Genomic DNA, 72,089 nt, shown 5'->3' on the forward strand with positions numbered 1-72,089 from the left:
AAAATCCTCGTGTTCTAGTAATAGAACTACCTGTTATGAATATAATATAGTTTGGATGCAAGTAACTTATGTGAATGAGAAGGGTTTACCCATCACCACTATGGCTTGGGTAGCTAAATCTAACTGATCCTGCATAATGTGAAGGAACGCTATGGAGGGCTATCATTAGACTTTGGTATATTGATTGTGGCTGTTCCAGGCATATAACCGGTGACTTATTCAAGCTAAGTGATTTTGAAGAATTAAACGGTGGATTTGTTGCCTTTGTGGGAGGTGAAAAGGGTCAGATCACCCAACGAGGCACTGTAAGGAATGGTGATCCATGTTTCAAAAATGTGAACTATGTTCCTGAGTTGAAGCATAGCCTACTGAGTGTCTCTCAAATTTGTGACAATGGCTATTCAACTCATTTCCTCGACAAACACTGTCTTATTTTAAAACCAGGAATTGTCATTCCTGAGGACTATATTTTGCTAAAATCTGACAGAAAAGGAAACGCTTACGTAATTAAAATGAATAACCCACCTTCTGAGAGTGTTACCTGTTTGTTTTCAAAAATCTCTGAACACAATGCCATGTTGTGGCATTGTTGTCTTGGACATGCAAATATCAAAAACTTGAACCGTCATGATATACTGGGGTTGTTAAAGGATCTACCCGTTAAAGATTTCGTAACTTATGAAAAAAGTGTCTCTAGTGCTAAGGGTAAACAACATAGAAAACCCCACTTTCCTAAGTTGGTAAATTCAATTAACAGTGTGCTGCAGCTACTTCACATGGATCTTTTTGGTCCTGTGAACGTACTAAGCATCTCAGGAAAGTCTTAGTGTTTAGTTATTGCTGATGATTACTCACATTTTACTTGGGTTTTCTTCTTAGCTAATAAAAGTGAGACTGCAGAGCTCGTTAACCGATTTATCATTTTTATGGAGAATCCAACCAACAAGAAGGTAAAGGGAATTTGAAGCGATAATGTCACCGAGTTCAAGAATGGAACTTCTTCTGTGCTTAAAAGGGAATTGCTAGATGGTACAGTGCTGCTAGAACTCCACAACATAATACGGTAGTAGAAAGAAGGAATAGAACCCTAATTGAAGTAGCCCGTACTATGTTGTGTGACTCTAAACTCCCAGTCTATTTTGGGATGAGAGGACAAACACAGTGTGTTATGTTTAAAAAAAATTTTGATTAACAAAGCACATATGAAGACGCCTCATGAAGTTCTGTTTAGCGACAAACCCTCTGTTAGGTATTTTCGAGCTTTTGGTTACCCATGTACCCTGTTGCACCTAGATGCAATTCCAAAGTATGACGCTAGGGGTGATGAATGTTACTTTATCGGCTATGCTGGTAAAGCTGCACATGAGAATAAGACTGTATATATAGAGTGTACAACAAAACGACATGGCAGATCATTGAGTCGTTTGATGTACAATGGCTTGAGGACAATAAGAAAGACGCTGGAAACGGGCCATTTACTCTCTATAATTATGCTCGTATGTTTAAATCATTTGATATCCTTGATGACTTACCTCCTGTTGTTTCTTCAGATAAAACAGGTCCTTTAAATGTTGCTCTAGGCTCCTCAATCATTACAAATAATGTTTTTAGACCCTAAAGGTTTATGGATTAGTTATTAATCATTGTTGGACCAAGCTTATAGAAGGTGGTGCATTAGAGTGGGCTTAGGAGCTAATTGGCCTAGGGTTTAGGGGGAGTGCTCCCTAAACTTTACTATAAATAGTAAATAATGTAGTAGGGGCTAGTGTTGGTTTTCTTGTTTGGCAACTTGTATTAGATAATCATTGTATGCAAGTTGAAACATCTTAATCAACAATCTTTCCTCATCATCTTATTTGTTTTAAATCATTGTTTGTTTATGTGATTCTACCACCCAACAAACTTTTGTGATATCATTATGATCTCATTTAGAGACTTACAATTGGTATCAGAGCCTATTGAACCTATTTCTAGGCTCGGATCTGATATCACACGGATTCTGCTACTCGGATCGTTGTTGTTGTTTGCTGGTTCGTTTCTGATCGTAGTCTGCTGTTGAATATAGTTATCCTTAATAAACTTCTACTGTTTCGGATCGTGTTTCTTTGAAGATTCTCTACTTCTCTGATAAACTTCAAAGTGTCTCGGATCATCTCCTTTGAAGATTGTCTACATCTCGGATAAACTTCAAAGTGTCCTGGATAATCTTCAAGCATCTCGGAAAAATGGGTGTTGAAGATGTTGGTGCAGTTGTTTGTCGACTTCATCTTCGTTCGAGTCTTATGGCACGAAGTTCGAGATAAGATCAGAAAGCTAATTCCCCATGGACAGGCTAATTCCGCATGAAAAGTCATTAAGTAATTCCGCACGGAATTCTTAATATCGCTTGAGTCTTAATTTCGCATGTAACTAATTTTGTTTGAGTCTGTTTCGTACAGAATTAGGTGTGGCTATATATATGTGTAATCTCGTGTCATTTCATACGGAATTAGGAGGTTGTTTTCCGACGGCGAAGCTCTGTCGAAGTGTCTACAGATCTGTAATCGTATCAGAATTATTATACAAGACAGTTTAAAGTGATATCTTGCTGAATTCAACTCAACATGTCTGTTTCCGCCTTTCATATTGAGTAGAACGCCTCTGAACGACTCATTTCGGGTCTAACAACGATCCTACAAGTGGTATCAGAGCGCAGGAGGAGGAGTTCTGCAGATTTCAGCCTGATTTCATCTCATTTTCTTACTTGTACACTTTCCTTTATCATTTGAACAAGTTTTAATGGTCAAAATGGTTTGAATTTTACACAAAACAAGCAAAACAGTGTTTTAACTAATCCTTGAGAGAATTGGACCATAATTCGATTTAAAACTGAAAATATCTGTAATTTCGCTTGAAATTGTTTTCGAAAATGATGACATCACATAATCTCGTTTGAGATTTGTCACTAATTTCGCACGGAATAATAAGTTTCTAGTAAATTCGCTTGAAAGAATTTCTAATTCCGCACGGAATTAAAATTCCGTTTGTGTAATCTCATTCCAAACCTAATCTCGTTTGAAAACTGGTTAATTTCGCACGGAATTTCCTGATTCCGTGTGAACTTCACTAATTTCGTTTGAAAATTAAGAGTGCAGATAATTTCGTTCGAAGGTAATATTACTTGGAATTAATTTCGTTTGAAGAAGTTAATCTCGTTTGAAAATGTCTGACGAAGAGTTTTACAACGCATTTGCCACATCTCCGACTACTCCGGCTGCCATTGCTCAAAACATGAACTTAGAAAATGAGACTGGAACTTTGCAAAAACCCCCGAAGCTTATGGGAATTGAGGAGTACCATGGCTGGAAAAATCGTTTTGAAAATTGGGTTCAGGCAAACCATCTGAGGGCTTGGGAAAGCATTGAAACAAAGTATGTTAGACCTCAGACTGCTTTGAGAGTTGATAAAATTATCTCAAAATTTACAGACCAAGAGAGAGATAGTTATAAAGGAGAGAAAATGATGATTAGTCTTTTACAACAAGCTGTAAAAGAAGACATCTTTATTTTGCTTCAGCATGATGAAAGTGCGTATTCAATTTGGGAAGCACTTGAGAAGAAGTTTGAAGGAAGTATAGAAATGCTCAAGAGTAAAGCTTCTTTGATGAAAAAAGAGTTTGAGTTGTTTACAAGTATGCTAGGGGAGACTACAAAGACTCTCATTGAGAGATATTATCATCTTGTGCATACCATGTTTCAGTTGAAAATTACTAAAACTTCAGCAGAATGGGTTGAAAAGTTAGCTGACGCATTACCGCAGAAAGAATGGGGTACGTATCTCATGATCTTAAAGAATTATGGAGAGTTTAGCAGATTGTCAATTGGACAATTTATTGAAAAGCTTGAGGCACAGGATCTTGAACAGCAAAAGATTTCCAGAATGAACAGCTCAAGCAATCAACAAGACATCAAATTGTACTACAAAGGAAATGTTCAAACTGTTGAAGCAAGTCCAAAGATCCAACCCGCTTTTTGTGCAGGAAATTCATCTGGAACAGTTAGTCAAAGTTCAAATAACACTAGTGGATTTTCAAATGTTAATCCTCAAAGTGTTCAAAGTCCAAATGTTGGTAATGGACATATGATTCAGTGCAATGTTGCATTGCATCTTCAAAATGGTCAGAATTTTTCTGAAGAAGTTGTTAAAAGTCATATGGCATTATTGGTTACTGCTATGGAATCTTATGAAGGATTAATTGCTAGAAAAATTGGTAATCCCATGCTAACCAAGGAAGAGTACGATCAGATTGATGCAGAAGAATTGGAGCTCATGGATATCAAATGGTGTCTAGCTATTGTCTTGAGGAGAGCAGAAAAGTTTAAAATGATTACAGGTAGAAATGATTTCTTAGATGCAAATCTCTCTAATTTAGGTTTTGATAAATCTAAAGTTACTTGTTTTAAATGCAGGGAGAAAGGTCATTTCAAGAGAGAGTGCAAAAATCAGAAAGGTAGTGGAGCAGAGAATCCTTTTGGAAAAGATGATTACTATCGAAAAGCCATATATCAACAGATTGCTCATCAACCGCATCAACAAAAGGAATCACAAACTGCACATGGGAAAATGATCGAAGATGCAAATAAGAAAGCTTATTTTGGTATCATTGATCAAGATGATGAGAAATTGGCTCCAGGTTTTAGCTGGGATTAATATGTGGATGAGAATAGGGAGTTTAAAGCTTTCATTGCTCAAATTGTTCAAAAGCCAGAATTGATGAAGGAATGGATAGCAGTATTGTCTAATGAAGAAAAGAGTGAAGATGAAAAATCTGTTTCTTCAGAAAACAGTTCAGCAGATAGCAGTGATGATGATGAAGAAATTGAACAGATAAATGTTGGAAAAACTCATTTATCTTCTGACAGTTTTGAATTTTATTTTGCAGATAAATTGAAGAAACTTAAAGAAAGAAAAGCTGCAAAAGAAATGAAAGAAATCAAGGTTGTTGAGAATATAATTGAAGTGGAAAAGGTAGTTGAAGTCAAGAAGATTGTGGAGATTGAAAAGATTGTTGAAGTCACAAAACCTTGTTTTACATGTTTGGAACCATGCAAACAATGTGAAGAAAAAGACGAAAGGTTTAGTGAATCAGAAAAGTTGAAAGAGAAGTTGTTGTTTGATGTTAAGAATGTGAAAGAGTCGTACGATGTATTGAACAGAACTGTGAATAGTTTACAGAAGACAAACTCTGAAAGAGAAGATGCTTTGAAAATGATGAATGCAACAATGATGTCTAAGCAGAAAGAAATAAACTTTTACATCGAAGAATGTGCAAAATGGAAGCAAGAGTTGGAAACTGAGAAAGCTGAAAATGAAAGAATCAGAAGATTACTGAGAAGTTATTCTAGTTTTGATTATTTAATTGACAGAATTTATCCAACTGTTGCATGTTTTGAAGTCTTTGAAGACAAGAAGCCTAAAGAGAAGGATACTGGTAAGAAATCAAGTGTTTGTTATAATAAGTGTCCGCCTCCGATTTGGGAAGGGTATTCACCTAGAAAGCAAAATGAGGAACAAGTAAAAAAGGCAGTCAATATAAAGTTGGAGTCCGAGATAACCGATACATTACCAGACAATATTGACATCACATTCACAGCGTCCGACACAGATCATGAGTCCGAATTAATAAAAAGAGTGGTCGATCAGGTGTTGGATAAGGATGAGGAGTCAGAGTCAAAGTCCGAGTCCGAAAGTTTGTGTTTGTCAGTCGGGAGTTCGAGTTCGTCAGAAAAGTGTTCAAAATCGTCGGGAAAATGGGTGAATAGTAAAGAGTTTTTGTTGACAAAATCTAATTTGAATGACGAAACATTTGAAGTTGCATATACTTTGAATGATTCTGACAAATTATATTTTGATAAAGAATTTCCAATAAGAAGTGTTCAAATTGAAAAGATCAAAAAGGTTTTCAAAATGACAGAAATTAATATTTCTGAAATAAAAGATTTAAATCTTACTGAAAAATTTAAAAAATACACTTCAAGAGTTCAACAAAGGATAAACAAGAAAATGGGTTACAATTATGGTTTAGACTTTCGAAAGAAACCCAACCATAATGGTAATTTCAAAAAGAAAGGACTTGGTTTTATTTCACCTGAAAATTATAAAAATAAAAAAATTTCTAAAAATACAAAATTTGTTTTAGGTCCATCTGCTGAGGATGAAAAGAAGAGCTCATTCTGGATACAATCAAATCAAGAATTCCTTGCTGAAAAGAAGAAAAAGGAAGCTCGTCAGAGGAAAGAAACCAGAATCTGTTTTAGATGCAATGAAGTTGGTCACATTGCATGGAATTGTCCTTTGGCAACAAAGACAAAACAGGGAGTCTCAGAAAAACTGAAAGAAATTGTTGTTGATAAAACTGAACCACCAACTGAAAGGTTTAAAGTGTTTAAAAATTCAACATATGAAGTTGGTGAGTGTTCGAAAAGGTTTTACAGGAGAAGTGTGAAGCTTGACAACCAAAAGTGGGTTGTTAAGAAATTTGAAGCAAAATCTAACGATGAATCTGATTCCACAAAATCAGAGGAGTCATATGTTGTTGAAAAGAGTGAAAACTCAGTTTTTCAAATGGATGATGAGAACTTTCCACCATTAAGGAGTGAGAATTTTAAACAAAAGATTGGTAAAGTGGAGATCTCGAATCAATTTTATTCTAAGAAGAATAAATTTGATGTTGAGAAAACTTTTAATGGGAATGTGAAGAAGATTTTTGGAAAGATGATCGATAGAAAGGTTAAAGGGGTAAAAGACTTTTATGCTACAAAGAAAGCAACTTACACCCCAACTAAAGAAGAGTTGGTATCACCCAAGGCTGGTCACGCTTGGGTGGACATTTTCTTTGCTTGAAAAACCTGACTTGCCGAAGATCCCAAGTTTGTAATCGCGGATCAGGAATTGGCATCATTCTTAAAAATTGATTTTGTGAATGAGTCTTAAAATTTTTAAATTTTACAGGTAAAGCATGATTTGCCGGAGCTTCCAGGTTGGTAAGTGTGAAGCAGGAATTGGCATTTTTATTGGTAAAATGAATTTGTGTAGATGTTTTATTTCTACAATTGGTACAGAGGTTTGTTCTTACAAGTGATTCGTCAAGGTCATTAAGATGAACTTGATGTAATCTTCATACAAGTGGTTGAAAACAATGTGATGAATTGATCCCAGAACCTACAAATGGTTTTTAACAAAACTTATTTTCCAGAAAAACCTTTTTGATTAAAACAAACTTAAGTGTTTTGAAATCTTAATGGGAAAATAGTTTTGTTGAAAGGGGGAGTTCTGAGTGTTTATGCCGAGTGGATGGAGAATTGAAGCGATTCATATCAAGTTGTCATCTTACTTGTATAGTTTGTTTTCAAATTTCTTTAAATGTGTTTGCATTTTAGGGGGAGTAAAAATTTCAGAAAATCCAAAAACATTAGAAAATTTGAAAAAGCCAAAAACATGATAAAAACAAAAATGAGTTTTGTTGTAAAAAGAGGAAATGATAGTACATCAGTGGACTATCACAACATGCTAAAGAAATGGAAAGTCAAATGTGATAAACAATCTCACTACTGTGGATGTGCCAATATGTTTTTATACATTTAGTAGATTGTTTTCGAGATATAAACCTAAATATTCAAACTTGCTTATATTGTGGGGAACATTTCTTGGATATATGGGTAACCCCCGAAATCTTGTTTGAAAGGTCCCTCTTTCTGAGATACTAGGTCTTTATACTCAGTGATATCTGGGGTATTATTCCGGGACTTCTGATTTTGCGGAAGCAATGGCCTAGTCCCCGTATAATACTTTCTGCAAATGCTTGAAATATAGCGCAGCCCTCAGTACAAAAAATGATGAAACATTGAAAAATGTTAATCATGTGATGTTGAAGAAAAGATTCTCTAAAGGGAACACACCAAAAGTCGAGTCGTCATCTCTCTGCTGAACGGAAGTTCTGACCTGAGCTCTCACGGTTTCGCATTTAACCCTTTTACAGATATCATCTAGGTATACTCAGCTGTAAGACTGAATATTGGGATCTGGATACGTGAGTATATTCAAGTGGTGGGACACGCGAATAAGTTTAAGTTCTTAAGACATTAATCTCGTATCTCGAAAAAAATTGAACTTTGTGTGAAAATTTAAGTGGACCAATATACTAACAATCTAGGTGAATTGTTTAGAACTTAGAATGTAATAAAGCTTAATGGTGTTGGTGATTTGTCTCATAAACTGATATGATCCTCTTACACAAACTCACAAAAAATAATGTTTGTAAATATTTCTTTACTGCATTTCATTTTATTCAAAAATCCAAAAAGATTTTCAGTGTGTTTTAGCATAAATTTTTGAAAAATCCAAAAAGATTTTTGACAACTGGTGTTGAAGAGCCGAGTTTCAAAATTCCAAGTGCTAAACATGATGATCAATTTGAAGGGGAGTCGGTTTAATATAAGAATGTTTGAACAATTACTTACAAGTGGTTCATCAGTGATTAACATTGAAAAATCATTCTGGATAAAGCTGAAAGGGAGTCTGAATATGTAAAACTCTGTAAAATGTTAAATTTGTGAAATTTATTGTGAGGTAGAGGATGTGTAGGATAGACTGGATTCTGAAACAGAGGATAGAGCCAGATCATGATCCTGATTCTGAGTGATAGAGAGCCAAGTTCCGATACCTGAGGACTCTGTGTTATCAAAAAGCCAAACTGCGATCCCAACACATTGAGAGGGGGAGTCTGAAGACATCCGAGGAGAGTTTGTTGGTGCTGATGGAAAGAGAGCAGACAGACTGATAAAGACTGAAGATGCGAAGACTCTCACTTAAGATTCCGTCAACATTCAAGGGGGAGTCTGTTGGTGCAGTTGTCTATCGACTTCATCTTCGTTCGAGTCTTATGGCATGAAGTTCGAGATAAGATCAAGAAAGCTAATTCCGCATGGACATGCTAATTCCGCATGAAAAGTCATTAAGTAATTCCGCACGGAATTACTTAATATCGCTTGAGTCTTAATTTCACATGTAACTAATTTTGTTTGAGTCTGTTTCGTACGGAATTAGGTGTGGCTATATATATGTGTAATCTCGTGTCATTTCATACGGAATTAGGAGGTTGTTTTCCGACGGCGAAGCTCTGTCGAAGTGTCTACAGATCTGTAATCGTATCAGAATTATTATACAAGACAGTTTAAAGTGATATCTTGCTGAATTCAACTCAACATGTCTGTTTCCGCCTTTCATATTGAGTAGAACGCCTCTGAACGACTCATTTCGGGTCCGAAAACGATCCTACAGAAGATTACCTGCTTCTCGGATAATCATCAAAGTATCTCGGATAAACTTCAAGCATCTCGGATTAAAAGTCATTGAAGATTGCCTACATCTCGGATAATCATTAAGCACCTTGGATCATATCTGTTGAAGATTGCCACTGTTTCGGATAAGTCTTGCCATCTCGGATTGAATCATCTTTGATACTACTCCATCTCGGATACTGTTCTATCTCGGATACTACTTGATTAGTGAGTTTGATGAACTAGATGCAGGATTGAATTTGCTTAAGTGTAGTGACATTGGCCATTTAAGTGCAGTTTGATGGCCAATTAACTTGATTTGTGAGTCTAATGAACTAGATGCAGGTCTGAAACCTTAGCTTAGCTGCAGTTGACCAATGTGCAGGTCATATCCTGATAATGTGCAACATTGCTGTAGTTGCCCTATTAAACTTTGGTCATTAGGTGCAACATTGTCGCTGACGTGATGCGAGCGTGGTATATTTTTTAGTATATTTTTAGCACTTTTACTTGTTTATCAAGCTTTAAATTTATAAAACACGATATAACACGATCATTCTCTATAACACGATCATTCTCTATAACACGTTAGGGAAGTACACCCATCGTTGGTGTAGTATAGTGATGGTAAGATACCGAGGTCGTCCAAGGACACAAGAGCTTTTAATAGCGGAATATCGTCAAAGTCTAATCTAACCAAAATTTTGAGAAAAGATGTTAGTAAAAAAATAAAAAGAAAATAAAACATCAAAAAAAAACAATAAACAAGATAGAATGACTTGGTCCCGACTCCTCTTTTATGTATTCTTTGATGATTTCCGCACTTAGGGCTTTTTAAGAGATTATCTTAATTAATGTGGCATGTCCCTCTTTTGGAGGCAAAGCTACCCTCAACCATATTGGTCTGAGTAAACATGGATACAGTCCCCAAGGCCGGTTTCAAGTTTTAATAGTAGCTTATTTATAAAGGACTCAATCCATTCTTAGTGTAAATTAATGTAACTTAACGTATCAGTAAGAATTACGAAATTTTTAGATTGAGTTTAATTTGATAAACAATATCGACAATCAGTGTGAATTGTTTAAACTGAGTGTTTCATAAAGATCAACCATGCAGCTGATATGTCTCAGTAAACCGATATGATCCTCTGGCATGTTTTCTCACAAAAATACAAATTGTAAATATAACATTTGAGTATATTTACATTTCTGCATTCTATATTCAAAACCCAAAAAGATTTTCTTTCAAAATCTTCCATTGAGATCTAATAATGTTGAATGTCAGTCGGACCAACAAGACTGTTGATATACGTTTGTGTGTGGAACGTGTGTGTCTTCATAAAAGTCAAATATTGGAGATATGAAGTATAGTTCAAGGGGAAGATATCAGCTTAAAGATATTTCAAGAACAAATCAAAACTGGTCATTACAGATTTTTAAGTTATGTTTAAGAGGGATTCTGTGAACGCATATGTCAAAAGCAAAGAAATCTTGACAGCAAGTTTTGATGATGCTTGAAGATTGATCAAGAGTACAGATAAAGACAACGATTACATCTAAGGGGGGGATTGTTAGTTCATATGTCTGCTGCCTATGTCTTAATGTAATAGGGCTAGATTATGTTAAACATAAGTTTTATTTGTAAAAACATGCTCATCCATATGGATGTAGCACATCCACACGGATGTAGCACATCCACACAGATGAGTAGGTTCGCACGAAGATAGTTTAGTTCGCACGAAGGTATCTCATTCGTCCCAACAACCCTCCCACATTTATAAATATGAGTGTTAGGATGTAAATCTGAGAGAATTCGGCAAACCGTGAGGCGAAGCGCTGGCAAAATTGTACCAGGAATGTGAATTGAATAGAAAACGTTGAAAATTGTGAAATCTCGTGTTTCTATCTATTTCTAATGGATTCCTCACATCCGACTTAGGACTAGATATCTCCGTAAACGTTAATGTCGATCCGCAAACGGGCCTACAACTTTTTGATCTTGATAAATTCAATTTTGAAGAAGTAACTACAAAGGTTGAGGTTGATGCAGGTAAACAAAATGAAGTACAACAGGATTATAGATTTGACATTGAGATGCCATCTCAATACAAAGTCTATTCTGATCCACAAAGTTCATCTACACAAAACAACAGTCAGTCCACAACAACTAAAACCACTGTTGACCAAAGTCAACCTCAAACCACCGATTATGCATGTTGTCAAACCACTGATCCATCCTCCACATCAAATTCTCCAATTGGGCCAATCCCACCACCACCTTTCCAAACCATTATTGACCATACCACAATGGCAACATAAGCTATGAGAAAATTATGGAATGCTTAGTAATTGTAACTAATAGTGTTTCAAATGTAAGCGTAATCCAAAGAGCAATGTAGGCGATCTGGTGTAATCCGAAGAACGATGAAACCCTAAAGTTCAGTTGGTGAGAACCAAGTCAAAAGGATCATTTGTATTCTCTACTCATAAGGGTTGTGACCTCTGATAAGTTATGCCGTGAACGGAAGCAATGTGTGTTCTGGTTGCTTCATTTGTTCAATGTGGTGAGGTAAAAGAGCCAAAAAAAAAAAAGGAAAAAAACTTACTTTGGTACAAATTGAGCTATAAGAAAATTATGGAATGCTTGGTAATTGTAATTAATAGTGTTTCAAATGGCTATTACAAGAGGTATTTATACAATGCGGATATTTAGATAATTAATCTAGGTTCTACTATAACTAACTACAAGATGTCGAGCACCACCTATATTTAAATTTTCCGCCAAACATCATGGAGACGTGAAGATTCTGTAGAAACATAAAAGATAGAAAGATGTAGAAGATGAAACCCTTTATTATTAAATTAGTCGTCACATATTATATAAACGGAAAGAGTATACATCATCTACAAGCTGGTTTAGATCACAAAGATCTAAACTTAGCTTTCTCTCACTAACACATAGTCACCATCTCCATAGAAGTGCACACATTGTTGAGTAATTACTGGGGTTTGTGAGAGTTGCACAAACCTTTTCACAGAGATTGCCTTGTACATAGATTTCTCTGATCCTAACCTATACACACATATATATAGGCTAGGGCAAACCCACAAACTCGAACACTGTAAGTCCTTACACAAAACAAAAGGCCTAGTATGAATATATAATAAATTCGGACACTATAACAGAAAACAACTTGTCAGTACTTAACAACCTAAGTACTGACAATACACAAAGATAAATTCGGACAAATCCTATAAACTTATAAGTTCTGTCAAACTTTAAGTCACAAATTCGGACCCCTTGAAACACATACATGTCCGAATTTGTTAGGATATCATACCATCCAAATTTATTCAACAACTTTGACTTGGCCTTTCACTCTGTCGAACAGAACTAATAAAGTACAGTTACCCGGTAAGAACTGCACTTACAGACTCCTACTTAACTGTTGCTATCAGTTCTGTCTGGCATCGAAAATCTTCAGTCACTGAATACTGCGCTTTCAAAATTGTACATATTTAATCTGAATTACAAGTCATTAAGATTGGTTTAATATTGATAGAAACAACACACTATAATTTTATATCATTACGAGTCAAGTCTCCAAAAATTTTACATATATAAGCACCTAATTAGTTTTTTTTACCTTTATTATATTTATAGTGGAGAAAAGTGAGTGGACAAAATGATTTATAAAGCATCCATCCAGCTCCTTTTAGTTCAAGAGTTCAATATCCAGTCCCCAGGGCCGGCCCATTAGTGTTAACATGTAAGGCTTGGGCCTAGGGCCACCACATGTCAAGGGCCTCACATTTAAAATTTATTCTATATAAAATAATGGTATTGGGCCAAAAAGTTTATTATTGTTTTGCAAAGAAAGAGGCACAATCAGTGGATATTAAATTTCTGTTGGAAGCGGAATGGTCAATTTTTTACCATTTGTTTGTCCCTCTGTATTTGTGATGAAGGCAATTAGTGCCAAGTGCCAAACCTAAGGTTTTGATTTATTTCTCCAAATTTTGGTTTGTACATTGATTGATTTCTAATAGAAGCTCGGAACAATTCAAACTGGATTTTTGTCTCAAGTTTCAGGTTTGTTTGTTGGCTTTGTATTTTTACTCAGTGCCATTGTTTTTCTTTTTATAATTTATATGCCTACTTTCTTTTATTGCTTATCTGAATACGTGTAGTGTCTTTATCTGAATATTTGTTTGATTATTGTTATTAATCGGCAGAAATAATTGCTCATTTCTTTCCCATATCTACTTTTCTTCCAATTTGCTCTAAGGTGTTGTTTTTATATATTTTAAATTTGCAATCAAGTAAAAAGTAAAACATAATATTATAAGAATACAACTTCTTTTCGCCTACTGTCTTTAAATATTTAGATAAATTCAATTTCAAATGGAATTTGAGCACACAAATATATATTGTTATTTAAAGAAACAGAAAGGTTTATTTGAATGACTAAAATGATTCCTACTAAAATTTGTAACTAGCACAAATTCGCTAAACTTATGGCGAACACAAACATACAAATCATGAACCGCTGAGTAATGATCTACCTACAAATAATGAATCTACAAACACTAAATCGGCAATAACAAGTTAAGGGCCTCCAAAAAAAAATTCGCTTAGGGCCACCAAAATAGTTGGACCGGCCCTGCCAGTCCCCCAAATAGCATCAAAATACCCTTAGGTAGCTAGCATCCAAACTAACACTTAGACAACAACAAAAAGAAAAGGAAAAAAAAAGTTATTAAGTTAGAAACATGCACAATAGAATTGAAATGAATGTAATATTTTCAACAATTATATAATGATAAATGATTGGTTACATAAGCAAAGTGCATTATTGCCTACGTTTTCTCGGTCGTCATTTTTTATTCAATACCATCATCAAGGCCTCATAATCGTTGTATCTGGGGTAGGCCGGTGTGAACCAATAGGCAATAGCTTATATATTGATCATATGCCAAGTTATGAATTGTAAATAACCTTCAAGTATATTTCCTTTTTCAAAAGAAATTGTTTCGCATAGTTGAAATAAGCCAATGGAGAGAGCAGGTTCATCAAGTGCACTTGATGTTTCTACACCAACACAAGATTTGAAATTTATGCTGGTGTCAAATGTTAACATCACCAACTTCGTTTCAGTGAGGCTTGCAGGTCGCAGCAACTATCGTATCTGGAAGGCTCAGATGTTTTGCCTCATAAAAAGTCAGATGTTGCTTCACATCATTGATGCTGAAAATCCTTTTCCAGAGGATAACATGATTGTCCAATATGACCAACTTGTCAAAGGTTGGATTTTTGGTACTATGAGCGACCATGTACTCAATAATTTTTTTTTTCAATTTATTTGCTATTTAAATCTTATACTAGGAACAAGCTCAATACGATTACAAACTAATGGCAGGTAGGTGAGCAATAATTTTGTAGACTTTAATTCGGCACGAGAGGTATGGATGGAACTAGAATCCAGCTTAGGGCAACCAATACGCGATGCATAAGGTACATATTCCATTAACTATCACATATGCAAATTTCCATAGTAGAAATGTGAGTGAACAGTAACTCGACTTTTGGCAAGGTTAAGTAATTTTGTTATTATTTGACTTTTATATCACTTCTGAAATATTTAAACGAAATGCAGGCGTTTCATCGAATGCAATTGATGTTTCTGCACGAGCAGAAGACTTAAGATACATGCTGGCATCAAATGTTAACGTCTCCATATTTGTTTTAGTAAAGCTTTCTGGGTCTAGTAACTATGATGTCTGGAAGAGTCAGATGCTTTGCCTAATAGAGAGTCACAATTTGCTTCACATCATTCATGCGGAAGTTCGTTTTCCAGGGGATGGTGACCCCATGACTCAAAAATTTGACAAACTTGTCAAAGGTTGGATTTTTGATACTATGAGCGACCAAGTTATCAAGGAATTCGTAGACTACGATTCAGTACAATATTTATGGACGGAACTCGAATATACCTTTACAACAAGTGATACAGAAGGTACACATACTCCATTAACTAACATGTACATTTGATTTCCCATTGTAGAACTAAGGCCGCTGTAACTCGACTTTTGGCAGGGTTGAGTAACTTGATGCCTAGGCTGTTTATAATCAACAAACAAAACCAACACAGATTGTTTGGAGACAATCGGTCGCAACCCTTTCTATCAAATAATAAACTCTGACACAAGTAAAACAATTACAATGATCCCTATTTATATTACAACTAAACTTAATCACCAAAGTGTTATAATCTATCTGTGAAAACAATTCTATATTCTACTAATTTAATGTGCGGATCATTTTTTAAAATAAAATTAACTTAAATCTTGAAAGGAAAAAAATACGGATTAAAATTTAAAGAAACAAGTACGAAAAATGGGGTATAAGAAAAATAGCCGTGTTTGACACGGTTCACTTAAAACAAATTTTACGTTAGATACAACAACCAAAAATAATACAACAAGTTTTCGGTTAACAAATTAATATAAAAAAAACAACATAAAGGACTCAAACTCCTTCCTCCCCTAGTCGTTGATTTTCCAGTCAACATGCAAATCGACCCATTCTTATCCCATCTAAATTATGCCAACATAACTCGCTTCAATTAATGACAGTTTTTGTTTGACTTTTCAAATTATACCCTTTCTGAAATATTGGAATGAAATGCAGGCAATTCATGGGATGCACCTATTGTTTCAGCACCAACAGAAGACCTGAAATATATTCAGGCATTAACGGTTAACGTCTCCAACTTTGTTTCAGTGAAGCTTTCCGGAATCAGCAACTATAAGATGTGGAAGGCTCAGATGCTTTGGCTCATAGAGAGTCAGGATTTGCTTTACATCATTGAGGACACACCTGGGGGTGGTTACAACATGACCGAAAAATATACACACCTTGTCAAAGCTTGGATTTTAGGTACTATGAATGACCAACTGCAACATGATCTAGAATACATGTCAATGGATACATTGCCGGTATCCTTTGTATGGAGCAAACTAGAATCAACCTTTACAAATCAACCTGTAACACTCCATCGTGACAGAGAAAGTATGTACACATTAACTAACATGCACGTATTTGATATCCCATACAGTAACTCAACTTTAGACAGGGTTGAGTAATTTGCTTCAATGCGCCTTTTTTTTTTTTACTTTTAAATTTACTTCCTTTTTAAATATATATTGAAATGAAATGCTTCAACAGATCCACTGGGATTTAAGTTCGGAACAGAATTGATAAAAGACATTCCAGAAATAGAAGACGCTGACAGCATCCGACTAAAGAAAGAGTTATACGAAGCTGCCTTTGAAGGGTGTTGGTGGAAAGCAAAATCCATACTGAAAATCCATAGAAATTCAGCCACAAAGGCAATCAATGGAAATGGGGACACGATCGTTCACTTAGCAGTTGAAATGGGCCACAACTATTTCCATGAAAAACTACTGGAGTTTTTAGAAGACGGAACAGATATTGAAACGCAAAATTATAAGGGTCGAACAGCCCTACACATTGCTGTGATGGTTGATAATATACACGCAGCCCAACTCTTGGTTCAGAAGAGGAAAGAACTGACAGTGATTCTAGACTGCAGTGAAAAGTCACCATTGGATATTGCTTATGCCAAGAAGAAGCTCAATATGTGTGCATATTGTTAAAATCCACGCTACCTTCAGACTCAGGCACTGATACAGACAACTATCAGGGATTTGCTCTCGTTGTTTCTATTCTCACAAAACAATATGGTGATATTTCTACTAGCGGTGGTAATCGTGTTGGAATAATGTATTTTAGGTCGACAGGTTGAATTGGTGAACCTGAACATGACCCATATATGTAGCAATCTGTGTCCAGAACAACACTAACCCGCACACATTTGAAATCATGTAACCGGGTTGTTAATGGGTTAAACAGGTTGCAATAAGTGGGTTAAATGAGTTTTAAATGGGTTGGTGGGTTAATCTCTTGAAATATTTTTCTTACTTTTTTAGTAGGTTGATGCATTGACGTGTTTTAAATTAATTTCGTTAAGCATGTTAATCCGAACATGTTTGTCTATTAAATAGATTAGACATGACAACCGAACCCAAAACAAAACCTGCTTACTTTAATGTCAGATGCATGTGAGTCAAGAATCACCATAATATAGTCTCATACTTTCTCATATTAATTCATGCAGATTTAGCAGAGACATTGCTCAAGAAATCTTCCGATTTTGATTTGGAAATTAATGATATCTTGATCGCAATAACTATAACCTTCCCAACTGATCTTGGCTTCATGGAATCTTTTATCTATCCATGTATTTCCCTAACTTTTTTCAAAGAATTCTATAAACCTTTTTTTTTCCACTGATACTACTATGTCTATCTTCCAGCTTTCCACAATGTCTGTCAGAAAACAATCGTGAAATGTTCTTTGCTATTTCACGGAAATTTTCTGGATAAATGTGTCGATGACATCTTGCAAGTAGTGAGAATCTGTAATAACACCAGTTACGGCTTGTTGGGGAAGAATTTCACGATATTACTTGGTGAGCTATCAACTATATATAACTTATCCTGACTCGTTTTATCTGATAGATTTTGATTATTTGTTGTGCAGTCCCAATAGCCACACTTTATCCGATATATCAGTTGATTTGTCTCCTCCTTCTGATGCTCCGTTTAACCTTCTCAGTGATGTATTTCCTTCTTTGGAAGTTGTTAGCAGTTACCGGTAAGCCATTACACATTCGTCTTCTCGTCACCATCTGAAGATGAAAACTTGAATTAATTTCCAGTAAATTTTCTAAATTCTAGTGCGTCCAGTAAAGAATATAGAGAGAAGAAGAAAAAAGAGTATAAAGAAGCAAAGAAGATTTTGAACTTGGTCTGTAACCAGATGGGCACATCAAATGATGGTTACAGTAACTCACTTTTTGAAGCTGTACGCCAAGATATGTATGAGATTGTTGATGAAATTTTATTTATATCACCTACTACAATCAACTGTAAGGATGAAGACGGGTATAACGTTATTCAGTCAGCATCAGAAAAAGTATACAATCTTATTTATCATATTATTGAGCGAAAAGAGTCTTATAGAGAAATAAATGATTCTTCTGAGAATACTCTTGTACACTTGGCTGGAAGATTGGCACCTTCGTTCGTACTCGAACGTACTGCTGGTGCAGCCCTGCAACTACAACGCGAGCTTTTATGGCGTGAGGTATGTCACAAACAAGATGTCAGTCATCATGTTGTTCACTTTGCTCTATACATGCAAAAAATATGACTCGGTTTAATTTAATAGGAAGTGGAGAAGCTCATGTTGCCTTTACAACTTAGGGAAAAGAATATGTACAAAGAGACACCCGCAATGGTATTCACAAGGGAACACCAGGATTTGACGAAGGAAGGAGATAACTGGATGAAAACAACTGCAGAATCATGCAGCATCACCGCAGCATTAATTGTCACAGTCGTATATGCAGCAGCAATCACTGTACCTGGTGGAAACAATCAAGAATCCGGCCTACCCATGTACAAAAATGACATCGCCTTCACTGTCTTTGCTCTATCCAATGCATTCTCAATGTTTACAGCCGCTACCTCATTATTATTGTTCTTGTCGATCCTCACCGCACGTTTTTCCGAAAAGGATTTTCTGGTAAGTTTACCAAGAAGATTGATTTTTGGCCTTTTGACATTATTCCTCTCTACAACTGCCATGATGGTAGCCTTTGGTGCTATCTTATTCATTGTCTTTTGTGATCAAAAACCATGGATGCTCGCACCGATATGTGCATTTGCTTGCTTGCCAATTTCAGTTATTGTTACTATAAAACTCCCTCTGTTAGTAGACTTGATCCAATCAACATATTCCCCCATCTTTGGTAAGCATAGTTACCTTGAGTCTTGTAAAGTTAGTCGGAAAACACAATATTTATGGATTCAGAGGGAATTTGAGTATGCATTGCACGAGCAGTTGTGTTGCAATTCATAATTCAATAGTGGTTGGATAAATTGCATGGGATTTAATCATGTACCTCTCTTGGTTGATTGTTTTTACTCACGGTCCTTGAAATTGTGAATATATTTGTTACTCATGTTTATGTATTATATCTTCTTCTAACATTTATTTTTAATTTTCAAATTAGTCGATCCATTTAATTTTTATTGTGATGTTGTGACTTGAAGGTTTTTTTTTTCGGTTTTAATTTGCAAATACTTTTTTTCTACAGAAGCAAGAATAGTTAAATAATTCAATAGGCGGTATAGGTATTTGGGATGAAATTTAGATTGACTGATTGTATTAATATTTAGTGTTTCTTCACCATCAAATCTTACATTGAGTTCATTTAATTATTTAGTGTTTCTTCACCATCAAATCTTACATTGATTTCATTTAAAAAATAATCACTAATTAGTAACTATGAATCATATATGTTCCATTTAGGAAACTGAATTTGTAGAATCTTAACATTTATAGGTAAGTTTTAAAACATTAGAATAGGTGACGATAGTTGTATAACATCCAAAAACTTGTAAATAGTATGCAACTTATAAATAAAATTTTAAATGGACTTAAAATCCATTTTGCATGCGAAACAAGGGAAAGCCTCATGGAGGGCATCTTAGTCATTTTTGACACGCATATAAAGGGTAGAGGTGTTCATCACTTATCACTCATCACTCACAACTTTTAATAAAATTTTGCCAATATCATCAACCATTATTCCATCACTAGTGATGGATTTTAGTGAAAATGCCCATCACTTGTGATGAAATTCTATCACTCACAATTTTTTTTAAATTATAAATTAACAATAAAACAATAAAACTATAAATTATAAATTTCATTTAAATAAAACCTAAATTACATACTGGTGTGTGTAAAATGCAACATATAAATTATATCAAATGAGGCATAAAACTAACTCTTTTTAAGTACTAATGTTGGAAAAAGAGTGTTTTTGTCTTCCTTTTGTATTTTCGGGATTAAATGAGCTCAAATTTACAAAAGAAGCAAAAAGACAGTTAAATCTAACATAAATACAAGAAAAGGAACAAAAGTGGATTGCCCGACCCCTCAACGGCATCTTCCCAAGCAAAATAGAGAAGGCAGAAGACTGAACACGCCTCGTGCTCAGCCAGCACGGGGCCGTGCCCAAGAAGCAGCAGAAAAGACAAACCTATAGAAGCTTATATTGCCCACCACGGGGCCGTGTCCAGCGGACACGGGGGCGTGGCGAAAGTACAGCATGCGCATTAATTGTAATTGCGAATTACAGTTAATGAAGAGAGAGAGTGTCAGACAGGCACGGGGGCGTGTCCAGCGGACACGGGGCCGTGCCCAGCCTTCTGTTCAGCCTATAAATAGGAGTGCTTGGTTTCATTGTAACTCATCCCTTGGCACACCACCTCTCTAACACTTCATCCACCACCCACCACCACCATAACACCATCATCCACCACCATCATCCATTGTCCATCATAGAGTGTGTGAGTCGTCTCGGGATCCAAGATTGATCGTAAGAGTTCTTGACAATCAAGGCTATGTTTGCCTAAGTCTCTTACATCACTTGGTGAAGACAAGTGTTTAGTATAATACTTTTTATTTTTAATCTTTTGCACTTCTTATTTGGTTTTGTATTAATGACTTTAATAACTAGTTGCTTATGTTGAAGGTGATCTTTCCTTATCGTTTGTCCGTGGTGTCTTGGCATTATTTTACTGTCTATATATAAAATAAAAGATTTTCACCATTCATATCTCCACGGTCTATATGGAGGTATGTTGGCTACCTGGTCGGGGGTTAAGGGAACGGTTTGGTAAGGGTCTTGCCCTTGTTCAGCGTTTAGAGGTCCTGCAAGGGACCTGGGTCAAATTTAGTAGGATCTCCTTCAATGCCCATAGGTATTGGATGGCGGAGATCCAAACTCTTTGACCCCCTCATAAGTTAACTACTATTAATACTATAACCCGGCTATTTAGGACTGTATCCCTGCTGACTCAGACTACTTAGTCGAGGGTAACGTCGCCTTCAAAAGAGGGGCCTACTACAATAACTAAGATAATCTCTTAAACAAGTGCAAAAGTGCGAAAATAATCAAAGGTTATACTAATACACGTCGGATCCAAGTGATTCATCTTGTATATCTGTTTTTATTTTTATTTTATTTTTCAGCATTTAGTTAGTTTTCATTTTCTTAGTTTAAAAACCTTTTCTAACATTTTGATTTGATTAGACGTTGAGGATAAACCGGTACTAAAAGCTCTTGTGTCCTTGGACGACCTCGGTATCTTACCAACACTATACTACGTCCACGATGGGTGCACTTGCCCAGATGTGTGTTTAGTGTTAGTAAATATCGTGTTTTATAAATTATTTATATTTATATTTTTTAATTTATTTATATTTTTTAATTTATTTATATTTTTAGCCTACATGCCCAAATCCATCTTGACAAAAACCCATCTTGACCTAAACCCATCCTAACCCATTTTTTAATAAACCCATCCTAACCTAAACCCATCCTAACTCATACCCATCCTAACCCATTATCCAAACCTGCCCAACCCACCCACTTTGCCACCCCTAGTTTCAACTTATATGTTTCAAATTTGTTTTTTTTAATTAGTTCTTACTGCTCTAAACATTATTCACTTGCTTGTTAGGTCGGATCTACCCACATACACTTTTCTTGTTCTTTTTCTTAAGTTTTATGAATAGTTAACATATCATTACAAACTTTCATTTTTTTTTTTTAAATGAGTCAAGTTTTTCAGATTAAAATGGTTTAGGAGGATGTATCTTGTAAACACCAAGTGTTCTAACCTATTTTTTTTTTTTTTTTGAATGGCAAATTATACTTTCATTCCACACCAAAAATACAACTTATTACATTGTTCAAAAGGTTAGTCAGAAACTAGCCAACCACCTGAAACATTCCTCACCTTATACATATTTTGTATATAAACAAAAGCTACACACTACTGCATCTAACCAAAATCAAACTTTTGCCATTTACTCCACTCCCAGTTAGTCTTCTTTGCCCTGTATCTGATCCAAGAGAATGTTAAAGCTTGCATTTCTCCAAAAATAGTATCTATGATCACCCTTCTTCCATTGAAAATGAGATCGTTTCTTGCCTTCCAGATCATCCAGCATGTTGTTATGATGATTGTTTTGATATATCTTCTTTTCCACACTTCAATTTTATTATGTTTATAACATTCCAAGAGTTCCTTCATGTTAAAAGCAAAGATATGCGGGATTTTACACCACACACTCACTTTAGACCAAAGAATCGAGGCAACATAACATGCTGTGAATAGGTGGTCTGCATTTTCCTCCTGTTCTCCGCACAGTTTACATGTCGCCACACCTGATAGCATTCCTCTTCCTTTTAATCCTCCCATTGTTGCTAGCTGATCTTGTATTCCACGCCAACCGAAGATATTTACTTTTTTTGGTACCCATTTGTCCCAGTCATACGGGTAAAAAGGCACCGCAAACCGGTTCAAATTTGCTCTGAGTGATGTTACCAAAAACTGTCCATCTTTTGCCGGCGTCCACATCCATTTGTCAGGGGTCGAATTTAGCTCAATTATTTCCATTATGCTCGAGATTTGTTGAAATTCCTCCAGTTCAGCTGATGTGTTCGGACTTTGTCTCCACTCCCATTCTAATGCTCGATCTTCAACCGTCGCCCTTTTATGTCTCTCTAATCCGAAGAGATCCGGATATCTATCTTTTAGAGGTTCTTCCCCAACCCACCAGTCCAACCAAAATCTGATACATTTACCGTTCCCCACCACACCCTTCATTAGTTTATCTGGATACAAGTTGCATGCTTCCAAATCCTTTCCCGTTTTTACTATTCTGTTCCAAGTTCCAGCAACTCCTTCTTTGACCGGTAAGTATGATGAAGATTGTGTGTGTTCGTGTATTGCCAGAATTACTTTAACCCAAAAGGAATTTTTTTCTTTTTTAATTCTCCACCACCACTTGGATAGGAGACTAATGTTCATGTCTTTTAGCGAACCCAACCCCAATCCACCCTTTTCAGTTGGAGATATTACCTTTTCCCAACACACCCATGCCGTTTTTGACTTTTCGTCGTTACCCCCCCCCCCAAAGAACCTCCTTCGTAATGCCTCTAAGTTGTCCAAAACACCATGCGGTGCTTTAAACAAGGAGAAATAGTACAATGGAAGGCTATCTAGTGAAGCTTTCAAAAGAGTTAGTCTCCCACCGCTCGAAAGAGTTTTTGACTTCCACAAAGAAAGCCGAGATTTAAAATTTTCGATTATCCCTTTCCAATGTCTTATTTGATTCATGTTTACCCCCACCGGTACCCCGAGGTACTTGCAAGGGAATAGACTGACCTTACAGTTTATAGATAAAGCCAAGTTATTTAACGCCTCCTCACCCACCCCAATCCCAAAGATATTAGATTTTTTATGATTAACTTTCAAACCTGATATGTAATAAAAACATCTCATCAATCTTATAATGTTATTAACCGAGTTACCCTCCCATTCCCCCAAAAAAACCACATCATCAGCATACATCATATGCGTTATAGTTGGCCCATCGTTTGGTAACGAGATTCCTTTAACCAAGCCTAACTCCGAAGCTTTCGACATAAAACCCGTTAGTGCCTCCATAGCGATTATAAAAATGAATGGAGATAACGGATCACCTTGACGCACCCCCCGGGAACATTGGAACTCGAGAGACGGTGACCCATTTATTAGGACCGACGCTCTTGCCGATTCCAATATGCCCCTAACCCACATCCTCCACCTACCCGGGAACCCCATTTGTTCAAGGAATTTTTCAATAAAAATCCAATTAATTGAATCATAAGCTTTTTCGATGTCTATTTTTAAGAGAAAAGCTTTCTTTTTTGATTTTTTAGCCCATGAGATTATTTCATTTAAAACAAGAGGACCGTCCAGAATGTTTCTGTTCAAAATAAAACCGAATTGGACCTCTGACACAACCGAAGCCACCACCCCTTTTATCCTATTAGCCAGAATCTTAGATACTATCTTAGAGATACTACCAATCAGGCTAATAGGCCTATAGTCATTGAAAGAAATAGGATCTGTACCTTTGGGAATAATGCCAAGAAAGACGAGCCACATCCTCTGTTTATTGTTCCTTCTTCATAGAAAACCTCCATAATTTTTATTATATCCTCTTTGAGATTCTCCCAAAAAAACTTTATGAAGCCAAAATTAAAACCGTCTGGTCCTGGAGCTTTGTCACTATCGCATTCCCATATTGCCTTCTTGATTTCGGTTAGAGTAAATGGTTCAATTAAACCATTTGCCTCCTCGTTTGATAGTTGTTTTACATTTGGAACAAAGAAGTCCGGTCTATGTTGTAAAGGTTCCCGAAATTTGAAAGCAAAGAACCTTCGAGCTTCCATTTTTATTTTTTCAGGGTCCGTTACCCACATCCCCTTAATATCCACCCCATTTATCCGTTTATCCACATTATTTTTGTTAATAAGCCCATGAAAAAACGCAGAATTTTCATCACCCTCCACTGCCCACTTTACCCTTGATTTTTGTTTTAAATCACTCGCCTTGTCTACTAAAATGTCATGTAACTGTTTTTTACTATCAATCCACGATTGTTTTTCAGAATCACTCAATAATCTTTGTTCCATTATACCTTCCAAACCCTGTATTTTAGACTCTAACTGTTTAGTGACCACATTTTCTTTGTCCCGTTCCTTAATTACCCAAGCCCTTAAAACTCTTTTAATTTGTTTCAGATTTTCATAAAGAACAATATCTGGTGGACCAATAGCATTCACACTTTGAATCGAATTATTCACCACCCCTACTAAACCCTCCCTCCCAAGCCATGAGTTATAGAATTTAAATGGGATAGAGCCGAAATTACTTACCTTAGTGGATAGAGTGATAGGATTATGATCCGATTCACACCTTGGAAGAGCCATTACCGCCGCGTCAGGCCACCGAATCCAAAACGAGGAAGAGACCAAGAATCTGTCCAATTTGCTAAGCTTGTCTCCTGATCCAGAGACCCTTGTGAATTTTCTCCCGCCCATAGGATATTCCAGCAGACCGTTGTCCTCTATGAAGTCATTAAATGCCTCTGCACAACCAGCATTGAAATCTGTGTTGAACCGCTCTTCTGGGCATCTAACTGCATTGAAATCGCCCATGACAACCCATAAATCTTCCGTAGATCCGAACTGATCCGATATTGCCCCCCATAATTCTCTCTTCTGTGGTAAAGTCTGAGGTGCGTACACATTAACAAAATGGATCTTTTCCCCCCCTTGCAGTGTACCGGATAGGAGTAGGAAATTTTGATGTCGAAATACCCCAGTTTTTGTGAAAAACGCAGGATCCCAACAACATAGAAGGCCTCCCGATCTCCCATCCGAGTTCACCTACTCTGAATCTACCGCACCCCTGCCCCCAAATCCTACTAACTGGTATTTTTGTCCCATCCTTCGACAACGTTTCTTGTATCGCCACAAATTTTGCCTTCTGAGCCCTAATTAACTCACCCAGTGCTAACATCTTATGATTTTCCTTCACCCCACGAATGTTAATAGAGAGAATCATCATTGATTACCATTCTGTTCACCTTCATCTTGTACCATTTGTTCCAAACCACTTTCGAAACCGGACAGAAAGATTCCAACTGCGTTCCCAATATCCACTGTTTCTCGGATCTCGACAGTCGCATCCCTATTCTCTGCCTCTGCAACACCCCTATCCTCTTCTTCTATGGAACCAGTCACTATATCAGCGATTGTCTCCGAATTCATGTCCATGACTCTCTCGAGATTATTTTGATCTATAGGAGGGAAATGGAAAATGAAAACATTGTCTGGTTGTGCAGTTCCACCATTAGTCTTCTTGTTCCGTCGTCTCCTGTTACCCATATTGAGATAGGCAGAATCCTGTCTCGATCTTGACTCCCTTTGACTGTAGTTGGTAAATAATTGGCTGAATTGGGGATAAGAGCTAGAGGGGGATTTATTTAAGTCTAAATCAACAGAAAGGCTCGTGGCCCCCTACATCTCTTTCTGGACTTAAAACCATCCCCAGTCTCCTCATTGGGCCTTTCCTTAGATATTTGTTCAATAATAGCTGGCCCAATATTCTCCCTATTTGACTTATTAAAAACCGTTGACCAACCACATCCCTGCTGTGCCCCACCACTTTCTCTCTCCAAGTCATTATTAGCCACCCCATCTTCGAAAATTGATCCACTGTTACCGCTTCCCATGCCTGTGTTGGAATTTGTTTTCAATGATTCATGTAGCCTTGCACCGTTTGGGATTCCGAGACCTTCCGCCGTATCCCTTGGTTCTTCCGGCACCAGCGTATCACCTAGATTTTCTTTCCCGGTTTCTGATGTTGCCGAACTCCGCCGTTCCCTTCTTTATCGCTTGTGTTTTCTTCATACTTATCAGCTGCCACCGGTACTCCGTCATTCCCTTCCCTGTCATTTTCGTCACCTATGATCTCTCCTTCTTCCAAATCTCGGTTCAATCCTACGCTATGGCCTGTCTCCTTTTCCACAATTACAGGACCGTCTTCTTCCACCTCTATAATTCTTTGACCGTCGTTATTCGGTACTACCGAGATCTTCTTCCCTGGCTCTTGCATCACAAAGTCCGGATTCCATTCCTCATCCAATTCTACTACCCACGCCGGAAAGCTAAGTGCCCTCCATTTGACCTCAATCTGCTCATTAATCTTCCACCCATCGTTGATAATTACCGCAACCGTTTCCTGTGATCAATTACCATCGTTTATGGAGGCCCTCGAACCATGAACAATGCGACCAAACTGTTCCGCTATGAGGTTGAAAACTTATTTATCCCACAATTGTATAGGTACTCCGGATATCTTTAACCACGCGATCCGCTCGTATTTAAAATCTTGACCTTCCCAAATCTCCATTGCCGAGAACCATTCAAACCATAACTCCTTCTTTTCCTTTATAAATTAATTCGCAGAGCGAATACTAGGAAAAGTCAACATTGCTTTCAATCCCCCCAAATACCGGATATACAGTCCATTAATATTGAGATAAAGACATAAATCATCCATCCGGCACAACATTGTGGCGTCCCTAGCTGTTCCGATTAGCGAGAACTTACCCCATGAACAATTGGCTTGATATTCTTTGTTAGGAAGCCGGACCGTTTTACCCACCCCCTCATGTTTAGGAGGGTTAAAATTCACTTTCAGATTAGGAAAATTTTCTGCCATGGTCTCCCGATCTAAAGGTTTCCATGCGTTTTTAGTAATAGGGGGAATCCTCCAAACTTTTGGTTGGATATTATACCCCATGTTATTTTCTCTTCTATTCTCCTCCTTTTTCCCAAACTTAGCTACATTAACCTGAACTTTTGAATCACCAATCACCACCGCTCCCAAAGCTTTCACCATCTTCTCTTTGTCCATTACTCCGTCGAACCTTATGAAGGCAAAGAATCTCCCTGCTTTATCTTTCCTCCTCGCTAGGTATGCGTCGGTCATGTTTCCGCATGGTCGGAAGTGTTTCCACAACATACCCAGTGTACAGAAAATAGGTAGGTTTGAGACATAAAAAGAGATAGTCTCTCCCCCCATCCTTATCCTCTGGTCCTTTCTCCAGCCATTTCTCCGGTCTTAGTTCTTCGTCTCTCTCTCCCATATGTCCCGGTAGAAGTGAAGTTTTTTATATGTGTTTTTGTATTGATCTCTCCCAAGTGTTCTAACCTATTACACCATACCATTGCAATCAGCTATACTACTTTCAGTGCTAGAAGTGTTAGAGCCTGTGGCAAAGTTTGATCAATCTGGATTTCATAAAGGTTCCCATTTTAAGTTTAAGACATGCTATGTTGTCAAAAGCGTAGCGAGGCGCACCTATAAAGGTTCCCATTTTAAGTTTAACATAGCAAGGTTTAGGAGGATGTATCTTGTAAGCACCAAGTTTGATCAATGGGTTTTTTTTCGAAAAAACATTGCTGAGGCGCAAAAACAGTGCAGGCGAGCAGAAAACAGAAAGTAACACACAAAAAAAACGAAACCGAGTGCGTGCAAAAACTGCATCACGCGGGCCCGGGTTTTCGGAGCTGCCTCATGCGGACACGCATGCGTTCAACCAAATTTCATCTCAGAAACTCATTTTTGCACCCCCCTGCGCGTAGGTAGGACTTGTGGAGTAGTAAAGGCTTTACCTTATAAACAACCACTCATTTTGTTTCCACACCAATGTGGGACAAAGTATTTACCACCTTTTGAGACTTTTATTCACACACCAAAAACTTACAACATATAAGTCCTAAACTTTTGCTACTAACTATTAGTTATATGATCTTAAGTGACATATATAATAGTTTTTTTTTTTTAATTCTATATGTGGAATCTTATTTATTTTCAAAGCATAACATATTTTTTATGTTTTTTCTCTATGTGTGCTTTTCTTAAAAAAAACCCACGCTTTTTTTGAGCCTTGCACCTAGGCTCCGGGCGAGGCCGATGCGCCTCGCCTGCACCTTGCGACTTTGACAACATAGGTGTTAATAGTAGTGAATAATAACGACTTATTTAGCAATCAGTATTTTGGTTATTATGAGACTCAGACCTGCTTGAACCTTACTATAATGGGTCATTTTCACACGAACCTGTTTTGATTCGTTATTGAACCCACATATATTGCCACCTCTTGTAGAGCAAGTTAAAATCTAAATTCTTTTAGGATCTTATCAGTGTAAACCAGGCAATGTTTTCTGGAGCCACACATATCGATTCTTATTGAAGTAAGGAAGTTGTGAATGTAAAGTTGCCTTCCATCTCCCTTCTAGAGGAGATTCTAAAAATGTTGATTCTTATAAGCTCTTACTCGTTTCAACCAACTCTCAGGCCCAAGCGTAGTCTGTAACTCAGACTCCACTGCTTGATCAACAAATCTTAGATTTAGGCATTTACTCACCCTTTTATTGCTCCCTGGAGCCTGTAGCAAAGTTTGATCAATCTGGATATCATAAAGGTTCCCATTTTAAGTTTAACACATGCATACTTCATTAGCACGTTTATAATATCCTGTTCATGTGATATGATAATTGTTTCAGGCCTACAACAAGCTCTTCGAGTCTCTAAAAGAGCCCGAAAAAGCACCTTTTTATCCAATTTATAGGTTTGCCCTTGTCACCTTCTATATAGTTTCTAAACATTATTTTATATTGATAAGGTTGTTCCTTAATATGACATTCTTGTGATTTGCATGATTATACCGTTGAGGTGTTTACATAGAATCTCAAAAGTTCATCTTCTTCAACGTTGGATGTGGAACTAAGGATGCTTCACATTAACGATGATGATGATGAACAAGAACCTGAAAAGAGACCAGAGTTGATTACCCTGAACAATTACTTGACTACGAAATCTCACACAGAAACAACTCTATGAGTTCATACAGGATTTGATTCGGCTGTTCTTGAAGGTATGTCCGATATCCGGTTTAACCGGTATAACCGACTGGTTCATACCGGTATTTAAAACATTGGCAGGAAGTCTGAGGATCACGGATCCTTATTATTTCACAACTTCACTAACAATTGTTTTCTGTATATTCTCATGATAGTATGCAGGTCATGGACGACATGGACCAAGTCATGGCGAGAATCTCGGTACATATTCGTTGAAGATGCTGCACGTGTTGAATTAGCTCAACGTAAACTAGCTTAGACGTGGTCACTCTAATTTTTCGGACTTAGTTGTTATTTCCATTTAAAGGGGTTGATCAAGTGTTTCGATAGATAGATTGTTATTAGCAGAAACACACACATTCTCTTGAATATCAGCACTCGAATACACACTCACATTAGCAAACATTGTACCACACTTGATCAACATCCGAAGTTGTAGACATTTTTGTTCAATATACTTGATAGTGATAGTTTTCACTATCCGTGGTTTTATGCCGGAGATCTCATAAGAATCAAGGGTTTTTTCCTCGTACAAATCCTTGTGTTCATTGTTCTTAACATTTCACATTTAATCATTCACTTATTCAACATACAAGCACACTACCTCACAAAATCAGATTTTGTTACATTATCCTTTGTTAGATTTTTGACCAAAACAGGGAACTACATAGCTTGACGGTGAGTTTGAATGGACCGACCTATGTTTTGATGATTTTGGAGATTTGTGTTTGTGATTTGGTTATATGGTATTTCGTGGTTCCTTATGTTTTGTATACGAAGATTTTAGAGATATTAACGCTTTGTTAAGATTAATGAACACAATGATTGTTGTGGTTCTGTACTTGTCAAACAGAGTTCATTTGATAGTGATGGAACTGTGACTGCGGTTTGTCATCTTCTTTTAATTTGTTGCATGATTTGGCAGACCATTGCAGCCAGTGATTTGCATCAGTATCAACTGTCAACATCATCATGGAGTCTGGGTATCCATCTTTGACAACAAAACCAATTTCAGCCATAGTTTACGATATCAAGGCCCAAACAAAGTGAAACTGAAAATGATAACCAAATAATTTTTATATTCATCAATCATTATAAGAATCACTTTTGTTAGCACATAATAACTGTATACTCCTCAAAATCTCATCATAGAAAACAGAACAAAAAACTCGAAATTACTATTAGATTCAACTCAAGAATTCAGTTCTTGAGATGTTTTTGTTAGAAAATGTGTTTCTTTACAACTTTACGAACCAAACATAATTTTACTAATCCAAAAAACATAAACACTTACAATTACTTTAATACATTCTAATTTCACTAATAAATTTATTTTTATTTTGATCTGTATCCCACTAAATCTTGATAGATAGATAGACAGACTTGTAAATATTGGGGACATGTTCTTGGTATTCTACTCAAAGATGTTATGTGCGTATTTAAGTTATTAACCGCACATTCTTATTGAATGAATCAGTTCCAGAAATTATGTGTGTATGTATTGTGGATTTTATTTTTAATTTTTTTTTCATTTTTTACAATCTTTATATATATATTCTAAAAAAATTTAAGTTTTTTTAATTTTTAGATTTTTTTTTAAATTTTAATTTTTTTCGCTTTTTAATTTTTTTATTTTTATAGCTTTTTTGATTTTTTATTATTATCGATTATACTGAAACGAACCCCTCCTGACTTATTTTTTCTTCTATCTATCTTTACCCAAATCCATCCTAAACCAAATCAATCATGACCTAACAACCGATCCAATCCAACCCATTCATTTTGTATCTCTAATTTGAACCTTGAATGTCTGCCTCTTCATGTCCCTTTCTTCGCTCCTAAAAACCCACCTAGAAATCAATTTCTTTGATATTCGGTTTGGCTTAGCTTTTCAAAACAACTTATGGCTTTTTGAGTTAATAAGTCATAATGAACTGATTTATTAACTTTTCCTCTCACATAATAATTTCATGTCAAACACCTTTTTTACTTTTCAAAAAGTTAACTAATAAATCATTAATCCCAAACACCCCCTTAACTCCGTCGCTCTCATCTTCAGATACCAAAACCTGAACAGAGGAAATTTTCTGATATAGTGGGTGTTTGGGATTCCTTCTCAAAAAGGACTTTTGAGCTCAAAAGGACTTATTAACCTACTAAAAGTTAAAAGAAATCCCAAACATCATCTAGAAAAGGACTTATATATCTAAAAGGAATCCCAAACACTATGTGAAAAGGACTTATATATGCAGTTTTTTGCCTTCAAGAAGGAGAAGTCAATAAGTAAGAATTTTTTACTTATTGCTTCTCAAAAGTCCTTTTGAGTGAAAAGTAATCCCAAACATACCCATACAGTCAATAGAACCTTTAACCTTTTTGTGAATACCCACAAATTGATTTCTTCCATAGCCTATTTACCTTGGTCGCTCTTATCTTCATATTCTTCGGATACCAAAACCCTAGAAGGGGAAAATTTCTAATCTGCTGTTAATAGAACCTCCATCTTCGGTGTCAAGCAAGATTTCATCGATAAATGAAAGGAACTAAGCAGCTCGGTGTATTAGAATCTAGTGAGACACTAATTCATTTGTATGTATCGTTGTTCACTTATCAATTGACTTTTGTTCCAGCTTTGCTTGGTTTGGTTTTGTGCGAATTTAGCTGTTCTGATAACCTATATTTATCCTACTTGAGATTCTAGGTCAAAAGCTGTGGAACATATTTGTAGTGTTTTGAGTTGTATGATTACATGAATTTATCTTAGGCACTGCTAATTCGTTATTGTCTGAGGTACAAGTTGGTCAATGAGCTATACTTTCATGGTTCACATGAATATGTATTAAGGCTCATAGGTTTCATTTGAATGTTTGCTTGATTGAGCCTGAACTTGAATGAATTCATAGAAATTATTAGTATGAATTAATGGCTTCAAGTTACTAACATGTATCACTTAATTCTTGTAATTTTATTTATGCCATTCTGTATCTATTAGTAATTTATGTACTCAATTTTTCACCCTAACACACCAGTCATGTTGCATCCTAAGAACCTCTACTTTGAAGTTTGATCACACGCTTGACAGTGATTTTCTTACAACCTTGCACTTAATATTGCAATTGGCCTTTATGAAGGATTAAGGGAAGAAATAGAACAGATGTAGGAGGCAGGAAAAAGTGAATTCACATATTGGAAATGTGTTGCGTTCCTTATAGGTGTCTCATGGTGTTGGCAACATGTACTTTCAGTTCTTAGAAAATGTGTATTCAATCTTTAATATGTTTTTGTATTTCTAATAAGGTGTTGTTTTTATTTGATAGGAACTTGCATGCTATATGGGCATAGAGCTTGGAAAGGTTGACATAAAATGTTTTGGTGATGGAGAGATATATGTCCAATTGTGCGAGAGCGATAAGAGGGTTTGATAATGATAAATTCCTGTCGCAAAGCATCTGCTAAAACCATTACTGCGGTTAGCCACCGTGGCATTTTCAAGACCAGATAATTTGAATAATTGTATTTGCATAAACATCAAACAACTGAAGCAACCGGATGCAAACCTAAGCAGAGCACTACGTTTAGTCTTTTAATTTTGACACATGTTTCCATAATTCAACCGAATTTACTGCAAACCTTAACCCATTGTTTAATTTTTTACTTCTATCTTGATATAATGACAAATAATGGCAGTTAGCTTGTGTTTGTTTATTATTGAACATAAATGTCTTCATCGGATCCATCTTTCTTCAGATTTACTAGACCTTACTTTAAGTTGACATTTGCATATAGGAAGTATATGTTAATGTATTGGAAAATGAGGAAAGCGAATGACTAGCTACAACATACTTAAAACAAAAATAAAGAACGAATAATCTCTACAACAAAACTTAGCTTAACTGACACATAGTACCAGATTATTTATTACTGCTAAAAGTTGTGTAATAGACTGTGTGGTTATGGTTGTTAAACATGCAACTTATATTTATTCTCTTTCATTGATGGTTCAGACTCAAGGGCGAGAATCTATTGCATGTAAACCGAAGCAGGAGCAGATCGAGTTCTTGCTTGTGTTCTTCATTTAGGGCAATCGATGTGCTATTTTGACCTTCCAGTTGATCATGTTCATGGTCAGGTAATGGGTATGATCTATTTGATAGTTTCTATAAATATAGTCATGCAACACAAAGTATAAGATAATAGAAAGTCACCTTGGTTAAATCTGCATCGATGTTAACTTGCCTACCGAGTTATCACATCTATGGTTTTATGTCGTAAAATGTAAAAATATGTTTTTACAAATGTTTTATTGAATTAGAGAAAAATGCCCGGATAGTCCCTGTGGTTTTGCATTTTTTCACCTATACTCCCCAACTTTCTAAAATTACCTGAATAGTCCCCAACTTTTCATTTTTTGTTCCCGGATAGTCCCTGGGTCTAACTTCAGTTTGTTTTCTCTGTTAAGTGGGTGTGAAATGACAAAAATACCCTTTCCTTTAAAAGGCCAAACCACAGGGACTATCCGGGCATCTTCTACATTTTTAGAGAAAAAAAAACCCCACCACCACACTTTCCGGCGAACTTTTCCGGCGAAATTACTTTCCGGCGACTTTAAATCTTGAACGCGAGTTATTCCGGCACCGCCGCCTTTCCGGTGAACTGACTTCGACCACAAATACAAAAGTGTTGATTTCTCGTTCCCTTCGTTACCAGATGAAAACGATGACATGACTGATCAACATAATTCTCAACTCAGGTTTGTTTAAAAAATCATTACTTTCTAAAGACAAAATCACAGAATAACAACATAACCTTTGTTAACCGTTTTGATCAGGTTTCAGTTAATAAGAGTGCAAGCAAGAGGCTATGGGAAAATTGCAAATGGCTTGAAATGTTCGAAGGTGTTCGTGTTGTCATCTTCTGTGTTTCGTTGAGTGATTTTGATGAGTATGCCATTGATGTAGATGGGAATTTAGTCAACAAAATGTTGCTAAATAAGAAGTTTTCCACAAGCATTGTGACACACCCGACTTATGATCAAATGGAGTTTCTTCTGGTACTAAACAAATTCGATGTGTTTGAGGAGAAACTCGAACGGGTTCCTTTAACTTGCTGTGATTGGTTCAGCGACTTCCAGCCGATAGTTAGCCGAAACAGCCAGAATAAAAACATTAGCAGCAACAACATTAATCATAGCCCTTCAATGGGACTAATGGCTTCACATTACGTCGCTGTGCAGTTCAAGAAGCTATCGATCACTGAGCGTAAGCTATTTGTTTCAGTGGTTAAGGGATTGGAACAAAACAGTGTGGATCAAACACTCGAGTATGCAAAGGAGGTACTTATCTGGGATGAAGAAAAACCTACCTTTAACTTCAATGAATACGCAATTTATAGCACGGATACAGGTTCTAATTCCGAATGATCATCCTCGGATTAAAAAGGAGTAAGACAACATTGTACAGAAAGACGAGAACAACCATGTGTTTTTTTCATCAATTTAGTTTGATTTGTAGGCGATTGGTTGGTTTAGTTGTATTATATGATTTCAAAACGATTCGGATTGATTTAGATAATACCAATGTATGTAACCCGTATTGTTTGTTTGTATGACTAGCAAGTGAAATCTTGATCAACAAATACTTTAATAGTAGATACAAAAATAGCAATCTTGATCAAACAAGTTGAGTACTTAATGGTGGATACAAAAAGTAGTAATTTTGATCAACGACAACTTAAGAACCAGATCTACATATAACATATGCCAACACAAAGAACATCTTTGTCGTTGTGATCCTCTCAATAACCAAGACATCCCCAACCTTAACACCATTGTGTTCAACAGAAGTCAGCCAATCATCCTTCCCCAAATAACGGCAAAGATGAAGTTAGTTACACTTACCACTCCGCGATTAGTAAGATGTGATTGATTTATATAAACCATGAAGGGTTTATCACTTTTGAAATCAGCTTTACCCTTTTCAAAGATGTGTGTATTTGTGGTCGAAGTCAGTTCACCGGAGAGGCGGCGGTGCCGAAATAACTCGCGTTCAAGATTTAAAGTCGCCGGAAAAGTTCGCCCGAAAGTGTGGTGGTGGGGTTTTTCTCTAAAAATGTAGAAGATGCCCGGATAGTCCCTGTGGTTTGGCCTTTTAAAGGAAAGAGTATTTTTGTCATTTCACACTCACTTAACAGAGAAAACAAACTGAAGTTAGACCTAGGGACTATCCGGGAACAAAAAATGAAAAGTTGGGGACTATTCAGGTAATTTTAGAAAGTTGGGGACTATAGGTGAAAAAAATGCAAAACCACAGGGACTATCCGGGCATTTTTCTCATTGAATTATGTATTATGAAAGACATAACATAAGACGCAAAACCAAAAATAAATGGTTCACTCCATTCCAACTATCATCATTACACTAAAACTACTCTAGATTTTTTCAATTATCATCATCTTCTTTTCTTATGGTATCTGTGTGATTTTCATCTTCTTTTGATACTACAGAATTCATGGGTCCCTATGGTCAGTTATGATACTACAGAATTCATGGGCCGACCTTATGTCAAATCCTATTGTATAGTTATGATTCAGCAACAGTAGTTTCTAGTTTACTCATGTTCATATTCAACATCTTGTTTTGACAGATACTCATTTTGGTCACAGTCTGTTTTAACTCAAAAAAAACCCATTTTGGCCCAAACCGGGTATGACCCGTCACCCGTCAACCAGACCCACTGTTTTTGCCAGTATACAAAATATGTACTACAAAATATATGAATTTTCGAGGGCTGTTTGGACTAAGTTTAAAGTCATGACTAATTTTACTTTTGCGCCGGATTCTTGCAACTGCTGTTTACTTATGTTGAACAACTTACAGGGACCATACGGATTTGGTGTCTTATTCAGCAATCGGTGTTGGCTGCTACTGTGTATTTTATCTAATCAGATTATAGATGTTGTCCGTATGAGACTTATGGGGCTTTTTTAAGCATTCTATGGGATAGCTTCAAGCCTGAAGGCTGTTGGTCTTTATGATCAGTTCAGTTAATAAACAGAATGGCTTTGTTAACTGTTTTGTTTAACTTGAACCGCCTGTGGTTTTAAGTTTAGCATAGGGGGTGTTTCGGATTCCTTTTCAATTTCTCCTTCTTAAAAACTACACTAACAAAGGGCAATCAAAGGGCTGCTGATAACCATCAGCAGTTTCTAATGTATGGCTTTTAAAAACTACACAAACAACATCTTTGTAAGTCTCTTAACATCACCTAATGCACTTAATAAATCATTAGATTACTAAAAAACCCTATTTCTCTAGAAACACATATACCAAAATCTCAGACCACCATATTTATTTCACCTTATTTACAAACACATATTAAGTTGATTATCTATAAGCAAATAAAAAACAATGCAATAATATTTGTAGGAAATTGTTTCATTGTAACGAATATTTTACCAAGGCATTAACAATAATGATCTTTGTCACTAAACTGATTTATTCAAATAATCACAAAGCTTCCTTCAATAACCTTTACCCTGCACATACACTTCACAAATTCAGTTCATAAACTACATGAAATTAAAATTAAAATTAAAATCTCTCTATAAAAAGTCCACTTACCAGAGAATACAACCAGATCTACAATGGAGAATGAAAGGGATCTGGTATGCCTTTATAGATTTCACCCAATCACCCGAGACTCAATGTGCAGAAAAGGAAGCCAAATTCAAAGAGAGATCCGTGTGAATTCTTCTATATACCGTCGGATTAGGTTTAGAAATCAAGCACCACCGTAGGATCTGTGTTTCTTGTGAGAGATTTGTGTTTCTTGAATAGGAATTGGATTTTTATGCAAAGATGTGACTATGATATGTGTTTCAGTCAGAAAGTGAGATACAGAAGTGTTGTTTTGGGTTTTTTGAAACCTAGCTCGAAATGGAATGAATACAGAGGGATAAAGAGGGAAGGAGGAAGAAGAAGATGATGATGAAAGGGAAAGAATGGTGGAGAGCGTGTGAGAATTGAAGGTCTGATACTTGCAGGAAGAGAGAAACACATATTTTGTCTTTGTGTTTGATATTCTATCCAGCCTATGCGTATGTTTTAGGTTTGATTTTTTTGATTTAAATCAAAATTTTGAGAAATTGACACCTAGGATTAAATTAGGGTGGGGGCTTTATATGATTACACGTAGGATGATAAGATTTTGCTTTATTATATTTAGAGATTTCTCTCCTCTCCTTCTGTCTCTTTATCTTGCTCTTGCTCTCTGTCTCTCTAATTTCCACTACACAACCACCACCACCACTGCCTACCATCTTCATCCAACCAAACACCAAAAAACACAGTTCTTTACCCCCAATTCAGACATACCCTTTTCAATTACCTAAATCAGTTTCACCCAATAATCAATCATCATTTTTTATTTATCCACTATTTATCGATCGAATCGAATAACAGGACCGATAATCAATTAATTGGTGGATAGCTGTTGAATTTCACGTTTCTATTTGGAATTCCCCTTTGCAACTGTAGCATATCTCTTTTCTCTTTTTTCCCATTTAAAAAATAAAATAAAATTGGAATAGTATCTATTGCAGATTTAGTAAGTGTTGAAGTAAATAACATTCATTTGAGTGCTAGATCACTCTGCTCAGTAATATGTACTGTTGAGATTGATATGGGTGTCGTAACAACTCCAAATTGCATTGGATGTTACAGGCCAGAAACAAAGACTTGAAATCCTCTGCCTCTGCGCTTGATTATTTTGATTAGGTTTCCTCCTGTTTCACTTAACATAAAATTTTAACCTGGTTAGTGTTAAAGGACGCATTGTGTAATGAGTTTTACAAATAAATGATTGTTACTGTAATTATTAAATTAAAGGGCGTTCATTGCAATCCGATACAAACATAAAGGACAAACATAAAGGACGAAATGTGTAATTTACCCTTCTAATTTTGTTCTCACTTGGGTTACTTCTTAGACAATAAAAGGTGTTACCTTTGTCTAAAATTTCTTGTACGCTGACTTGATAGTGACTTTTCTTGGTGATTATGCTTGCACCTATATATTGATTGAACGGAGCATGCCAACACATTTTGAATATTACATATAGTCATTTGTTCCAAAATTTTCTTGGGAAGTTAGTTACAAAATTTGTTCCAAACAAGCATCAGGTGGCTCACATCTTTACCAAGAGTCTTCCATCTTCTCAGTTCAATATTTTTCGGGATATGCTTCGCATTGGTCCACCACCATTCAGCTTGCGGGGAGATGTTAGACAATAGAAAGTTTATATTTTACATTGCCTAATCTTGTATTCTTGTGGTACTTAAGTGTAACATGTATATCTATATATTTGCCTTTGTAACTCATGTGAAGATCATCAGAAATAATAAACTCTTCACTTTCACAGTCATCATATATGATATTATTACAAAAAAAAAAACACTTAAAATAAGGCTAATAATATCTAACTTGTGGAAGAATCAATCCTTTTGACCCATATCATTTATCAGACTTTTTTGAACTGGTGCTATTAGCCAACACAACCTAATTCTTATACTATAACAATTAGGTTAGATGCTTGTGAACAGCAGAAAAACTGGCCATGCTATAGATCTTATTTACCATAATGCCATAATTCCGTTTTGGTCAAATAGAGAAAGAGGACTAGAGAATCCGTTATCTATTATCTATAGTTTTATAAATTGGTTGCGTGCTTGGTTGCGATATTTTTCTTTAAGTTATTTACTAATGATACATTGGTTTATTTTGTTGCATTCACGAACTATTATATGTTTGTAATAAGTTAATAGTTTAAAAAGTACAAAAAAGTTTTAGTTTTAACCCGGCTCTTCTATCGTTCAAATACCTTTTTATTTGGTCTTCTTTATATGAAAAATATAACTAAATCGAAGTTATGTGCCATCACATATATATTATAAATAGTATCTTTGTTGTAATATACTTATAGCTAGTAATTTTACCCGCCGCACGTTGCGCCGGCGTACCCGACTTGTTCCAACTAAATTTACGATGAAACGTACGGTCACTAGAATTTACACGGTCGAATGAAAACGTATTATATTTTACCCGAACAAAATCTATGTCGAAATGTACATCAACTCGAAAACGTGCATATGTGGCTACCAAGCCAAATTTACATCGAAAGTTAGACCAAATTAAAGATAAAAAAAACGTACTTGTCACCAATGCGGCGGATTTAAATGAAAACTAACTTAAATTAATACCGTTGAATCGAAACGTTCCATCTTTGAAAAATATCTTTGCTAATTCCACCTGGAAAATATACATTCTTTTACCATGTAAATGAAATAACCAAAATGCAATGTCAACATATGTATTATGTACATTAGCATAGATTAGTATAGATTATAAACAATACCTTTGTGTAGAGGGGCATGTTGCTAGGATCTGACTATGAAGACGCTGTGCAAGCATCAAAGACAAAAATATGTGTTCCCATCAAGCAAAAACCATGCATTATATATTAATAACACATAAGGAAAAATAAACTCTCATCACAGACCTGGTAACTCGGTAACCTCAAACGATTTTACCATAACCTGTAGCAAATAATTAAAAGGCATATGTTTGTCACTTAATGGTTGAGTTTTCCAAGCTTCTCAGACGCCGCGTCATAAAACCTCGAGGTGTTCAGATCCTTTCATATTCAACCAGATCTGACCGAGGAGCTGCTCAAATCTGACCAATGGATCGAGTGACTTTTCCATACACACAATTTTTTTTTCTTTTCAACATTTTTTCCCAGTCAACCAGACCCTATTTCAGTAACCAAAAGGACTAAAGTCTAAACCACCATCGCTAACTTAAATTGTAACCTCAAAGCTAACAATGAAGTGAACAGATTCACGAAGGCTCAGAGAAAGCAAAAGGACCAAGCCAACATGGCTGCAATAGGGGTTGCAGGATCCTCCATAGCTGCCACGCCATGGCGGCGTATCGACTTTATTTTGATAACTCATCACAGCCTCCAACCATAGCCAAACACAAAATACAAACGCTGTTCGGTTTAGGTTTTTATCAGTTGGCACCAAATCTTATGCGTGGCTGACCGCCAAAATCACCCAATAAGAGACAAACACCCAATGTAGACATTGTTCAAAACGTTTGTTTTCTAATAGTATGATAATGATAATAAATATTTTAACTATTAATAAATATATATTAAAGAAGACAATATAGGTATGCCCCAAAACGAATGATTTAGCGCTTATCATCAAAAAACCTAAAGGCCCTTTGTCAACACCATCGTCGGACCATACTTCAGATTTAGCGTTAAGCAGCGCAAACCGGAAAGGCGCTCCGAATCGTCATCATCGGAGCGTTTTCCACAACCAAAGCCAACAATTTAACATTTACAATCGCAGACCCCGAAGGCCCTCCGTCGACCGTTCAGCTCAGTAGAGAACCCGAGAGCTTTACGGGGCGCTAAACTGGGTAGGTATATGCAAACTAAAAACATCACACACCATTTTAAGAGCAGGTAAAGGCTCCACCTTTGCCTTTAAACACTTGGTAAAAAAAACTACCTAATATTGTAATATCTCAACAACCACATGAGATACAGACCTCAAAAAGTCAAAATCAAATTGGCTTGACACCATCATTTGTCAATGTCAAGTTCAAAATCCCTGTATGCATCAATTTTAAGATCCATTATCAAATCAACTCTTGAAAGAAACTTTTATGATCTACTTTTAACTCTTTCTAATTGACATACCCTATAAGCATTAGTAATAGATTAGATAAATTATGCTGATCCAAGGTCACTCAGGGATAGCAACCTGCTCATCACATAAGATTGATACTGGTTATAGTTTTGATAATCCAAAAAAAAAAAAACTAAAACCAGTTCAATGGTGAATGAAGCAGTAATTTCATCACCAAAGTTAGTGATTTCCAGTAATCAATTAAGACAATCTACCCTTGTTGTGAAGAAAAAATGTGGAAATTGAATTCAAACCAACCTATCAAAGTACGACATCATGATAATAACTGTTCATCAAGTCATGCAGCCTTAACTTATACCTGAGGTCGCCGTCCACCATCACCGGAACCCTGGTTTGCTTGTGGCCGGAATACTCGTCGGACCCCTTTTATTCATCTTTTGGAACTGTCGCCGTTAACATTCTTAGGGTTCCCAGAAAAACCCTAAACTCGCCGCCAGAGTGCCTCCTGCCGTCATCTTCTTCAGCCTCAGGAATCGCCCCAGCCGCTTCCTTTCCTCTCCGTCAACATCACAGACACACCGTCTCTCCGTCACATGATTCCGCCACCACGGTAGTCCAACGGTGGATGCTTTTGTAGAAGCTAGTTCTTGTTTTTGATTACAGAGAAACAGAGGAGAGAAAGGGGGTTAGGTTTTTATCAGAGTTTGGTCATGTTTTTGTAGAGATTATTGTGAAATTGTAAGCATATTTGAAGATTTGTAGAGATTGTTGTGTTCTTGATCTGATTGAGGAGAGGAGGTTGCATATTTGTAAGAGTTTGGTTTGTTATATTTGTGCAGGAGGAAGAAGGAGAGGCAAAGCCGGTGGTAAACCCACCGACTTTGTCTTTTAAGATAGTATATAATATTGTAGAGGTATGGTCTCAAATCCTTGCCTACATGGCAAGGACCACACCACTTTTTCATCCTACAGGGTGCACACATCAGCAAGCAAATCCAGAAGCTTCTAGAAGCTTCTGGAATATGACAACGTGGCACCAAAGATGCTCCCTCCGACAAAAAGGACAAACGTGCCATCATTCATCAAACGCCATGAAGGCCTGTAACAAATCAAGGAGCAGGACTGACATCAGCAGTACGACGTTCCCAACATGAGCAAATACAAGTGCGCCACGTGTACCACTACCCTGACCACAGCAGAGGAGACCAAGAGGATATTCCCCTTGGTCGGGCAGCTGGCGTCCTTTAACAGTTGGCTACACTGCTCCTCCCTCTTCCACCACCCGGCTATAAATAGGACCCTTCATCATTCAGGTTGAATCATCTTGCTCTCTATACTCTCACATCATACACACACGGTTTATTCCCCTCGGAACAGTACTTATTCTCACGCTGGAGCATGGTTAAGAGGGAAACCCCCATATTCCCCTCTTAACGAGACTAACGGTGTTGCTGTTTTGCAGGATCTTAGTCATTTCACGAGCAGAGAAGGAGATTGAAACCACAGAAGAGACAATCCAACGGATTAACCTAAGTGTTAACCTGTATTTCATCATTGGCGCCATCCGCATTTTTGCAAAACCACCCTCATCTCTTTCCTCTTTGAAATAGCAGAAACAAACCCTCCCTACCAGGTGGACGGAGAAGTTTCTTCTTTTGAGCTTATTTCGGACACCACACACGTCCAAAGAGCCCAAAGGAACGAAACAATCCAAGAAGGGCAGGTGAATAATGAGTTCCCGGACATCTTTGGAAGTGCCTCCAGAGTTGTCAGCCAAAACACTACTGGAGCCACTTTCCAACCACCATCCAGGCTCATCACCCAAATCACTAATGGAGCCACTTTCCAACCCTCGTCTGGGGTAGGTCAGCAAACACCCCCACTAGTGCAAACACCAAACCTTGGAGCCAGCCCTTCAGCTCCATCGGAACAAGCACAACTAAATTTCTCAGCACTTTTGCGGCTACCTAAAGGAAAAACTTTGGCTTCATGGTATGCCGAACAAATGGCGTCTCTAAACCTTGTCTATACACAGCTCAGCGCGCAACAGGCTTTGCTCCAGGCACAAGCCAACCAATCCGCCTTTATTACCCCACCGCAAAGGTCCCTGAGCACCCATATACCTCAGCAGGCCAATGCGTGGAAGTTACGCCCGGATAAAGCACCAGTACTAAGCATCCGAAGACCAAGCGCGCACGACACACGCGACACATATGGCGAAACCGAAACCAACTATGTGCAATATGCCCATCCACAGAGAAAGCCAGTACAAAGTCATCTGGGCGCGCGTAACATGAACACTGAATGGGACGACGAGGAAGACGATCCGACATACAAGGAGAAAGCACAGTGTTCAGCAGACTACACCCAAAGCATGAGGCATACAAGCCTCACAAGCGCGCAGGTTACAACCCCAAAGCAGAGCATGATTACACCTTAAGCTATCGTCCAGACGACATGGCTGAAAACTCAAAATTTATCAAAGAGATTGCCACAACTGCTATCGACAAAACGAAACTGCCACACAACGTGGGCAAATACAACGGTTTGACAGATCCCGACGATCACCTCCAAGTTTTTAATGGCGCAAGAGCAACAAGTGGATGGAATTTACCAACTTGGTGCCATCTCTTCGCTCACACCTTCGTCGGCGCAGCACGCGTTTGGTTTGACAGCCTACCAGCAGGAAGGATCAAATCATGGATCGACTTTCGAGACAAGTTCCTCGCACACTTCTCCTAGCAGCGAAGGCACACCAGAGATCCAGCTGATTGCTTAAACATATGGAAAAAGGATCATGAAAGTGTGGAGGATTTCATAACCAGATACAACAAAGAATGTCTGGAAATTAGAGATGTAGGTGAGAAGATGATGCGCGCGCATTTCATGAGGGCAGTAAAATGTGACGATCTGATCAAACGGTTAAAAGGAAGGGACGGAGGACCCAAAGATTGGGAAACCTTCATTGAGGCGGCAAAAACCATTGCGCAAACTGACAAACAGTTGACCGATGATGACAATCGTCAGCGTAGGTACAACCATAACGACCGCCACAACAAGAAAGGCAAAGGCCAATCATGGAGAACATCCACCCACAGAGAAAGAAGCCCAGTAAAAGAGGACGCGCGCCATACAATCAATCAGATCGCTCACCGAAAAGAAGTCAAAAGGGAAAACAGAGAAAAACAGTGGACGCCTCTAACAAAGACCCCTTCAGAGGTCTTGTCAACTGAGAACCACCAGTTCAAGCCACCTCTACAAATGCGAAACAAGAGGGGTCAAGACACAGGCCACTTAACCGACGACTGCTTCAGCCTAAAGCAGGAGACCGAAAGGGCCTTAAGACACGGAAAGCTCACTCATCTGGTAAAAGGTGGAAAGCGCGACTACCGCCAGATTCAAAGAAGAGAAGAAGGGCCAGACAACAAAAAACTCCGGAAACTAGAAACCCATATGGTTCAAGGGGGTCCACGAAGGCCAAGAAAGAATTATAACAAGCGCACACAAGATGACTCATGGCGCGAAAGACAAGTTGTTTTCCCTGTTGTAAGAGGAGGCCCAAGAGAAAAGAGACCCATAGTCATCTCTGGGGTAATCGGTCATTATCAAACCGACTACATTTTTATCGACCCAGGGAGCACCGCGGACATTATATACGAGCAATGTTTCAATCAATTCGACCAAGAAGACAAGGCGCGCTTGGAACCAGTTGACTACCCACTAACTGGTTTCTGAAACGAAGTAGTCTTTCCTCTCGGCCGGATATCCTTCCCGGTGCTACTTTCAGACGGAAGGAATTCAAGAACAGAAGAGGTCACGCTCATGGTACTACCAGCACACTCAAGACACAATATTCTCCTAGGAAGAGAATCCCAAGGAGACTTTAGCATGATTTGCTCCGCGCCACACTCAGCTATCGGATTCCCAACAGAAACAGGGGTAGCGATAATATATGCAAGCAAAGAAGTCCTAGCAACAGATGAAATTCGACCAGCAAAAGCAAGCAAACCAGCACCGCGCACAGAAGTCGAAAAATGGGTGTTAAATAGTGCATACCCAGAACAAACAGTTACCTTGGGCCCCACAATGTCCGATCTTACGCGCGCGACGCTTAAAAAGTTGTTATCCGAAAACATGGATGTATTCGCCTGGAAACCAGCTGACATGGTGGGTGTTCCACGGCACATAGCAGAACACCGATTAAATGTCTCAGAAAGTGCAAAACCAGTGGTACATGCCAAACGCCACTTGGGAGATATAAAACACGACGCTATGCAAGAGCAATTCATGGAACTGTTAAATGCTGGTATCATCAGAGAAGTCCGATACCAAACTTGGGTGGCGAGCCCCGTAATGGTACAGAAATCAAATGGCAGCTGGAGAATGTGCGTAGATTACAAGGACTTGAACAAGGCATGCCCGCGTGACTGCTACACCTTACCAGATATCGATGAGAAGATCGACTCTCTTGCAACATTCAGATGGAAATGTTTCCTAGACTGTTACAAGGGGTACCACCAAGTACAAATGGCCATCCAAGACGAGGACAAAACAGCATTCTGTACGCCGACAGGGCTATACTGTTACACCAAAATGCCTTTCGGTCTAAAGAATGCAGGGGCGACCTATCAGAGACTGATGAATGAAACCTTCAGTGATGCCATCGGTAAGTACATCGAAGTGTATATGGATGACTTAGTCATCATGAGCAAAGAGGAAGGTAAGATGCTGGTGAATATTCAGAAGACATTCGACACACTGTGCGGAGTAAGCATCAAGCTAAACCCTGCGAAATGTTCTTTCGTCATGGAAGAAGGGAAGTTCATGGGTTTCATTGTTACGAAGGACGGTTTTAAAGTAAATCCCGAAAAGGTGCAAGCAATCGATAGAATGCCTTCACCATTGACTATCAAGGAGATGCAGAAATTGGCATGTCGGTTAGCAGCGCTCAACCGCTTCCTAGCCAACCACGCAGCTAAATCCTTCCCGTTTATCAAGACACTCCGCAATTGCATGAAAAAAAGTCAGTTTTAGTAGACTCCGGAAAATGAAGGATTGTCTCATAAGATTACCAATATTAACGGCGGCAGTTAAAGGAGAACCCTTGGTATTATATCTGTCAGCATCTGACAAAGCAGTTGGAGTAGTTTTACTCGTCGTTCGCCAGGGTATCCAAACACCAGTTTACTACGTGTCTCGTACTCTGACCGACCCAGAGACTCGGTATGCCATCTTGGTGTAACGCCCCAAAAATCCGCATTTATGAATTTACCTTGTGTTTAAAGTAACACCCCAAGTCTCATATGCCCAAATGTAATATTAAAAGTCTGATGTTCAGATGATAAGAAATAGTAAATATAGATTTTTACCATCTCCTAAGTTTTATAAACTATGGTAAGTCAAAAGTTATGTACACATGATATTTACCAAGGGAAAAGTTAACCTAGTTAGTATGTGATTATAAGGAAAGTGTCATATGTTAAAAGGATGAGGGGGTTAAAATGAAAAGTGTGTGTGTGTGATTAAAACACTTACAAAAAAAAATGCCCAGTGATTTAGAAGTGGGTGTGTGTGACCGTGAGAACAAGACCAAGGGGGAAACCCTATTTCTTCAAAATCTTGCAAATTAAAGGAGAAAAGGGCTAAATTTTGAATGCATGAACTAAGAATGATGATCATCTAAGCATACCCAACATCAAGTAAGTCGAAATTTACAATTTTGTAATGTTTGATTAAGTGGTTTATGTAAAGCTTGAGATTATGTATGCAATCAAACATGAATGCAAGATGATATGATCATATAGGAGTTGAAATTATGCTTGAATTTCTCTATGATGATGAATTAGGGTAAAACCCACTTGTATGTTGAAAGATGATTGAAAAGTTGTGAAATTCTACTTGCAAATTAGATGAATGTTAATGATATTATGATTAATAGGTGATTTAGAACAATATGCATATGGCTAGAGTGACAAATTGTGAAGTTAGGTTTGCTTATGTGAATCAATGGGTAAACTAGGAAGAATGTGCTACAATTAGTTGTACAATGTGCACCAAATGGCGTACGCACACCAAGTGTATGATGAAATGCTTATGTGATGGTTTTAGATGAAATTGTACATAAGTGATGGATGGAAATGTCTAGAATGAAATAATGAAATGATCAATGATAGACTATTATGAGATATGCGTTTTGGTTAGACGTGTTGTCATAATTGTAAGGTAAAAGTAAGTTATACGGTGCGTGTTAGATGTATGTGTGTTTAATGCGATGACACGATGGATTACACGAGTTAGAAATGATATGAATTTGATGAGAATGAAGAATTATAGTGAAACCCATTTGTGCTAGTTGTATGGTGGAATCTAATAATTTTATGTTAGTGAAATTTATGTGAAATTGAAGTATGAATGTATGTTGGTTGGAATTCATGTTGAAATTGGTCATGGTTGAAGATGATTATGTGAATTGGTTGAATTCATGTATTAAGAGCTTGTACAATGTGTTTATAATGTTGTATGCACACCAAGCGTTTGATGAAATGCTTGAATCATTAGCTAATGCACACATACATTCACGCATGTGTAGTTTCAATGTGGTTCATGTTCTATGTAAGAATTTGTGAGAATTATTGTATCATATGGTCTTTAACATGTTTATGATGCTTAGCATAAATTGTGAACATGAATTGATGATTTAAAGTCGAGATTTAGTTCATAATTCCAAAGATTTACAAAGCTGATTGGAAGTAATTATTGTTGCGCGCCTGTTTTGAAAAAATTCGTATAAAATCAACCGTAGCTCGGTTTAAGGCATATGATATATCGTTGAAAAGGTTGTTTCGCATATTACATTTCATATTTGGTCATAAGAGGCTGGTTATGAGATTTAGTGGGTCAAAACAGCATGAAAAGTTAGTAAATTCGTTTTGACAGCAAGCTGTTTGGAAGCATTTCAGCTTCTGTGCTGATTTTGTAAAAATCATATAAAATCATAGGAATGTCCGATTGTTACGATCTTTATATGCTTAGAAAGATCTCTGAGTGTAGATCATTTCATATTTGAACATGAAGAACTGAATCAGAAGATAAATGGGTTAAAATGTGTCGTGAACAGCTGCTGCGCAGAAAGTTGCTGCACAAATTTTAGTATAAATATTCAGTAAAAATAGTTGTATTGTTATGCACACTTGTATGAATCATGAACTACTGATTTTAATAAATTATTAGTAAGTTATTTGATTGTTTTAAGTGTCTAAAACACTTACCAACTAGTTTATGCATATAATTGCACCAACGGGTCGAAACGGGTTGTTGATAAAAAATAGTAGAATGGATGTGTAAAAACCAAGGTGTTAAGAAATGGTATGAAATGTTTAACATATGAAGCAAGTTGCCTAACTTAGAAAAGGTTATCATTCTAAGTATGGAATTTTGAAAGAATAACGAACATGATGTAAATACATAATTATGCATGCTAGAAGCTCATGTATGACTGTTGTGATGATGGAATGATAAATTGTTAGATTGATTAGCATTGTAGTATTATGATACATGTTGAACTTGCTAAGCGATGACACGTGAATAGAAGTGTGATTAGTGATGCGTATGATTATGTATACTAACTATTGAATGGATGTAATGGAATGAGATAATAGGAACGTGTCAAGGAGAGGTCAAGCATAGGAGGATAACGGGTCAAGATAAGGCAAGGTGACAAATACACTTATTGGAGTACTCGAGGTAAGTGAATTTCGATTCACTTTTTAGTAGGTTTAATAGATTTTAATACTTATGTTTACGAAACATCATGAAAGAACATGTGATAATCAGAAGTACAAAGCCAATAATGCCTCATTATTGAAGAAGGTTGTATTTAAGCCGAAAGTAAATTGGTGGGTTTAAACGGGTCGAATTTTATGTGCATATGTTGCGTAATGTAATGAAATTCGTTATGGTTAAGACCTTGGGTAAGAATTTTAGTCATTATGTAAGGGGAACATTTCCCGGACCATTAGGAACAAGTTTTATATGATTCGGTTGTCGGTTAGTGAATGAACGGATTGTTTCGTGTTAGTGTAGGAAATTTTATAAGTATATGTGTATGGGAATCCAAAGGCCACGTGGGTTGAATCGTAGATTGTCTATACTATGTAAAGTTGTAAATGTGACATTCCGGCATAAACCTACATGTAAAAGAAGCTTGTGTATATATTCGTGATTAATTGATTGTGCGTAGGAAGGAACATTGGCATGTATGAAGGTACGCATATATATATATATATGTATGTATGTATGATAATAAGTACGTAGGTGTGAATGTATGTGTGAATGAATGTTCAATGCTTAAGACATATGCATGAACGTATCAAAGTGTTCGAGTATTTATGGATACTAATGATGTGCGTTGAGTTGGAATGTAATGTAGGTATGGGATCGTTGGCTTCATGAAGAAATGGAGCTGGATTTGGATAAGAGTATTTAAGAAAGCGCTTGGACAATTCCACGACTACTTTATAGAATGCTCTACGAAATTTTATTATATAGTTTAATGTTGAATGGTATGTTAATGACTAACGGTTTGGTTGTACGTGGTGTCCACAGGTATCGCTTGGGTTTTCTCTACATTTATTGAAGTGAAGCGGACTTAGTTCGAGTTGAGAGCAAGGATTGTACGGGGTAGAATGGTCACATAGTGTAACTCATATAGGTTTTGAAGTATTAATGTTATAAAACGTTATAAATCCGTTTTAATGAATATATGGCATTTCGCATTTGAACCTTCATGTGTTTGATATGTCTATTAAAGAACGAAATTTTTGGGCTCTTGTTTTCCGCTGCGTCGTATTTTAAGTTATTACGCGTTAGTCTTACAGGGAATTGTTCTTATTACGAACGGGTCATGCCCGAATTTTGTTAAATAATAGTATGATAATATTACATTTTGGAATGTGTAATTTGGGTGTAACAAGTTGGTATCAGAGCCCTGGTTTGAGAGAATTAAGTACGAGAGTATAAGTACTTGAACTCAAACCTGTGTGCTCTTGTGATAAGGAACCCGTACAATCCATGACTCGATCAAGATCTAAAGGTAGAAATGGAACGAAAATGTGTAAGTATGTATTAGATTATGTATTTGAAAGAAACTAATAGTGTGTTATGTGCAAGGTAAGCTTAAGAGCTTGAAGAGGATGATCCGTGAATACAGAATAGGATGAACGCTAAGGCGGGCAAAGGTGCAGATAGGCAAATTAACCCCAGGTACACATTACTAATATGTATGAGTACCGATGTCAAAAGAAAAAGGAAGGGGTCTCCTTGGGAGGGAAATTATTAAACGAAAGACAATGATGTGGTCTTGGGGAAGTTTTAGAAATGTGCACGAAACTGAAACCCATTTCTCGGGCATAAGGCGATGATTACACGAAGGCACGAAACTAGTGTGTGAATTGCGCACCTGGCCAGTACGCAAGAAGCATATGACGTTCGTGAGACCGTGGCAATTATTGCAGGTATGTCCGGTAGAACTGGGTAGCAGGTGGGCGCTATGTTGTAGCGAATGCGAAATAGCAAATCCATTGCGGATTTGGTTATGCTAACGAAGATTATGAAAAGTTAGGCGAGTCGACCGGTTCTAGCGAACAAGTCGAATAAGAATAAGCTACCATCCGTTTTGAACGGGTGATTTTGAATGCCCTAATGAATGCTAGAAGCTTAATCCGTTATACGGATTAAAAGAAGAAGTTATGATTAAATGCGAAAAAAAAAACCAATTATTTGGGTAGTGGAAAATGTGTATGCTTAACTCTCGTTGAGAGTGTTTATGCCAAACCCAATTATTTGGGTAGTGGAATGTGTATGCTTAACTCTCGTTGAGAGTGTTTATGCCAAACCCAATTATTTGGGTAGTGGAATGTGTATGCTTAACTCTCGTTGAGAGTGTTTATGCCAAACCCAATTATTTGGGTAGTGGAATATGTATGCTTAACTCTCGTTGAGAGTGTTTATGCCAAACCCAATTATTTGGGTAGTGGAATGTGTATGCTTAACTCTCCTTGAGAGTGTTTATGCCGAAACCCAATTATTTGGGTAGTCGAATGTGTATGCTTAACTCTCTTTGAGAGTGTTTATGCCAAACCCAATTACTTGGGTAGTCGAATGTGTAAGAAAGAAGAAAGCTCATATGTGGATGAAACTAAAATGAAGTGATTATGATTCGACAACTGAGATGACTAACTTTAAAATCTTGTTGCCGAAGGTAGGTAAAACTTTAAGTTTTTGCTAGAGCACATGTAAGAAAAAAAAGGTACGAATGATATGTTTGAAGCCGATAGTGTGTAAGTTAAGATTTTTCCTTAAGGCGGATGTGGGATTTTAAGTTCATATGATAGAATGTGAATTTACAAGCGTGTAGGAAGAAATGGGAGGTTAAACGGGTAAACGGTTCAAAAGACACGCGCGTTTTAGTGCGTTCGGACGACGAAACGGATCTGCAGAAAAGGGATTTTTCTAGAGGCCGTCGCCGACGGGTTCCCACCCCGTCGCCGACGGGCTCCCAAAAGTGTGAAAGAGGCCGACGGCCTAACCGACTGGTTACGGGTTAAATTGGACGACGGGCATTTTAAGAGGCCGTCGCCGACGGGTGCCCACCCCGTCGCCGACGGGCTGTCTAGCCCACTTCTCCGTTTTGCTTAATTTTGCATTTCCAAATGATCCGTAACGCATTCCGATGATTCGTAAAGTTTCTTATGAGCATATAGGGATGTACATAAGTAGATAAGCATGTAAGTATGTTTATATGTAACCGTATATGTACGTAGAACTTATGCAAGTAGGTATGCGCGAAAGTATGTAAGTTTATAGTGTGGGAACAAGTACTAGTTATGTATGTATAAATGTATATGTATAGATATCGGTTTATGTAGGTACGCAAGTATTTATATAAGAGCACAAGCATCATGCGAATGAATATGAAAATGTGTACGTATGTATGCATGATGATATGTATGAGCGTATGCGTGTATGTGAAAAATATAGGAAATGTGTGTACGTATGTAGATGTATAAGTATATGAGTATGTAAGTACATATATGATGTATGAGTAGAATGAAATAAATCGATTTATTTCGATTAGTAAATGTATGAATGTAATATGCTTAAATAGGAAATTAGAAACAAGCCGTAGACTAAAGTTTGTATGAATAATAATTGTATACAATTGGAATAGATTCAATGAATGAAATGCAAGGGATGATATGTGCTAGAAACTAGCAATATGAAATGAAGGACACTAATAAGAGCTCTGGAATAGAGTCTAACATAAGTAGGGTAAGAGTAGAATTGGTCTGATTCGAATAAGGAAGGTTTCGGGGACGAAACCTCCTTTAAGGGGGGTAGACCTGTAACGCCCCAAAAATCCGCATTTATGAATTTACCTTGTGTTTAAAGTAACACCCCAAGTCTCGTATGCCCTAATGTAATATTAAAAGTCTGATGTTCAGATGATAAGAAATAGTAAATATAGATTTTTACCATCTCCTAAGTTTTATAAACTATGGTAAGTCAAAAGTTATGTACACATGATATTTACCAAGGGAAAAGTTAACCTAGTTAATATGTGATTATAAGGAAAGTGTCATGTGTTAAAAGGATGAGGGGGTTAAAATGAAAAGTGTGTGTGTGTGATTAAAACACTTACAAAAAAAAATGCCCAGTGATTTAGAAGTGGGTGTGTGTGACCGTGAGAACAAGACCAAGGGGGAAACCCTATTTCTTCAAAATCTTGCAAATTAAAGGAGAAAAGGGCTAAATTTTGAATGCATGAACTAAGAATGATGATCATCTAAGCATACCCAACATCAAGTAAGTCGAAATTTACAATTTTGTAATGTTTGATTAAGTGGTTTATGTAAAGCTTGAGATTATGTATGCAATCAAACATGAATGCAAGATGATATGATCATATAGGAGTTGAAATTATGCTTGAATTTCTCTATGATGATGAATTAGGGTAAAACCCACTTGTATGTTGAAAGATGATTGAAAAGTTGTGAAATTCTACTTGCAAATTAGATGAATGTTAATGATATTATGATTAATAGGTGATTTAGAACAATATGCATATGGCTAGAGTGACAAATTGTGAAGTTAGGTTTGCTTATGTGAATCAATGGGTAAACTAGGAAGAATGTGCTACAATTAGTTGTACAATGTGCACCAAATGGCGTACGCACACCAAGTGTATGATGAAATGCTTATGTGATGGTTTTAGATGAAATTGTACATAAGTGATGGATGGAAATGTCTAGAATGAAATAATGAAATGATCAATGATAGACTATTATGAGATATGCGTTTTGGTTAGACGTGTTGTCATAATTGTAAGGTAAAAGTAAGTTATACGGTGCGTGTTAGATGTATGTGTGTTTAATACGATGACACGATGGATTACACGAGTTAGAAATGATATGAATTTGATGAGAATGAAGAATTATAGTGAAACCCATTTGTGCTAGTTGTATGGTGGAATCTAATAATTTTATGTTAGTGAAATTTATGTGAAATTGAAGTATGAATGTATGTTGGTTGGAATTCATGTTGAAATTGGTCATGGTTGAAGATGATTATGTGAATTGGTTGAATTCATGTATTAAGAGCTTGTACAATGTGTTTATAATGTTGTATGCACACCAAGCGTTTGATGAAATGCTTGAATCATTAGCTAATGCACACATACATTCACGCATGTGTAGTTTCAATGTGGTTCATGTTCTATGTAAGAATTTGTGAGAATTATTGTATCATATGGTCTTTAACATGTTTATGATGCTTAGCATAAATTGTGAACATGAATTGATGATTTAAAGTCGAGATTTAGTTCATAATTCCAAAGATTTACAAAGCTGATTGGAAGTAATTATTGTTGCGCGCCTGTTTTGAAAAAATTCGTATAAAATCAACCGTAGCTCGGTTTAAGGCATATGATATATCGTTGAAAAGGTTGTTTCGCATATTACATTTCATATTTGGTCATAAGAGGCTGGTTATGAGATTTAGTGGGTCAAAACAGCATGAAAAGTTAGTAAATTCGTTTTGACAGCAAGCTGTTTGGAAGCATTTCAGCTTCTGTGCTGATTTTGTAAAAATCATATAAAATCATAGGAATGTCCGATTGTTACGATCTTTATATGCTTAGAAAGATCTCTGAGTGTAGATCATTTCATATTTGAACATGAAGAACTGAATCAGAAGATAAATGGGTTAAAATGTGTCGTGAACAGCTGCTGCGCAGAAAGTTGCTGCACAAATTTTAGTATAAATATTCAGTAAAAATAGTTGTATTGTTATGCACACTTGTATGAATCATGAACTACTGATTTTAATAAATTATTAGTAAGTTATTTGATTGTTTTAAGTGTCTAAAACACTTACCAACTAGTTTATGCATATAATTGCACCAACGGGTCGAAACGGGTTGTTGATAAAAAATAGTAGAATGGATGTGTAAAAACCAAGGTGTTAAGAAATGGTATGAAATGTTTAACATATGAAGCAAGTTGCCTAACTTAGAAAAGGTTATCATTCTAAGTATGGAATTTTGAAAGAATAACGAACATGATGTAAATACATAATTATGCATGCTAGAAGCTCATGTATGACTGTTGTGATGATGGAATGATAAATTGTTAGATTGATTAGCATTGTAGTATTATGATACATGTTGAACTTGCTAAGCGATTGACACGTGAATAGAAGTGTGATTAGTGATGCGTATGATTATGTATACTAACTATTGAATGGATGTAATGGAATGAGATAATAGGAACGTGTCAAGGAGAGGTCAAGCATAGGAGGATAACGGGTCAAGATAAGGCAAGGTGACAAATACACTTATTGGAGTACTCGAGGTAAGTGAATTTCGATTCACTTTTTAGTAGGTTTAATAGATTTTAATACTTATGTTTACGAAACATCATGAAAGAACATGTGATAATCAGAAGTACAAAGCCAATAATGCCTCATTATTGAAGAAGGTATTATTTAAGCCGAAAGTAAATTGGTGGGTTTAAACGGGTCGAATTTTATGTGCATATGTTGCGTAATGTAATGAAATTCGTTATGGTTAAGACCTTGGGTAAGAATTTTAGTCATTATGTAAGGGGAACATTTCCCGGACCATTAGGAACAAGTTTTATATGATTCGGTTGTCGGTTAGTGAATGAACGGATTGTTTCGTGTTAGTGTAGGAAATTTTATAAGTATATGTGTATGGGAATCCAAAGGCCACGTGGGTTGAATCGTAGATTGTCTATACTATGTAAAGTTGTAAATGTGACATTCCGGCATAAACCTACATGTAAAAGAAGCTTGTGTATATATTCGTGATTAATTGATTGTGCGTAGGAAGGAACATTGGCATGTATGAAGGTACGCATATATATATATATATGTATGTATGTATGATAATAAGTACGTAGGTGTGAATGTATGTGTGAATGAATGTTCAATGCTTAAGACATATGCATGAACGTATCAAAGTGTTCGAGTATTTATGGATACTAATGATGTGCGTTGAGTTGGAATGTAATGTAGGTATGGGATCGTTGGCTTCATGAAGAAATGGAGCTGGATTTGGATAAGAGTATTTAAGAAAGCGCTTGGACAATTCCACGACTACTTTATAGAATGCTCTACGAAATTTTATTATATAGTTTAATGTTGAATGGTATGTTAATGACTAACGGTTTGGTTGTACGTGGTGTCCACAGGTATCGCTTGGGTTTTCTCTACATTTATTGAAGTGAAGCGGACTTAGTTCGAGTTGAGAGCAAGGATTGTACGGGGTAGAATGGTCACATAGTGTAACTCATATAGGTTTTGAAGTATTAATGTTATAAAACGTTATAAATCCGTTTTAATGAATATATGGCATTTTGCATTTGAACCTTCATGTGTTTGATATGTCTATTAAAGAACGAAATTTTTGGGCTCTTGTTTTCCGCTGCGTCGTATTTTAAGTTATTACGCGTTAGTCTTACAGGGAATTGTTCTTATTACGAACGGGTCATGCCCGAATTTTGTTAAATAATAGTATGATAATATTACATTTTGGAATGTGTAATTTGGTGTAACACTTGGAGAAACTAGTGCTAGCACTAATCCACGCTTCAAGACGGCTGCGCAGGTACTTCGCCAACCACGTCATCCACGTATTAAAAAATTACAACATCGGCAACATCCTTGCAAGGCCCGAGATTTCCGGAAGGTTAGCAAAGTGGGCAATAGAATTGGGAGGCCATAATGTGGTTTTCAGGTCGTGACCAGCAATCAAAGGTCAGGTGTTGGCTGATTTCATGACAGAAGTACCTGATGATAAGGATCGAGAGTACAAAGCAGTGGAGAAAGCTGAAAGACAACAAACAGAAGAACCATGGCTACTATACACAGACGGTGCGTCCAACGAAGATGGCGCAGGCGCAGGACTCAGGCTGGTGAGTCCAGATAAACACGAATTCACGTACGCCATCAGGATAGAGTTCAAAAGCACGAATAACGAAGCCGAATATGAAGCTTTTCTTGCCGGTTTAAGACTGGCAATCAAGATGGGAGTCAAACACATTGAGGCACACGTAGACTCCATGTTAGTAGCCGGGCAAATCAATGGCCAATACGACGCCAAAGGAGACGTAATGGCATTATATTTGAATCAGGCAAAGACATTGCTGCAAAGCTTCTATTCCTACAAGGTGCACCACATCAACAGGAGCGAGAACAAACCAGCAGACGCGTTAAGCAAACTCGCATCCACAAGCTTCCAGCACCTAGCCAAGGATGTGCACATAGAAGTTTTGAGCAACCCATCAGCACCACTAAGAGAAGTAAGCATTATTCAAGTAGGAACGACGTCCTGGATGACTCCGATAATCATGTATCTTCAATCTGGGATACTACCAGAGAACAAAGCTGAACCAAGAATAGTCCGATACAAGGCTGAACACTATCAGATGGTTGATGGGATACTATACAGAAAATCATACCTCGGGCCATTGTTGAGATGTGGTCGATCCAGAAGACGCGAATTACTTGATCATAGAAGTGCATGAGGGAATCTGTGGCATACATGCTGGACCGAGAATGGTGGTAGCAAAGTTGATGAATGTCGGGTACTACTGGCTCGGAATGCACCAAGATGCAGTAAAAGCTTTGAGAAAATGCAGTGGGTGCCAGAGACATGCTCTCAAGACGATGCGCCCAAAGAATGAATTAGTGCCCGTCACAACGGCATGGCCTTTTCAACAATGGGAGATAGATATGGTTGGCCCTTTTCCTGAAGCCCCAGGGGCAGTGAAATTCATCATAGTCGCGGTAGACTATTTCACAAAGTGGGTAGAGGCGAAGGCACTGGCGTCAACCACATCTACTGTGGTACGGCGTTTCATCTGGGAACAGATAATCTGCAGATTCGGGCTACCCCTGCGAATCATCACCGACAACGGGACGAATTTTGCCGCAGAAGATCTCCAATGATGCTTCAAGGAACTACACATAGAGCATACCTTCTCCTCGGTTGCGTACCTGCAGGGGAATGGTCAAGTCGAAGCCGTTAACAAAAGCAGAGTAGACGGCATTAAAGCACGATTGGGAGAAAAAAGGAGAGGCTGGGTTGACGAATAGCCCAGCATACTATGAGCCCATAGGACGATGCCCAAAACAAGCAACGGAGAGACACCGTTCAGCTTAGTCTATGGGTCCGAGGCTGTCATACCAGCGGAGATCGGATTGCCGTCACCAAGAATGATCTCCATGAATATGATCAACAACGAAGAAGAAAGGAGGCTAGACCTTGACCTCCTAGAAGAAAGGAGAGAGATGGCGACAATCAATGAAGCAAAATACAAAACAAAGCTGGAAAAGTACTATAACTCAAAAGTCTGAGTCTGCACTTTCAACCCAGGAGATTACGTCCTGAGGGATAATGAGGCATCTAACGCCGAAAAACCTGGAAAACTAGCTCCCAAGTGGGAAGGGCCTTATGTGGTAGATGTAGTACTCGGAAAAGGGGCGTATAAGTTATGCACCGTAGACAAGAGAGAAGTCCCAAGAACTTGGAACGCTCAACAATTAAGAAGAAGCTACATGTAAACAACCAAGGTTTTATGTACTTGTCATGGCCGCACGCCAACACATTTAGCACTAATACAAGAAGTGTTTGGCTACCTCCTTTTTCCATACAAATTGTTGTCACAACTGCATATATTACTTTGGGCATACACGAAAACATCAATGGCTCAACCATAAGAAACGTTGTAGACCTCCAAGGCTCGTCACAACTGTTGTGGGTCATTTTCTGAGTATACATATCCTGACTAATATCCCGCTTTTAATTGTTTATTTATGACCAGGATGCTGGACGAGGATATTGCTAACATCCCGGGCGATATCCTGAGGTTGAGTAAATTAAACACGTGTAGGTTAATGGCTGCAAACTACTAACGTTCATCAGGACTTCTTCTCCTTAAGACTCGAGCGAATTTGTTGTGAGGAAGCCGTTGAAGCCGAAAGACTTGGTCCTCAACGCTCGAGTGGGAATATTCGCTGGATCCCGGGAGTTTAGGATAGTTTGTTACATTATCTTTACTATAAATAGATGGGGGCGGATCAGTTTAAGGCACAGAATTTTTCACTAACACTCACGTACACTTTCACTCTCTAGCTTATTGCAATCACCACACTTATATCCAAATCATATTGTAACACTTAGTCGATCCGCACCACATCCTGCACTGTATCCTGAAGTTTGAAGTAATAAGAAGAACAAGGCAGCTGCGATTGTCAGCCCCCGATATTTTATGCCGGAGATCTTGATTGATCAAGGGCTTTCCTCGTACATCTCGTGTCACCCCTTTACTTTTTGCTCATTGTTTGATCATAGATACAGCTCGATATCCTGAGCCGTATCCTGAACACTGTTTCTCCAAACAACCTAACTAGCATATTTTCAACACACTTTTCAGCACACTACCTCACTAAACTAATTTGATCACTTAATTACTTAGGTAATTTTTGACCAAAAAAATTTGGCGCCCACCGTGGGCAAGTGGTGCTCTCTTTACTAAAAATTTTTGTGAAATCGCTAATCGGCTTTCTGTTTTCAAAACTTTTTTCCACGTTGTTTACAATGGCCTCGAGATCAAACATGAGCTCCTCCACTGTGTCTGCTACAACTTCTGCTACTACTGGTCCGGTGCTTCCACCACCTCCTCCAAGGATGCAATCTTCTTCGCAACCTCAGGACATTATCCCTACTCGGAATGCTCAGGGATCTGCTCCGATTTTAGCTTCTAATGATGAAATTCTAACCCTATTTGGGAGTGTGCAGGAACAAATGAGGTAGCAACAGGAAACAAACCAGATGCTGTTGAGGGAGATACAACTCCTGAAGTCCGGCTCGAGCAGACCTGCTGAGGATATCGTCACTCCATTACAGCCCAGAACTTTGAACTTTAGTTCAGCTGTGTATACTGAGGATAATAGGGGGAATATTGTGCCCAGCCTTCCTCAGAATCATACTCCTGAAATACCCTTCTCGGTTAGGATGTCAACCGTGAGGAGCTCAGGATATGCTTTAGGATATGGGCAGAATCCTCCGACTGGTAACGTATCTAATAATAATAATGCTATTGCCACTAACAGTGTTGGATCTTTGCAGGATACAGTCGTAACGTCAGAATTATCCAGGGAGCTTCAGAAGCTAAAGGATATGATATCCAGTGTACCTGGGGTGGTGCAGCCAATTCCTGAAGTATCCCAGGATAGCCACAGGATATCTCGGTTCGTACGTCCTATATGTGATGCTGAAATCCCAAAAAGATTTCAGACTCCGAAGAGCATATTGCCCAATATAGGGAAAGGATGGAGATCAACCCTATCCCTCCGGATCTCAAGGAAGCTTGCCTGTGGAAGGGTTTCGGTTCTACTCTGACAGGATCAGCCTTTAAATGGCTGTTAAATGTTCCTCCGCATTCGATTACATCATTTGCCCACTTAGTGAATTTATTTAATAGTCAATTTTCTTGCAGTCGGAGTTTTGAAAAACTAACCAGTGATCTTTACAGGATAACTCAAGGACCTCAGGAATCCTTGAGGGATTATGTGAACAAATTCAGTCGAGAATCCTTGGATGTCCCACATCTTGATGTTGCAACAGCTGTGCAAGCTTTTAAGATGGGGTTGCAAAATGACTCTCAGTTTTATCACGATCTTGTAATGAATTCCTGCAGGAATCTCGACGAGGCTCGTAACAGGGCTCTAAGATATATTCAATTGGAGGACGACAAGAAAATACAAGAAAGGATGAATGCATCCTCAACATACGAATCAACTAACAGGAAGTCAGAATCCTCGTACAAACCCTACCGCTCCAAGCCATATGGCAGAAATGATAACAAGAGAGTGAATGCTGTCAAAGACGAGGATCCCAAAAATATCCTGAATTATCCGAATATTGTTTTTCTGTTAATATACCTGAACTAATGTATGCTATGCAGGGTCTGGGAGATAAAGCCAGGTGGCCTCGGAAGAATCAACAAAAAGCTTATTGGAAGGATAAATCCAAATGGTGTGCCTTCCATGAGGATTTCGGACATGTTACAGAGGATTGCATTGCCTTGTGGAAGGAAATAAGCTATCTTCTGAGCAAGGGATATCTAAAAGATCTCTTGGGAAGAAAGAAGAATAAAGGACAGGATACTGAAAAGGATCCTGAACGAGCAGCATCACCGCCCGCGGATACCAAGATAATCAACTTTATTTCGGGAGGATCCGGCATTTGTGGGACTTCGTATTCGGCGGCGAAGAGACATGCAAAAGAAGCTAAGGCTGAGAGGGGAGACAAACCTGTCAGGATGACTACCCTCACAACTGACAAAATGATCACGTTTGACGCTGATGACAGGGATACTGTCCAGGATCCTCACCATGATGCTCTGGTAATAACGTTATATGTGGCTAACCATTTTGTACGCGGGATACTAGTTGATAATGGCAGTTCCGTCAACATAATCCAACTGGAGACTCTGAAGAGAATGAATGTGTCTCCGATGGATATCACTTCGAAGTCTACTGTGCTCGTTGGTTTTAGTGGAGAAGCTAGGAACACAGTGGGAGAGATAAAGCTGCCTGTATATGTTGAAGGAGTCAACAAGAGACAACGTTTCTGTGTGATGGATTCTCTATCCTGTTATAACATCATCCTGAGAAGACCATGGTTTCACGATATGAAGGTCGTACCATCAACATATCACCAATGCATCAAGATCCCTACCCCCTGGGGAGTTGTCAAAATCGATAGTGATCAGCAAGAGGCGAAAGAATGTTACTCATCCTCAATGAAATCCTCGACCAAACCAAGTGCAGCATAGCAATTAAAGATGCGGGCCCAGGATATCGTGGAGAATCCGGAGTAGGATGTGAAGAAAGTTATCCTGGATCAGGATAATCCTGATATCTCGGTGCTCGTAGGGACCAATATCCCTCAGGATATTGAAGAGCAATTAACTAACTTTCTGAAATGCAGGATGTCAACATTCGCATGGAAGCATGAGGACATGACAGGTATATCCAAAGACATTATTACTCACAAGCTTGGAATTGACAGGTCATTCAAGCCTATACAACAAAAGAGAAGGAAATTCGCCCCTGAACGGAATGCAATTATTCAAGAGGAAGTTGAAAGATTATTGAAGTCTAGGATGATTAGAGAAGTCAAATTCCCTAGATGGCTAGCAAATGTGGTAGTGGTTCAAAAGAAGAATGGGAAGTGGAGAGTCTGTGTAGACTACACAGACCTGAACAAAGCTTGTCCAAAAGACCCATTCCCTCTGCCTCATATAGACTCGATGGTGGATGCCACTGCCGGCCATGAAATGTTGACCTTCATGGATGCATCCTCAGGATTCCAGCAGATTCAAATGGAACCTTCAGACCAGGAGGATACTGCTTTCATGACACCGACAGGTATTTACTGTTATACTGCTATGCCTTTTGGTTTAAAAAATGCAGGTGCAACGTACCAGAGATTGGTGAACATGATGTTTAAAGATAAACTGGGGGACACCATGGAGGTGTACATTGATGATATGGTGGTCAAATCCAAAAAGGCTGAGGATCATTTCCAGGATATTAAAGGAGCATTCGATATCCTAGACCAGTATAATATGAAACTAAATCCTGCAAAGTGCCATTTTGGAGTGGGAGCAGGAAAGTTTTTAGGATACATGGTGACAAAAAGAGGGATAGAGGCAAGCCCGGAGCAGATCAAGGCTATCTTGGATATAAAGTCACCCTCGAATATGAAGGATGTTCAGCGGTTAACAGGAGGAGTCGCAGCCTTGAATAGATTTATTTCGAGATCTTCGGAAAAATGTAAAGAATTCTACGATATCCTGAAAAAGAATAAGAAATTTGAATGGGGTGAGAAGCATGAAGCTGCCCTGCAGGATTTGAAGCAGTATCTCTCGACCGCGCCTCTATTGATGAAGCCTGAGGATGGTGAACCATTATCCCTGTATCCTGCAGTATCGGGGAATGCAGTAAGTGCAGTACTCGTAAAGGATCACGAAGGTCAGTAGTATCCTGTTTATTATGTTAGCAAAAGTTTGTTAAATGCTGAAACTAGATATTCTCACCTAGAAAAGTTAATACTGGCTCTAGTAATGGCATCAACAAAGCTTAGACATTATTTTGAAACACATTGGATTCATGTTAAAACTAATTATCCTGTTAAGAACGTGCTTAGGAAACCGGAGATGTCGGGAAGAATGGCTAAGTGGTCGGTAAAATTAAGTACCTATGATTTAATATATGAACCTAGAAATGCAATAAAGTCTCAGGCTCTAGTAGACTTTGTGGCTGATTTCAGTAGTGATATTCAGAATGAAGTAGACCTAGAAGTGCAACAACTAGGAGAAAACTTAGAATCCTGGACATTATATACTGATGGTGCATCTAATATAAGGGGCGTGGGTTTAGGTATACTACTAAAATCGCCACAGGGGGACATAATACCCCAGTCCATTAGATGTGAATTCCCTGCTACTAATAATGAGGTAGAATATGAAGCTTTAATTGCAGGATTAGAATTGGCTAAGAATATGAATATCAAAAATTTGCAAGTATATGTTGATTCCTTGTTAATTACTAATCATTTTAATGGATCCTATGCAGTCAAGGGTGAGAAATTAATCGAATACCTCGGTATTCTCAAAAAATTAGCAGGATATTTCGATATTTTTACACTTGAACAGGTACCAAGAGAGGATAACGCCGAAGCAGACGCGTTGGTAAACTTGGGATCATCAATCAGGATACCAGAAGGGACCCCAATACCGATATTACATATCCTGTATCCTACAACGAATCCTCAGGATAAAGAAGTAGCAGGTATTCAGGATCCTGGAGCGGTGTATCCTGAGAGGATCCTAAATCCTGGACGGCTCCAATCATGAGATATCTCAAGGAAGGACATATCCCCGGAGATGAAAATCCTAAGGAATTTAGGATGAAGGTATCACGATTCACTATTATAAATAATATTTTATACAAGAAATCTCTTGCAGGACCATACTTGAGATGCTTGGAGGATCCTGAAGCCAAAGAAGTACTTCAGGATATACATGAAGGGGATTGTGGTAACCATACTGGGGGCAGGTCATTATTCTCAAAAGTATTGAGTACAGGATATTATTGGCCAACAATGAGAAAAGATGCCGCAGAGTATGCTCGAAGATGTGATGCGTGTCAAAGACATAGTAACATATTGCATCAGCCCGCTGAACCGTTATGTCCTATTGTTTCCCCTTGGCCATTTATGAAGTGGGGCATGGATATAGTAGGAAAATTACCAAAGGCCCCGGGAGGAAAAGTCTTTATGCTAGCAATGACGGATTATTTCTCTAAGTAGGTTGAAGCTGAAGCATTTGTCCAAGTTAGAGACCAAGAAGTAGTATCCTTCATAAAAAGGAATATCCTGACCAGGTTTGGGGTACCAGCTGAAATCATCTGTGATAATGGGTCCCAGTTTATAAGCAAGAGGACCACTGATTTCTGCAAGAGTTGGGGGATCAAAATGATAACATCTACTCCAGTACACCCTCAAGCGAATGGACAAGCAGAATCCTCAAACAAGATAATTGTCAACAATTTGAAAAAGAGACTTGGGGCTAAGAAGGGAAGATGGGCAGAAGAATTACCATTTGTCCTATGGGCTGACAGGACAACTGTGAAGAATGCTACTGGGCAAACCCCGTTTTCCTTAGTATTTGGAGCAGAGGCAGTAATCCCGACAGAGATGGCGATACCTACAGCAAGATCCAACCTCAAGGATCCTGAGAAGAATCCTGAAGCCCTATGTCAAGAATTAGATACTATTGATGAGGCAAGGGATGCGGCAAAGATGAGAATGGCAGCATACCAACAAAGAATATCCAGAGAATATAATAAGAATATCAGGACCAGAAGATTTAAGGTTGGAGATTGGGTGTTAAGAAAGGCTTTTCAAAATACTACGAATCCTGCTGATGGAAAGTTGGCCCCAAAATGGGAAGGACCATATGAGATTGAATCAGAATCCGGAAAGGGAGCATACCAGCTCAAGAATATGGAGGGGGATATACTACCAAGATCCTGGAATGCTATACATCTCAAAGCCTATTTCACGTGAGTTTAGAATTTAATTCTTAACTCAAGATGGTATGAATTCTGTCTCTTTTGAATATACTTTATTTTATTTGAACCCAATACTAACTTAAGCATCGGAGGGGTGTTAGCCAAGCTAACACCCACCTTAGTTTTGGAATGTTTTGCAGTATTTGCTTCAGGATATAGTTCTAGGATGCACACTCAGGATGTTTCGAAAGATTAGAGGATTGGCCCCCTCTCTCACGTATAAGGGATCCTGATCCCTTCATAGGTTTAAAGGTATTCACCTTTCATCCGAATTGGGTTTAAACACCCCGCCTGGAGCGCAAGTTATTCGGGAATAGTTCAAGGTGGCGGGACCAGTCCATGTAAAAGTGGCTGACAATTTCGTTACTGTTGGCTATATCCTGAATCCTAAAGGTATATGAGGATTGATCACCCTCTCTCACGAAAGGGTATTTTCATACTCTTTAAGGTTTAAAGGTTTTCACCTTTCTAAGTCTTGGAGTTTATACCCTCCCGCCTGTAGCGCATGAAAATTTGGGATTATCCCCAGGATACTAAGGATTTATCTCCAGGATGTGCTCGGGATTTATCTCAGTAACACAAAAACTGTCTACGCAGTTGAATATGAATCTAAGAATTTTTTCTAAGTGTTGGAAGATTTCATGCACAGGGGACATTTCTCCTAAGGCGATTATGTAAGACACAAAGAGTCAAGTCAGAACCAAGTATACAAAGACCGGGGACATCTTGGTACAAGGAATTGCAAAAGAGGATTGAAGTTTGAAACTAGGGTTACACTCTACTCCTGGTATGATCTTTCCTTTGAGAATCTTACACAACTTGATTGAACTTTTGGAACCATGTCTAAAGTTTAATTATCCTGACTAAGATATATCTTCAGGATATATTCTTAGAATATATTCTCAGAATATATTCTCAGGATATAATACAGGATATTTGTTTGGAATATTTGGGGTACGGTACTCAAGTTTAAAAATCAGAATGGAATTTGTTTAAACTAAATAGGCCATTTTGTTTCTTTAAACACTTTAAAATATTCAAGGTTTTACAAAGAATAAATTATCCAAGATATGAGGGTTTTGAGAAGATCTGTTTGCCAAAGTTTGTTTTTACAAAATATTGCTAAAAATGTGGATTAAAGTATTTGAATGATTATACTAGTTGATATTAAAACAATATATAATGAGAAACTAAAGTATTGACAAAAGCAAGTGAGTCAAAGATAGGTCATATTATTAACATGTCAAAAGTTGTGCTTTTGGTTTCGCCTTAAACTAAGGCCCATCCACCAAAAGCACAATAAGGTCTTAACTAGATTTACTTAACAGATTGAAGGTTTCGTCTCAAACCGAGACCCATCCGCCTTCAACTGTTATATTGTTCAAAATAAACGATGCTAATTGATGACCAAGGGCTTCATCCTGAAACCCAGGACCCATCCACCTTTGGTCATCATATTGTTAAAAGTGCAGGAAATGTAAATTGTTCAAAAGCAGGAAAAGTAAATTGTTCAGACAATCACAACCATCAAATTTAAAACGTGGGCACTCCGGCCTCGGCATAAACATCCATCATCGCCCACTTCGCTGCTTTCAAGGGGTAGCACCCTCTTCAACCATCACTTCATCAGCACCTGCACCAGCATCACCTTCGGGATTCTTCTCAGCATCACCGCCAGCATCGACCGCCGCATCCGTCGCCTTGGGAGGATCCCCACCAGCATGCTTTGCAGGACGTTCCACAGGGGTGCCTTTGAGATCCGCTAGTTTCGTTTCCCAGGCCTTGACATTCCAGGAAGGGCATTCAAAGCCCAAGGCCTCGGCTTCATAGGCCATCCTTAGCCTGGCTTGAAGAAGGGAAACAACAACGGATCCTTTAAGGCCATCCCGGTAAGAACTCATATCCTGCTGGTATTGAAGATGGGCAGCATCCAGCTTGGCTTGGGCGTCCTTGTTGGCCTTGTGTATAGCGGCTTGGTGCTCCTGGGTCATTGCCTTGAATTTATCTTCATAATGCTTAGACTTAGCGGCGGCGATCATCCCTTGGTCGGCGATGGTTTCTTCAGCTTTCTTGAGCTTGATCTCCAACATCTTGTTAAGCCCACACGCATCCTCATAGAGGAACATGAGACGTTCCAGGCCCTACAACCAAAAGTACAGGTATCAACATATGTGTAAAATATCCAGGATAATAGTTAACATACGTTTGCAGGATACTAGATGAGGATTTTTACCTGATTGAGAAATGAAGTCATAAACCCATTGGCTTCATTGAATCCATAGTTCTCGTATGGGAAAGTCTCGGAGGTAGCCGGAGAATCTGTTTCTTTCCTCTTCAGGGCGCTGAGAGCATGGGCCCTGGTGGCTGGAGGAGGCTTGGGAGTGGTAACGACTTTCGAGCTGCTGGGTATGGAAGACGTGGGAGCCTTAGGGCTTGGTTCTTTCTTCACCGGGATGGGAGCAGAGTAGCTGTCCAGTTCATCGAGATCGAAGACCTCTGGAGCTTTGACTGGGGCTGCATAAGAGGGAAAAACATCTAACTCTTGAATATTCATAAATTATTATATTTGTTTCATATGTATTAATGTGCTTACCAGACATGTCGGAGCTGGATCTTTGGCTTGAACTTGCAAATGACAGAGAAAAAGTTCTCTCGCTTTCTGGGAGTTGATAAATGCTTTTGATTCTCGAATCTGATTCAGCGCTTGGGGGTGCTAGATCTTTGAAATTTGCTGCACAAGAAATAAAGATGTCAGTTCAGGATATAACTTTAGGATACGGTTGGGGATATTCCTAAAACCCTGAATCCTACCAGAAGTTAACCACTTCACTGGAAGATCAAAACCTCCAGTGATGGAATCCCTTTTTACAAAAAAGAACTTTCGTTGCCATTTTTCCTCATTCTTTGTGGCTTTAAGAACGAGAGGGTTTTTGGAGGTTGAGAAAAGGAGAAAACGACTGTTGCCATAAGAACGAAGGCGGTAGGCCATCGGGAGGTCTTCAATGCAAAGGTTGGGGATAAATCGAGATCTGATCTGATCCAAAGTCACCAGCACGCGCCAAACCATGGGCACGGTTTGGGCATAACTGAGACCGGTAAGTTCGAAGAAACGAGATATAAAAGCCGGAAAGGGGTATCGGAGTCCGATAGAGAAAGGGTAGGCCAAGAAGCAGACCCATTCGTTGGAAGAAAAGTCCGATCGGACTTCTCTGTCGAAAGGGCGGAAGATCGTACCAACAGGGAAAGCACCGGAAGCTTGCAAGGTAGCAATGTCAGCATTGTCGAAGGAGCAGACCTCTTTCTCGGGTTCTTTAAGAAGGTTTTGGGCTTCGAAAGTTGGGATTGAATCGCCTGTGTGGGATCTAGTTCCGCTAGCCATGAGGGATTTCCGTGAAAAAGAAACAGAGAAGAAGGAAAGAAAGGAATTTACCTGAAAATTCCGGTGGAGATGATGGTTTATCAAACGAAAAGAGAGAAGATATAGGGGCTAAATGGATAGCCATCGAATAAAAAACGCGTGGGAAGTTGCACACTGTCACTTCAAATGTCCAATCGTATTAATTGCCTCGATTCACGAGATAAGCTTTAAAATATATCCGTTGGATTGGTACACCAACCGATATATCTTGGGGACAATTGTTGTGGGTCATTTTCTGAGTATACATATCCTGACTAATATCCCGCTTTTAATTGTTTATTTATGACCAGGATGCTGTACGAGGATATTGCTAACATCCCGGGCGATATCCTGAGGTTGAGTAAATTAAACACGTGCAGGTTAATGGCTGCAAACTACTAACGTTCATCAGGACTTCTTCTCCTTAAGACTCGGGCGAATTTGTTGTGAGGAAGCCGTTGAAGCCGAAAGACTTGGTCCTCAACGTTCGAGTGGGAATATTCGCTGGATCCCGGGAGTTTAGGATAGTTTGTTACATTATCTTTACTATAAATAGATGGAGGTGGATCAGTTTAAGGCACAAAATTTTTCACTAACACTCTCGTACACTTTCACTCTCTAGCTTATTGCAATCACCACACTTATATCCAAATCATATTGTAACACTTAGTCGATCCGCACCACATCCTGCACTGTATCCTGAAGTTTGAAGTAATAAGAAGAACAAGGCAGCTGCGATTGTCAGCCCCCGAGGTTTTATGCCGGAGATCTAGATTGATCAAGGGCTTTCCTCGTACATCTCGTGTCACCCCTTTACTTATTGCTCATTGTTTGATCATAGATACAGCTCGATATCCTGAGCCGTATCCTGAACACTGTTTCTCCAAACAACCTAACTAGCATATTTTCAACACACTTTTCAGCACACTACCTCACTAAACTAATTTGATCACTTAATTACTTAGGTATTTTTTGACCAAAACAACAACCAAGTGCACAGCCGGGTCAAAAACACAACCAAAGCCTAGAAAACGCCAAACAAAAACTTCGTGCCCACATAAACACGAACACATCGATAACATGGTAGATAAACATTGTAAGACCCCCAAAGCTGAACACAGCGGGGTCCACACAATAACCTGTAACTCGATCACTTCGTAATTCACAACCCAACCTGCGCACACAAACGACAGAATAAACGTTGTAACTAACACCACACAACTTGTCAGCGCCGTCATTCATTCGTGATACCTAACCAAAGTAATTACACATGCACATATTATGACGATAACAAAATTCACATGCAAAATACCAAGGGTGAATATTAACATAAAAGATGTCATGCATAGCTAAATGTTCACAGGCAAACACAAGTAATTTGTACACAAAAAAGTTAAGCTGAAATTGTTCATAAGATTGTCAGTCGGTTACAAGGCCATCCAAGGCCATACATGGCACGCAGGCCGGAATTCTTCATTCTGGATGACTAGTTCCAGCAACTCCAGTCGCGCGACCTTCATCCCCAAGAGCCTTCTTCAATAGGGCAACACCATCATGTTTCCGAGACAACTTCTGGGCAGCCTTAACAACAGCAAACTCCAAAGACGCAAACTCCTGCCGTTTCGCGGCATACTTTGCACCACAATCCTCTTTGTAGAACTCGAAATGATAGTCTTTCTCATTGTTAACAACTGCAACCCTACCCTCACTATAACCATCCTTCCGACCGCTATTGTATCCCGCTTGACCCAACTCAAACATATAGTTGGCAAGCTTAGGAGAGTTCACTATACGATCAGCAATCTGTGAGAGACACACAACCAAATGAGAAAAGTAATTAACACACACCAGAAGCAAATATAAAAAGGAAGTTACCAAGGGCACCGCGCGCGACAATAACCATTTACAGTCAGCAGAAATTTCCTCACTAAGGAGCTCAGCAGCTTTACACTCCACAACCTTCTTTTCACCAAATTCCTCCAACCTAGCGATACGTTGAACATACTCTTCTTCCCTCTTCTCAGATGCAACGTGCGCTTGTTCAGCTTCCTCGCTAATCTTCTTCTTTTCCCCAGATAGCCTAACAATAGCATCGCGCTGAGACTGCATTTCCGCATTAGTACGCTCGCAAGCACTCTCCCAATCTTTTTGCTTTTGGAGATTAACCTGTTTTTCCTATGCAAGTTTCTGCTCAGCATCCGCAACCCTCCATAATAAACCTTTTTTCTCAGCGTTAAACTTTTCCCTCTCCTCAACAAACGCCCTCTTCTCATTTCCAAACTCCAGTGTCTCCTCCCCCACCAGTCTCCACTCACGAACAATCTCTTGGGATGTGGCAAAATAATTAACCCCAACACGAACATGATCATCTAGCAGGTCAAATCGGGGGCATTTTTTCTGAAATAGCCTCTCAGCAGGTGGGGGAGACAAAGAGAAGAAGTCGTGACAGTTGTCAAGATCATTCATTCGAAAACCTTGGGTCAGTTTCCAGCGAGGAGCATGCGGCAAATTGTCACACGCAGGGTTATGGGTATCCCAAGACCCAGCTCGAACGTGTTCAAATTCCTGACCATGAGGATTCCCAGAAGTGCCACCACCACCGGGAGCCGGATGACGTCGGGTATAAATAGTCTGACGATGTGTAGCCTCACTAGATTCTGTCTCTATTTCAACACCTTTACCTCGGGCATCACCAGCATCGTAACCGGCACCACCAGCATCACCACCACCCTCCCCTACCTGCTCCACTTCCACAGGAACCTGTTTCTCTTTCTCAACCAGAACTACAGGAGGAGTGGACAAACCAAAAGTCCTCGAAAGTGGAGAAGCAGGAGGAGTAATCTGAGAAATATCAAACTTACGAGCAGCCTTCACCGGCTTCACACCTGCTGCAATACAGACGAAATACTGAGAAAGAAGGCAAAGAAAGGATAACCCAAGCAAACAAAGGTAAAATTTTGTACCTCCAGAACCAGAAGCCTCAAAAATTTTCTCCAATAAGTTCTCATGAGTCGCAGTAAAAACCCCAAGATCGATCTAAGACTCAAAAGGGGCCGGAGGAGTTTCCTTCTGTAGCCTGGCCTTTTTTGACGCAAGCATAGCAGCAGCTTGCTCGTTAAGTTTCCTTTTCTTCTCTTCAAGAGCCTTCTTCCTCATCATCTCCGTCAAAGTAGCGCGGTCATCAGGATCAGACCCATGATGTTTCTCTCCAACCCCTAAACCAGACAATGTATCAGAAACGACAATGTAATCTAAGACAGGAAGAGTAGAGGGTCGCTTACGAGGAATCTCAGTGGCTTTTCCCTCAGCCCCCTTCCCCTTCCCCTCTGGTTTGCCAGCCTTTGTCTTTTTCCTCGTTTCCAACTGACAAGTAGTCTCAACTGGAACTTCGACATCATCATCAACGGGTTCATTAACGGGCTCATTAACAACCCCTCG

At 38.2% G+C, this 72,089-nt stretch overlaps 1 protein-coding gene and 3 long non-coding RNA genes across 8 annotated transcripts; 3 read left to right on the forward strand and 1 right to left on the reverse strand.

Annotated features, from left to right (window-relative positions):
- Window positions 1-15,714: 15,714 nt before the first annotated feature.
- LOC110931310 lies at window positions 15,715-19,344 on the forward strand. The gene is made up of 6 exons (XM_022174709.2): window positions 15,715-15,736; window positions 16,009-16,389; window positions 16,546-16,981; window positions 17,944-18,057; window positions 18,141-18,549; window positions 18,634-19,344. Exons 1-6 carry the CDS (start codon window positions 15,715-15,717, stop codon window positions 19,324-19,326), a joined length of 2,055 nt encoding a protein of 684 aa, XP_022030401.2. The 3' UTR covers window positions 19,327-19,344.
- Window positions 19,345-32,082: 12,738 nt separating this feature from the next.
- LOC110928760 lies at window positions 32,083-35,486 on the forward strand. Of its 4 annotated transcripts, none has more exons than XR_004888398.1 (4): window positions 32,086-32,401; window positions 33,130-33,281; window positions 33,817-34,562; window positions 34,641-35,442. It is a non-coding gene; the product is annotated as an uncharacterized LOC110928760 (long non-coding RNA). The 4 variants fall into 4 exon arrangements; XR_004888397.1 differs by having other exon boundaries at window positions 32,089-32,401; window positions 33,130-33,941; window positions 34,272-34,562; XR_004888396.1 differs by having other exon boundaries at window positions 32,083-32,401; window positions 33,130-34,562; window positions 34,641-35,486.
- A 1,647-nt stretch (window positions 35,487-37,133) lies between these two features.
- On the reverse strand, window positions 37,134-37,907 carry LOC110928761. The gene is made up of 2 exons (XR_002586660.2): window positions 37,431-37,907; window positions 37,134-37,345 (listed from the first exon to the last, which is right to left on the reverse strand). It is a non-coding gene; the product is annotated as an uncharacterized LOC110928761 (long non-coding RNA).
- Window positions 37,908-46,881: 8,974 nt separating this feature from the next.
- On the forward strand, window positions 46,882-56,640 carry LOC110928763. 2 transcript variants are annotated; one of them, XR_004888400.1, is made up of 4 exons: window positions 46,882-47,229; window positions 49,189-50,791; window positions 55,353-55,437; window positions 56,123-56,640. It is a non-coding gene; the product is annotated as an uncharacterized LOC110928763 (long non-coding RNA). The 2 variants fall into 2 exon arrangements; XR_002586667.2 differs by having other exon boundaries at window positions 55,353-56,640.
- The last annotated feature ends 15,449 nt before the right edge of the window (window positions 56,641-72,089 follow it).

This window comes from Helianthus annuus, chromosome 3, assembly GCF_002127325.2.
Source record: "Helianthus annuus cultivar XRQ/B chromosome 3, HanXRQr2.0-SUNRISE, whole genome shotgun sequence".
NCBI classification, from domain to species: Eukaryota; Viridiplantae; Streptophyta; class Magnoliopsida; order Asterales; family Asteraceae; genus Helianthus; species Helianthus annuus.

What these genes read in the sequence shown, in the direction of transcription:
- LOC110931310 (XM_022174709.2), top strand. Translation starts at nt 15,715, where the DNA reads ATGGGGTATAAGAAAAATAGCC. An exon ending in GAAGTTGTTAGCAGTTACCG is followed by an intron (nt 18,058 to 18,140) that starts GTAAGCCATTAC and finishes TCTAAATTCTAG; the next exon opens with TGCGTCCAGTAAAGAATATA. An exon ending in GCGAGCTTTTATGGCGTGAG is followed by an intron (nt 18,550 to 18,633) that starts GTATGTCACAAA and finishes TTAATTTAATAG; the next exon opens with GAAGTGGAGAAGCTCATGTT.